Raw genomic sequence first — 72,089 nt, 5'->3', positions numbered from 1 at the left:
AATATGATAATACAAGAAGGGAAGGACATGACTTGGGAAAGATGTCGGGACGATAGAACCACGATCCGTTCAACGCAATCTCGATAATTCGCTAAGAATTTTAGGAGGTTGCAAGTTAATTTAAGACGTATTTTCTTGACTCTAACAATACCAACTACTCTCAAAACTTATCCAGAAAGGTCCCCGATACCTCTTGGAGATGACCGCCAAACCTGATTGACTAGTATCCAAACAAGCAAGCAACAAGGCAAGAGGAACACTACAGCCTCGAAAAACCACTGAAGCACCAAACTTGTAAAAAATTGTATGGAAAAGGCTCTTTCAAAAGGCCCTGAAATGACGGTTGGCATTTGACATATAAAGGAAAAAAAAAATGACCCATGAAGGGTTGTTATTGGACTAAATATGACATATTTAAGAGTCAAAACTGTATACAAGACAGGACAACGGGAGAGATAGGCATAAACTGTGGATAGGTCTAACCATTGCTGAAGAATTCCTCAAGAGCCAAGTCTCGAGCTTATCTGCAGCCTCGATGTGTCCTCACTTACTTAGAACTATAAGTGTTTAACTTATCCGATCCTATGTTATCTTAAGAAATGCCCAGCTACAATGCCACTCTATCCAATGAAGGCACGAGTCCTCTAAAGCAAAAGAAGATATTAGAATCGATGAGTAGGATTGAAATCAGAGATATTTGACCATCCCTTTTAACTCCAAATGATGTTTGGTCTCTCCTTTTTTTCTCACATCTTAAATCAAATCGTATTTTACTTTGCACATTTCAAAAACATTAACAACTTCTATACATGCATATTTTTATTATATTCTTTTATTATTTCTTTATTCTTCTTTATTTCGCTTGCTTAGAATCCTATGACCCAATACAGTATGGCTTAAAACAGTAACACTAAACTTCTTTTGAATTCCCTCAAAATAAAAAAATCCTCATAAAGTATAGACTGTATAATACATAAGCGCAAAAGGATGCCTAACCCTTTTCTTTTTCGTAACTAAGGCCCTTACCTGAAATCTACGATGCAGACCAATCACAAGAGTCACTCAAGTCGAGGAATCTTATGATTTCTCAACCTTTAGGCGATTATATGGTTTCTAACTGATAACAGATTCTGAAGTTGCATTTGGCTAGTGATGACTCCAAGTAAAAAAAAAAAATATTTGCATCTTAGCTAACCCCACTTCATATAGACCTAATAAGTGCCACAAAACATGAAGAGTCCAATTAGATGCAGTAAGAGTCGTTTCTCACATCTGTGTGAGGGAAGGCTTTCACAGTCCATAATGAAGATTCACACCAACAACAGCATGACAAATATGCTAATGAAGCCTATTGTAAGGGAGAAGTTTGTTTGGTACATAACTTTTCTTGAATTTGATGTTACTTATAGATTAATGACATTTAGGCGTGCACGTGTGTGTGTGTGTGTGTGTGTGTGTGTGTGTGTGTGTGTGTGTGTGTGTTTGTGTGTGTATTGAAGACATAGGGTGTCCCTGCTCTTTTTTAGGTGAGAATATTCCCTATGCATACACGTAACACCTACAACCATGTGTAACAGGTAATGCCTTTGGTATGATATTTTTATGAGTGGTTTTGATACTATTAGATAAACTAGTATTTAAGCGTGAGAATGTTAAGTAGCGACGTTCCTGATAGGAGACTCCTAGACGTTTCTCCATCATATCTCTCTTAAGTGCATAATTATAAATGTATTCCTATGTGTTTGTATGTAAATCTTTCTTTTAGGCTTTTGCGCATACTCTCTCTTTTAGTATTATTTATATAAAGATCACAAGTTGAGAGAGAACAGTAGCTTCAGAGGAAATTTTAGAAGAGTGATTTTTGTACAGTGGAAGAGTTCGAGTGAGAGGTAAAGCCTTTGCAAATCTTCTTTTTTTTTTTTTTTTTTTAAATTTTAGTATAAAAGAAAACTTTATATTACTATCCCGTGGACATGTGTATATTATTAAACCACTCTATGCCTCTTATCCCTTGCTTCTGATTTGACTTTTTGAGTTTTTGTTTTGGATATTTTCTTTTATAGTTTTGCGTTGCACGCATTAAATATTTACACGTATTGTTACACAACAATTACAACACGAGCACGTAAACTAAAAAAAAAAAAATGTTAGTATAAAGAATATTGATGTTATTGTCAAAACAAAACACTTTTTACTAAAATAGTGTAATAATCCTAAATTATATCAAGGTCTTTGGTACCTTAACTAAAAATTAGCACTCCATCGTTAAAAAAAGAGAAGATAGAATGCTGGTAATAAAATTTTGAATTTCAAATTACTAATTACTAAAATAATAGTCAACAACTGAACAAATGTGATTAAATTTAAAATTTTAATATTTTAATAGAACATAATTGCAATTAAATATACACTTGAAAGATTACTATAATCATTGTAAAGCTTAATCACTATAAAACATTGCTACTATTTATTTTTTCATTTTTTACAACCATATTTAAATTGTGTTTGGAGGAAAAATCAAATTCTAAAAAAAAAGAAAAAAAATCTTAATATGGTCCAATGGGAAACCTTTAGGTTTCATGACCTATGTTGGACAACTTTCACTTGACGTTTTAAAATTGCAATATACATTAGACTAAAGTGGTCACCCATTTTAGTGGTCAGAAGCATTACAAAAAATCTACTGATGAAAAATCAAATTCCATTTACAATCATAGGCACACTTTGGGATGCAATCGGGTTGAAGAAGAAGAAGAAGAATGGCGAGAATATGGTTTCTACCACAATATTAAAATTTAGTTGCTCAACCTAAAACTTGAATTTCGAGCTATGTTAATAAGGGCTCATTTGGATACCACTAAATAAGTAACTTTTTAAACTTATATAAATCAATAAATTACTTTTCTTAATTTAGTTTGATTAATCAATTCAAATTAATAACTTGTAATAAAAAATTAATTATTTTAATAAGTCTTTTTATTTTGCTTTTCAACTTACCAAAAATAACTTATACGAGGACATAGTGAGCAGCATGCGTGCCTTGGAACTTAATGAATGGATGTGCCATCTTGGAAAATATTTCCTATAATGTTTTTTGAGAAATCCACGCCTTGACTATTTTATTCATATCATTTTAGGGGGTGGGCCTAAATATGAGGTAGATCCAACACTCAAGTGAGCCACACAACTTGTAACAATGGTATTGAACACCCATTGTTGAAACTGTGCCTATTGCCGTGTGGCCTGCGATGATGTTTCTGAAAAATCCACTACATTTAACATTTTAATTGGTGTGTCCAAATATAATGAAGACCTAAAACATAGGTGGGCCACACAACTTGAAAAAGTATTATTAAACCCTAAATTAAAATGGAGGAGCCCAAAAAATTAAAGTGTCCCACCATAATATTTTTGAGAAATCCACCATGTCCACCATTTTCATTAGTCCATTTTAGGCTATTGGCCCAATAGAAAACATGATGATTAAATGCATATCATTAAAAATTTCTTGTGGGCCACAAAAGTTTTAGATAAGTTAATATTTATGTTTTCCCTTCATCCTAGTCTATGTGACCTTATCAATAGGTTGGATGGCAAATAAGCATTACCACAGACCCTAGCAAGTTTTTTATCATGGGTGTTCAATGACCATTGTTTAATATGGTGTAGTCCACCTGAGATTTGGATCTGGCTCATTTTTGGGCTAATGCCTTAAAATGAGCTAACAAAATGGATGGAATAAAAATATAACACATACATTAAGATGGCCCTCATTGTCATGGCATTGTCGGATTTGGCATTTCCTAACCGAACATGCTTTTTGGACAAGATTTTTTAAAAACATACTTCTCAAATGTGCGTATCTGCTTATTAAGTAGAAACTAAGATAAGTTACTTGTACCCCAACACGCCTTTAAAAGAATTGGTCTCCACCATGATTTGGCTTCAACTGGGTTGGACCCAACTAGTCAACTCACATATGTAAAAGAGATGAGAGCACTTACTTGTAACTAGGGTGTTAGGGCATGTTTGTTAATGCTAAAAATTTTCACTTAATATGGAATCTAGAAAACCATCAATGTTTAGTGGTGTTTGTTAACACTGGACGAGGAAAGAGATCCATTATTTTATGCGGAGATTTTTCGGTGAAGGGGGCTTAACTTAATGGTGAATGCAGAGAGCGCTCCACAAATATTTTTTTCAAAATCCAATATTGCTCCCTACGAAAAAAGATTTTATTGCTTATGTAATAAACAACCCTACTTTTAACGTGTGACACTTTTCTGGCCCACCATGATTTATGTGTTACATTTACATTGTCCATCAACTTTTTTATATGATTTTAAAGTATGATTTATGTGTTACATCCACTACCGTTAAAACTTTCCTGAGATCCACTGTAAGGTTATTTGTCATCTAACCTCTTCATAAGGTGACATAAACTTGGCCCTAAGAAGTTTTCAACGATAGGCACCCAATTCCCACATTTCCTATATTGTTGCCTACATGAGCCTTAGATATGCCTGGATTTTGGTATTATTCCTAGAATGATATGAAAAAATGGATGGAGAGTGTGGATAAAACATATACATCATGGTAGATCCCACACAACCCTAGATAGGACTGTCTATCTCTGGCTAGAACCTATGGGGTAGTACCGAATCCCTCGCCCAAATTTGCAGGGAAGCGGATTGTCCTGTGCCACAAGCCAACTTCCATTTATGTTGACGTCACCAAGTTTTGTGGGGCCCACCATAATGTATGTGTTATATCCGCATTGTTCATCTATTTGGCGAGATTAGCATAGAGGATGAGCCTAAAAATGAGTTATATTAAAAGCTCAAGTGGACCATGCCACAAAAAGCAAGGGGAAAATGATTCCCACCATTGAAATATTCATAGGGTCCACCATGATGTTTATTTTCCATCCAAATTGTTCATAAGGTCATACAGACCTGGATGAAGGGAAAAACCAAATACCAGATGCATCCAAAACTTTTGTGACCCCCAAGAAGGTTTCAATGGTAGATGTTCAGTCCCCACTGCTTTATGAAGTGTGGTCCACTTGAGCTTTGGATCAGTCTCATTTTTGGAAGCAGATTGCTTAGTGAGTAACTAAGTACGCTTAGCGTACTGAGTAAACTGTGTGAGATCCACCACGATTTACATATTTTATCTTCTCCGTCCATCCATTTTATCATATAATTTTAGAGCTTGATACCAAAAATGAGGCATATCCAATTTTCAAATGGACTGCGCCACGAGAAGCAGTTGAATTGAACTGTTGAAAAATTCTTGGGGCCCACATAAGTTTTGGATCAAGCTTATATTTGTGTTTTCCCTTCATCCATTTATGTATGATCTTATGAACAGGTTGGATGACAAATAAACATCACTATGGGGCCTAGAAAGTCTTCAAAGGTGGAAATCATTATCCCCACTTTTTTCAATAGTATGATCCACTTGATCTTTGGATATGTTTTAATTTTGGGCTTAACCCCTTACATTATATGGAGAAACGGATGGACGGCATGGTAGACCACTTACATTCAAGGTGGGCCCAACTGAATTTACTCCGTGCAATAAGAGTGCACTAAGTAACTCAATAGGCAATCCGATTTTCTCAATTTTGGGTTCAAGCCTTAGAACGTTCTCACCAAATGGACGGACTAGTCTGGATATAATACATACATCAACACCAATCCTACGCTGCAGTAGGATATAGCAGGCTAATGTAGAGGCCCCCACCATGATGTTTGTGTTTTATTCATGCTGTCTTTCTATTTTTCCTAATCATTTTATGGCATGAGCCCAAATTTGAGACATATCCAAATCTAAAGTGGACCACACCACAAGAAAACAATGATGATTGAACACTCATCATTAAAAACTTTCTAGGGCTCACTGTAATGTTTGTTTACCATCCAATGTGTTCATTAGGTCACACAGACATGGATGAAGGGAAAACACAAATATCAACTTCATCCAAAACTTTTGAGGTCCCTAAGAAGCTTTTAATGGTCAGCATTCAATCACCACTCCACGTAAGCTTTGGACCTTCATCATTTTTTGGATCATTCCCTAAAATCATTTGGAAAAATGGATGGACTGCGTGGATAAAACACATACATTATGATGTGGGCCACACAACACCATCCCATAGGGGCTACTAACATAGTACGCAATCTGGATGCACTTAGGTGGGTGAGACCCCTAACTGTGGGGCCCACTGTGATGTTTGTGACTACATCCATGTTGTCCACTCATATTGAAAGCTCATTCTTAGGCATGATCCAGAAAATGAAGCAAATCCAAATCTCAAAAGGACCATAGTACACGAACCAGTGGTGAATGACAATTAAAATTGTCTTGTAGGCCACCAAAGCTTTGGATTAAGATGATATTTGTGTGGTCTCTTCATCTAGGTCTTTTTGACCTTATCAATAGGTTGGATGGCATATAAACATTTTGGTAGAATCCATGAAGTTTTTAATGGTGGGGATTCAATCACGGCTGTTTCCTGTGGAGAAAGGGGCAAATGTGTCAACTTAACATATTTCAGATGTTTTGTGCGTTAGTTAACAAACAGGTTGTTCTGGAATCAATACTTAATTTTCTGACCTCAGATTCAGACTTTAGATTCACCTTCGCACTTCAGATTTAACAAACAGGCCTTTAGTAGGTTCGGTGTGCCCTACAGGTTCCCATCCATTACCAACTTAGGATAGTTTTTAACTGGGCACCCGTCCAAAACATGGGATGTGAAGCTAATGCAGCATCTGAACCGTGCATTTGGTGGCCCTTTCGTATAATGTCCTTTGTTTAGAATGGCCTGAAAACAGGGCACGGATTCAGTCAGGTTGGACCTGACCAAATTCGGTTTGGTCATGACTGTGGGCCTACCTTAATGTATGTGTTGTATATCCATGCTATCCATCCATTTTTGGAGCTCATTTTACTCAACAGGCCCAAAAAAGAAGCTGATTCAAATCTCAGGTGGACCACACCACAGGAAGTAGTGGTGATTGTCCATTAAAAACTTGTGGTCTACAAAAGTTTTGAATGAAGCTGATACTTGTATTTTCCCTTCATCCAGGTCTGTTTGACCTTATCAATAGGTTAGATGGCAAATCAACATCACGGTGAGCCCTAAAATTTTTTTATTAGCAGGCATTTAATGCCCACTGTTTCCATCAGTTTCATTTTTGGGCCATGTACTAAAATTTGCTCAGACAATGGATATGGGCGGTGCATGCGGATATACAAGACATACACCATGGTGAGCCCTACGGTCACAACCTAACAAAACTAAAATCAAGGTCAGATCCCAACACCATGAAATCATGCCTAAAAACATTTAAAATGAATTCTTGAGGCCACCCTATTGTTGGAATGGTCTGAAATACGATGGAACTCCTCATATAAGTGGGACACATACAATGAATGGGTCAGATACTTGGATGGACCACAAGTACGTGGGCCCCATGCCTAAACGTACCACTCCAACTGTCCCCTTCGGTGTGGTGGACCTAAGTAAAAGATCAGGTTAGGATTTTGAAATGAATACTAACAAGCAGGGGGAATGCATCTGAGGGACAAAGTCCGACACAAATCAAGGTGGGACCCATAGAGTTGGACACTACTTAAGTTATGGTAAATTTAACATTACAATAATATTTTACAGTATGTTTGTGTGTCTATATATATTTTTATGATGTCGGCCTCATGGGAACTTCCCATGAGGTCAAGCTGTCTGGGCCCCACCGTGATGTGTGTCGGACATTAACACCGTGCATTTGATGAGTTCCCTTTAGGTTATTGGATATCCAAAAAATCAGCCATATACAGAACTCATGTGGGCCCTATCATTTAAAAATATGTGAAGACATGTCTTAAAATATATAAAATCACTTGGTGGGGCCCACTTGAGTTTTGGATGCCGCTGAAACTTGGTCTGACCCCTCATCTAAGTGGGACACACAATTAATGAGCTAAATTTGTCCACCACATCTCGGTGGGCCCAATAAATGATTATGAATGTTTTATTGGGAAGTAACCCCTCTCCCCTGTTGTATGTGGTGTGGCCCACCCAAGTCATGAATTAACTTGGTTTTTAAGCCCATGGCCCACCATGAAATGGTTCATCTGACTGATGGGGGGGATGTCCAACGCACATCATGGTTAGGGCCCACACAGCTCGACCTCATTGTACCATTTTCCACACACACACACACACAAACAAAGATGACATTAATTTCAAATTTACCATGAAGATTTTATTCACTTACCTAACAAGTGATCTTGAGGATAGGCAATTTTTTAGTGGAATAACAGCCACAATTTCTATTATTATTTTACTTTTCCTTATAAAATTTAATTTTTCAAATTAATATAGGTCATTTAAAAAAAAATCAAATAATAAATAGGTATCTAAGACTCTTGTAGACACCCAACATCCCAGCTGGTGGGTGTCCATCTAGGCTTGACATAGACACGGGTCTTGTCACAAGGTGCAGTAGTGCCCGTTGGCATGCACGGGTGCACATACCACTATACCAGTTTGAGCTGGACATGGGTTGGCGCGGGATGCACTCATCCATTACCGATGAAAAATGTCATGTCCGCGCATCAAGATGCGTGGGACTCACAGTAAAAAATAAAAAATAAAGACTTTCCGTGTGAAATGATGTTTGTTTTTATCTCTTTTTAGAGTAGGTCCCGAGCTTCCACATTCGAGCATGATGCTTTTGCATTAGTGTTGGGTGGCGTGACGCAATCAGCTGACATGATTGCCTATGCACCACAAGCTGCCTAATGTTATTTGTAATTATTTTATATTTGAGAAATACAAGGTAAGTTGAGAGGAGATTAGGTGCAACACTAACCATGGGGCCCACCTTGATGCATGTATTCTATGTCCACTTCCTTTATCCATTTTGTCATATGATTTTCAGATATAATCCTAAAAATGAAGCAGATACCAATCACACGTGGATTGTACTATAGGAAAGAGTGGTTGTTGACCGTTAATATCTTTTGCTGGCCATAAAAGTTTTGGATCAAGCTGATATTATTTATTATTATTTTATTTTTTTTCCCTTCAGGTAGGTTGGTATGACCTTATTAATAGGATGATGACAAATAAGCATTAAAATCTTTTGCCAGCCATAGAAGTTTTGGATCAAGCTAATATTTAATTTATCTTTTTTACCCTTCATGTAGGTTGGTATGACCTTATTAATAGGTTGATGGCAAATAAGCATTACGTTAGGCTCCGGAAGATTTGGTTCATTCTTGGATTCATGGTCCTATAGTGGGGTGCAGTCTTGAAAAATCCAAACATCCCATGGATAGGTGGGACTTTGTTGAACAAATCATACTCCTTCCTATACTCCTTTGGATACGTCAGGAGTCCATAGATGAGAAAGGGCTTGGAAAATCTTAAACCTGATTCCTATAATGATGAATATAAGTGCAATTGAAATTTCTGTGTTATACATTTATGTCTTGATAATATCATTTACTATTTCTTGAAACTCCTTCTCACCATGTGTAGAAGAGAAACCATGAACCGAAATAAAAGAGGTTGCTCCACCCCTGAGTAAATATTTCATATTACCATCATTACACAGTACATCTCTCTTAATATAGAATAAATACATCAAAATGTAGGTGGAGAACGCCTAATATCCTCCCTTGTAAGTTATAATGCATTGGGACACTTGGATAATCCGATCCATTTATCTATATCTAGACTGTTAAAGTCTAACCATATTTCTACCATAAAAAATTAATACTAATCTAACAAATATTGTTCATTTGATAATTAAAAAAAAATATGGACGGCTAAGGTTGTTTATAGAAAATAGGTCTAAGCAAGGATTTGATCCATCCATTTGTTAGGTACCATCATCTATAGCCTATGATACTACCTTTGCTAGGCAATCATAATCGAGTTGGCTTAGTTAGCTCACTCCACTTGACTTGAAAAAGCTCGATTTGACTCAATTGAAAATTGAGTTTGAGCTCAGCTGGGGTGATTTTTTTACCTTAAAAAAATTTCAAACCAAATTCGAGCTTGCCCAATCTCAACTTGACTTAGATCGAACCCTAACTTGAATTGAACTCGAATCGAACTAGTTTGGTGACTTGGTTATTTTAATATTGATGTTGCTCACCAAGTGTTTGATAAAATGACTCAATGAAGTGTCTGAATCGAGCTGAGCTGGTGGCGAGGAAGGTATAGATATGAAACAAATACTCTTGTGTCTTGATTTTGATGTTGTTTACTAAGTGTTTGATAAAATACCTGTAAAATTGTTGTTGCTGTTTTACATACAATAAAAAATTGAAGGTACATTTCATGTGTTTATGAAAGCGCTCCACAGGCGAAATCGACTCGATATTGGCTCGAACTTGGCTCGAATTGGCCCGAGCTGCTGACCAAATTGAGCTGAGCTAGCCCGTCAAGCTCAATGACCGAGTCGAGCTGAGTTCAACCTGGAGTAAGTTAGTGGCCGAGCCATGCCAAGTTGTGCCAAGCTTGAGTCAGTTTGACTTATATACACCTCTAATAATATCCATCCCATTCATGGCTTGGGAAAAAGGATGATTATATGAAATAAGGCCAAAGCAAGGATGGATTGGATCACCCCATCAATGCGATTTTGCATGATAGCCCATGAAATATGTTTGGAACTTAGTGGACGGTTCAGATCAATCAGTTAGACAGTTCAACTGAACCGAGGCAACTAGGAGCACTACAAGCAAAGGAGCATTTCGCTTTAAATATTTTATCCATTCGTGTCTGGTAAAGACTCGCCCGAGTCTTTGACTCAATCTGATCCGTACACGAAAGTGCGGTCACTTTCATGTACGGGTCAGATTGCCTGCAAAACTCGGCGCTAAAAGGACGGCGGCTACTATGCCCGTCACTGCCAGCTAGCGCCGAAACTCGGCTGAACTTTCATATTCGAGTCAGACTGACCCAATTCCCCAAAATTGGGGACCTATATTGCCTACTGACTACAAGGTGCTCTGCGGGTCCATCATGATTTATTTGTTTCATCCATGCCATCTGTCCATTTTTTACTGTTCATTTTAGGGCATGAGCACGAAAATGAAGAGATTAAAATGTCTAATCGAGCACACCACAGAAAATAGTAGGGATTGAACACCCACCATTAAAATTCTCTTGGGGGCCACAAAAGTTTTGGATCAAACTGATGTTTGTCTTTTCACTTCATCCAGGTCTTTGTGACCTAATCAACATGTTGAAAGGCGAAAAAACATTACAGTGGGCCCTGGGAATTTTTTAATGGTGGGCGTTTAATCGTCGTTGTTATCTGTAGTGTGGTTCATTTGAATGTTCTATCCACCTTATTTTTGAGATTGTGTTCTAAAATGATGAAACAAAACTAGTAAACGGCGTAGATGAAACATATAATCATTGTGGAGCCCACGAAGCACCGTCCAGTGACGACGTTGCTACTGGCAATGTCAGTACGCAATCCGCGTCCCCAAAAGGACGGCGGATTGCCTGCGATTTGTCGGAAGTTCTCTGAAGTATGTGAGAAATTCACTCCATCCATTTATTTGGCGAGCTAATGTTAGGACATGAGCCCTAAAATGACGCAGATCCAAAACTTACGTGGGCCACTGGAAAAGAAAAGGTGGGAGGAAGTGCCCACCATTGAAATATTCCCGGGTCCACAGTCATACTTAGATGCCATCCAAACCGTTCACAAGGTCATTCCCATTGGGATGAACTGAAAATTAAAAAATATTAGCTTGATCCAAACATCTGTCTCCATGAATGTGGCCCACTCGAGTTTTGTATCTTCATCATTTTTTGGTTCATGAGCTAATATGAGCTGGCAAACCGGATGAACGGAGTGGATTTCTCACAAACATCAAGGTGGGCCCTCCTAGGTATCCCTGCCAAAAATGCTAATCTCACACGTTCACGTAAGTAAGAAAAGGTGGTCATACTGGAGTAGGGCCCACACATCCAAGTACGGCGCTATGTGGCCAATCAAAACGTATACTCTTCACTGTCTCAACGGTAATTTTTTGTCATTCCAAGTTAATAATAATGACATTTATTTCAATGAACCGGACAATGCTATCCATCCCAAAAATAAAAACAACGTGGAGAAATCTGATTTTAGTGATTTTTCGGTTAAGATTATTGGATTACTTCAATTTCCAGCCATCACCTTATTAATATCCATCCCTAAAAGATGAACGGTTCCGATCACCCACATAAATGTTCCAAATGCATGTTATAAAAAAGTATAATTAAGATTTCCTTAAATGGAAAACCTTAGTATAAGTGCATGTAATTATGAGAGATGCCTACTTAAAGGAGGTGGGTTATGGTATTTTTATGGGGTTGAAATATTCTAATGCTAAAAAAAGTGGAGTGGTGATTAAAAAAAGGAGGGGTGCCCTTAACCGGCGCACATGGGCGTGGGTTTGACGCTCTCAGACATGCCAACACCATCACATGGGGATGGGGACCCGTACCCGCCAATGAATCTCAGCACATGCCTCCCGCGGTTGACTTGTCCAACCCCACCTCTATTTTACAGGTGGGGCCCACTTACCCCCTCTTCATCTAACGGCCAGTTAATCAGCTTGGAGGATGGGAGAGGAATTACTTGATATGGGCCCAACGCGATTGTCGATTTTGGCAGGTGAGGCTCCATGATTCAGTGATCCACACCGTTGATATGTTCTATACAATAGTCGATGAACAACGGATGAAAGATATTCTCAAGAGGACTATCTTGAGTGAGCTTTCCATCGGTCGTCTACAGATAGACGGTTAAGAAAAGAGTGTAGTAATTGTTCAGATTCAAAATTAGTCTTTTCTCGTAGAAACGGGATTATTGTATGCATGTACCATTTAATAAATGGTACAAAGTACCAACACTGTCACGGATAAGACGGATCAATGCTTCAATCAATCTGGACCCACCATTTAGTAGGTCATCTCCTTCATTGGCTACTGGGTAAAAGAAAAAAAAAGGAAAAAGGACCCAAAAAAAAAAAAAATGGTTGTAGGTTGTAACTCTTTCCAACCGTTCAATCTTTAGACCTTTTTAAGGCCTGTTTGGCCGGGCGGATTGGATGGGATTAGAAGGGATTGGAAGATAGATTCCGGGATTGGCCAGGTGGGCCAAACGGACACGGGATCCTGATCCCAGGATATAGCAATCTCATAGATCCTAAGACAATCCACTGGCATCACCATCACTACCTTTAAATACCGTCCAATCCGCCCTAATCCTTTCAAAATTGCCTGGAGCATGTAATCCCGGGATTGACCGGGCGTGCCAAACAGACTGGATACAGGAATCCCATGTATCTTGCACCGGTCCATTTATACAGCTATCATTACCTTGAAATCCGTACAATCTATTCGGACAACGGCCCATCCCATCCAATCTGCCCAACCAAACAGGTCTTAAAAAACGATGGGTGATGGATTGGATGGCCACCCCAAGCAACGTATTGGGTGGTGACCCCAACACCATGTAGGGACGTGGTGTTAGGATGATGTGTGGCTGACTGTGATGTATGTACTTATCGTGGCCGTCCATCTGGTTTTGCCAGCTCATTTTAGGGTACCAACCCAAAGTTTTAGCATATCCAAAGCTCAAGTGGACCACATCAAAGGAAACAGTGGGGATGATGAGGTCCACCGTTTAAACCCTCATAGGGCCTACAGATATGGATGAAGGGAAACCGCAATTATCCGTTTGATACGAAATTTCCTTGGCCAGGAGATTTCAACGGTAGGCGTTCAATATTCCCCATTGCTTCTAGCACACTTGAGCTTTGGAAATGCTTCAATTTTAAGCTCATGCCTTAAAAACCGACGATGGCTTGGATTAAATACATACATCATGGTGGGCTCCACAGAGACAACGTCCTTCATCCAGGAGGAGGTCCACCAATTGTATGATCCATATCAGGACCATATCCGTCATTAAAATGCACCAATCGACAGAATTGGAACAATTTTGGGCCGTCCGGTCTACTATATCTGTTGTACGTAGTATGAGTGTGACATCTACTCCATCCGTTCGGCGCACCTTCTCATCTTCATTGAATATCCAAAAAATGAGTTTGATCCAAACTCAGTTTGGCCACACCGTCGAACGATATAAAATCACAAGTTGTGCCCTACCTCAGTCTTCGATCAGTCTGATTTTCAAAATATCCGTTCGTCATGATGAGAATCACGAGATGAACGGGTGGATGAAACATACGAACAATGATATGACCCGCACAGAAGCCTACGGTTGACATTTCCTTGCCATCGTTACCTGTGGTAATGAAAGGGTAGATGGAATAAACAAATAATAATGTACCAGCACAGAAACTTACGGTTGACGTTTCCTTTCATTGTTCTCTGTGGTGTGTCCCACAAGAGTAGTGAGTTAGGCTGATTTTTACCCTCCCGATCTAAATAGGGCCATTCGACCGATGGACGGAATGGATTTGTACAGACGACAAGTGGACGACTGAAATCGGATGTTGTACCTTCTGCTTACCAACAGTATCGACGTGCAGCAATAATTAGGAGGAGGTTATTTGAAGCGGAGCATTTTCACGTAGCCCACAAAAACACCCGCTCCCCACACCACAATCATTGGTCCCCGCCTCACGTCATCCTCACCATCAGCCTCCCGGCAAGGCCCGCAAGATCCAGCCACTCATCACGACACGCGTCACACCGATATGGGTCCATAGCATAGGAACATTGCAACGAATCGTATTAAATACACTCCAATATACTATATGCGCTGCAGACCACTTTCTTAGAAAGCTCCACATTTCCACCTCTCCCTCCTACCACAACCTCACAAGCCTGTCCACACACACTCTCTCTCTCTCTCTCTCTCTCTCTCTCTCTCTCTCTCTCAACAATAAGAAGAAAATTGAAGATTTAAAGGGTGTTGGATAGATTGAATTTTCGATGGGAACTTGCATTAAGATGGCGAAGATGCTGGGGTCGGAGCAAGACGAGTATAGCTTGAAGCTTGAGGAGACAGAGCTACGTCTGGGGTTGCCTGGAGGTGATAATGAGACAGTGAAGAATTCGGGGAAACGAGGGTTTTCGGAGACCGTTGATTTGAAGCTTAATCTTCAGACTGCAGATTCGAAGGACCTCAATTCAGATCATGCGGTGGCGAAAGAGAAAAACCTTCTCTCATCCACCAATATTGACCCTGGCAAGCCTCCACCTCCCAAGTACGTTGATTTTACTCTCTCTCTCTCTCTCTCTCTCTCTCTCTCTCTCTCTCTCTCTCTCTCTTGCATGAAGAGCCTGTAATCATAGCCAACCATTAGCTATGTGGTATTTGATGTGTAGATTTAATATTTCAAAGACCCAAACATCACCCCATCTCTCTCTCTCTCTCTCTCTCTCTCTCTCTCTCTCTCTCTCTCTCTCTCTCTCTCTCTCTTGCATGAAGAGCCTGTAATCATAGCCAACCATCAGCTATGTGGTATTTGATGTGTAGATTTAATATTTCAAAGAACCAAACATCACCCCATCTCTCTCTCTCTCTCTCTCTCTCTCTCTCTCTCTCTCTCTCTCTCTCTCTCTCTTGCATGAAGAGCCTGTAATCATAGCCAACCATCAGCTATGTGGTATTTGATGTGTAGATTTAATATTTCAAAGACCCAAACATCACCCCATCTCTCTCTCTCTCTCTCTCTCTCTCTCTCTCTCTTGCATGAAGAGCCTGTAATCATAGCCAACCATCAGCTATGTAGTATTTGATGTGTAGATTTAATATTTCAAAGACCCAAACATCACCCCATCTCTCTCTCTCTCTCTCTCTCTCTCTCTCTCTCTCTCTCTCTCAAATTTCGGACCATGCAAAAAGTTGAAAATTTCGGACCATGCAAAAAGAAGAAGGTTGAAATGGGGTTTCCTGAGTGTGATCCATGATAACGTTTCATTGGGTCCGTTGATCGATCTTTAGATCATGGATGGAGAATAATCAACGGTCGGATTTTCTTCACATCATGGAGTGAAATTCTTCTCTTGGAATATGTTGTTCATGGATAGATAAGATCGAGTAGTCCATCGTTGATCATGGAAAAGTATAGGAGAAGTCAAAACCAGTAGACACTCCTAGGTACGGATACACGTGCCGATCTGACACACGTGTATGATATCAGAGCTACGCATAGGATGTGGCTAAATCCCAGACGTAAACGAAAGCACCCATGTGCGTCCCACATGATACACGGCTTAGATGTTACATGCATGTATCAAATTGGCACGTGTATACATGCATAGACGCACGTGTGGTATGGAGGGATGCGTGTGGGAATAGCATATCTCCGGAAATAATGCAAAACTGTTATTCACGATAGGCCCATCTTCTCATCCGCATACAACCTCACGTGCCAACAATTAATAAAAATACCCTTGGTGGGCCCATATGTCGTTAACGTATATTGGGCCACTAAAATAAGTATCATGGCCGTTAAAATGGCTGTAATAACATATAGTATAAAGAAATCTAATATAACATTATATGCCGTTATAACCGCTTGCAACAATTGTAAGTTGAAGCTTCAAACATGACGGCCGTTAACACGTTATTGCAGCTATTATATTCGTATTCAACGGGTATAGTAAGGTTACCGTCCATCTCGCACATACGGCTAATAAGTAAATCGTGTTATATGAGATCCAAGCTGATGAAAAGGTTGGTTCCATCTTGAAGATTTATATATGAAAAAATCAGGCCCATCGACTCATCAAGTAGGCCACACGTGTACATGATTTGAGTCCTTCATGTGTACATTTTTCTGCAGTGTGGTCCACCTGATTAGTGAATCCTACTGAAGCTTTGCACCCAATAATCTTCTAGGTTCGAACAGCCATTTCAACGGTGCGGATTTTCTAGATACTGGCACGTTTGGCCACATGAACAAGGTGAATACATATAGAGCTACATGTTCTAACTGAATGAACGGTTGTATTTTCAGGGCCCAGGTAGTTGGTTGGCCACCCGTCCGATCATTCAGGAAGAACATCCTGTCCTTCCAATCGACAAAGAGTGGAAAGGATGAAGGGGAGAAGGTTAACAACAGTGCCACCTTCGTGAAGGTTAGCATGGACGGCGCACCTTACCTCCGTAAGGTAGACTTGAAGATGTACAAGAGCTACGAAGATCTCTCCCATGCCTTAGAAAAGATGTTCAGTTCCTTCACCATGGGTAAGTATATTACACGTGCCAATGCGGAACACGTGTGCTTGATCAGATCTTTCCATAAAGTGGATCACGGTACTTAGATCTTGGACGATCAGAAAATTTGTTTTGATCATCATTTTAATTTGTAGATCGTCGTTCACCTGACGAACTGAACAGCCTGATTTTCAAAGCAGATGATCAAGGCATTGTTTTCAACCAGACAGAAGGTTCAGATCTTGTATACATGTTCCATATTGCGACGTTTCGAAGATTTCACATTTTATAACCTAAAATTGTGTTTGGATGATCAATTGAATTGAATGGAACGTTGGTTGGATGGTTGTCTATATGAAGGGGCCCCACCTTCATTGATTTGAAATATCTAAATTCAATCCAACAGTGCATCCAAACGGGCCCCAAAGAATCTCCATATGTTTCTCTTTTATCATCTAACTATATATTATCCCTTTGTTTGAAATCTAGGTAACTGCGGATCTCAAGGAATGAACGGTAGGGATTTCATGAATGAAAGCAATTTGATGGACCTTTTGAACGGTTCTGAGTACGTCCCCACCTACGAAGACAAGGACGGCGATTGGATGCTCGTCGGTGATGTCCCTTGGGAGTAATTACTTCACCCATCAACATTAGATTCTCTAACCATGAATATCGACCGTTCGATTAACGGAAAAAGACGTATAGTGGGCCAAAGATAACCCTAGTGAGCTTACATGATGCTGTGATTAGTGGGCCACATTGGGTTCATTGATAGTGAAAATTTGAATGGTTGGATTCTTAGATTGGGTCCCAAGTCATCAAATCAGATCAGAGTTACTAATAGCAATTTGATTTCATGCAGGATGTTCGTGGACTCATGCAAGCGTCTGCGTATAATGAAAGGATCGGAGGCCATCGGACTTGGTGAGTGGCCCTATGCATTTCTATCATTAAAGTCGATCTGGACCGTATGATCAGATTTTGTTCAGATCTATAAATCCATCCTAACTGGCTTCAACTGGCGGTCCAACTGATGTTGGTAGATGTCATTAAAAATGTTTTATATTAAGCAGGAAAATGTTCCTTTAAAGGCCAAACTTGATGTAGCTTTTACAGTTAGATTGAGCTCTGTTGGTCCATCATGATTTGTATCAGAAATCTAACCGTACATCTGGTGAGTCCCTTCTTAATGATAGTCTGTCCCAAAAATAAATTGTATCCAGAAGTCAGGTGGACCACACCATCTTGAAAAGTGAAAAATCCATCAAAAATCATTTCGTGGTGGTCCACCTGAGTTTTGGAATATGCTTCATTTATGTGTAACCCCTCATCCCAGAGGGATACACATAATGGATGGCTTAGATGTCTAAAAAATTTCTTGGTGGGACCACATATATTTAGGAAGTTTTTAATTGGTAGGCATCCACTCTTAGCTTCTTCCCGTCATGTGGGCCACCTAATTAATGGGTTAGGATGGATTTTGTTCTGTTGGTCTAAAATGAGGGGATGCATCTGATGGATGGGGTGGATGTCCAACACAGACCGTGGTAGGGCCCACAGAGCTTGACCTTGCCATACCTTACAATAAGGTGGACCTTATAGGAACATTATACAATTAAGTCACGTTTAGTAGCTTAAATCGTTTGAACTTGTTTGGACCGGATCCATGGCTTCTGATCATGTCCCAAATATTCCGGATGATGCAATCGTAACCGTTCAATCAATTACACCCATTAATTGACTGTTAAGAAAAAAAAATAAAAATACAACAATGATCATCATTCAACAAAATAACAATCAAAGATTGCATCAACACTGTCCATCCATGGCAGACCGATTGATAGACGCTCCAGATCACAGAAAAACGGGTCCCACCATTAGAAAATGGCTCTACACGTATCATTCAATACAATGCTGAGTGAGATATTTCATATTCATTTCTTAAAACCAGCCAACTAACTAAAAATCCATTTTTAACATGGAAATTTCAGCTCCAAGGGCCGTCGAGAAATGCAAGAACCGAAGCTGAAGGACCGAGCCACCACAGTCTGCTCATTCGATCTCAGAACTGACCCGTTACATGTACCAGTTTCTGCAAGGCAGGACGGGCAAAAAGGAAAAAGAAAAAACACAAGCGAGAAAGATCGAGCAGGGTGTTTGGGTGTGTTTGTATTTGTGGTTTGTGAAATATAAATATTATGAAAGACTTGGGATAATTTGTTATGGAGTAGGAAACAATAACACTTATGTTTTTGAAGACTTGTTGTGGTGTAACTTGTTAATTAATTGGGCTTTTAATATCAATTCCATTGTTGCTGTTGTGTGTGCTTTTATTCCTTGAATTCCTTTTTTTTTTCCCTCATAAAATGAGATTCTTTTGGTTATATATGAGCAGTGTGACAAATATTGTTGAAAATCTCATGATATTTTCGCAAGAAATAAACTATTATCATGGGATTTTCAGAATATTAATGGTAGTTTTTTTTTTTTGTGATTTTTTGCATAATTATCATGATATTATTGTGAAAATTATTTAAAGTTTTAACTAATTTGTTATATAGTTATATATTAACATTTTAAATATTTTTGTTAATTTTAAAAAAATATATTCATATCTTTTTATTTAGGGCATGTTTGGATCATAAGTTGATTAAGATAAGCTACTTATTCCACAATATCTTAGCTTTTACTTATTATGAAGATAAGTATGTTTGGCAAACAAGATACTTATCGGTTTCTCCTCTCTTTTGTCTCTCCTGTTGCCTCTCTTCGGCAACTTATGAAAGGTAGAAAAGCTAGAAAAATTAATTGAAGTGATTATGTCCTTTTAAGTAAAAAAAGTTACTTATAACTAATCATAAAACCAAACTTAATTACTTATCTAAAATAAGCCACTTATCTACTGCTATAAGTAGAAAAAGTACCTTCTTTGGTGGTATCCAAATGGGCCCTTAGTGAGATTTTCCTAGTAATATCCCAAGAAAATCATAAAATTAAAATCTTGCGAGAAATTCTCATTGTGAAATTCCCTTGATGTTTTCACCCAACTAGGGTGTAATTTGGTTACAAGAATGTCTTTGCCAAAAGACAAATTACACCTAATGGTAGAACTAACAATTTTTTTGGGTGGAAGTGTCGATTTCCTTAATTTAATGGTGTTAAAAATACACAAGCAAGGCTATGGAGGTGAAGGTTTTGTCATCTATGGAGAGAGAGATAGAGAGAGAGAGAGAGATTACTTTGTTCATGAAGTAAGAAGTAAGGTAGAAGGAAAAAAAAGAAAGCTTTTACATATATATTTTGTAATTAATTATTAGCTAGTTGGTATATAGAAGAGGGCTCCTTATTTCCTTAATTGAGTGTTTGTGTTGAAGGCACATGAATTCCTGTGTCATGGCTACTCATTGGTCCACATCATTGCTAATGGCACCCACTCACAAAACATGCTAATTTTCTCTCTTACGGATGGATTGTGTACTACACAACATGACTTTTAATGTGTGGAACTTCTTTGGGCCCACCATAATTTTTGTGTTAGATCCACACTGACCATAAATTTTTTTTCAAATCATTCTAGAGCATGAGCCCAAAAATGATGGACATACAAAGCTCAAGTGGACACTCGCTCACAAAACACGACGATTTTTTCTCTTGCAAATAGACTGTGTCCTACACAACACAATTGTTAATTATGTGTGGAACTTCTCTAGCCCCACCATGATTTAAGTGTTATATCCACATTTTCCATCAATTTTTCTAGATCATTCTAGAGAATGAGCCTAAAATGAGGCACATCCAAAGCTCAAGTGGACCACACCACAGAAAGTAGTGGGGAATGAATGAACTACTATTGAAACCTTCATAGGGCTAACCGTGGGGTTTATTTGCCATCTAACCAGTTCATAAGGCCGCATGGACATGGATGAAGGGAAAACACAAATATCAACTTGATTTGGGCCTTTAGTGGCCCCAAGAAGGTTTTAACGGTAGGTATCCAATTCCCACTATTTCTTGTGGTGTGCTCCACTTGAGCTTTGGATCAGCCTTGTTTTTGGGTTCACATCCTAGAATGATCTCTAAAATGGATGGACGTTGTGGATTTAAGAAATACATCATGGTGGGGCCTGCATAAATTTCACATGTCAAGAGAAATTCCTTTGCTGGTTGTGTAGTGCTCCACCTTTTGTCGAGAGAAGAAAATAGGAAGTGTTGACATGAGGAACTTCTGTGGGGCCCATCATGATGTATCTCTAATCCACATCGCTATCCATTTTTCCATATCATTTTCGTGCACAAGACGAAAAATAAGGCAGATCTATAGCTCAAGTGGGCCATACTATAGCAAAAAGTGGGAATTAGGCGCCTATCGTTGAAAGCTTCTTGGGGCCACAGAAGGCTATAATCAAGCTTATATCTGTGTTTTCCCTTCGTCTAGGTATGTGTGACCATATGAAGTGGTTAAATGGCAAATAAACCTCATGATCGACCCTAGAAAGATTTCAACGATAGTCATTCAATCCTCATTGCTTTCTATAGTATGGTCCACTTGAGCTTTGGATGTGCCTCACTTTTGGGCTCATGCTCTAGAATGATATGAAAAAATTGGTGGACAGTGTGGATCTAACACATAAATCATAGTGGGGCCTAGAGAATTTTCACAAGTTAAAAGTTGTATCATATAGTATGCAATTTATTTAAGAGTGAGAAAATTGTTGTGTTTTGTGAGCTAGTGTCATCAACAATGATATAGACCAATGAGAAGCAATCTCACAAAATTTTCTTGTGCCTTCAACATGGACAATTGGCACTCTTCCTAATCCTACTAACACCACAATTGTAAGAAAAAAAAAAAATCTCTAACAACTTGCTTAATTTGACCAAAGCTTGCCTAATAAGAAAGTATCCTAATTAAATTAGGAATTGTTAATAATTATCAACACTCCACCTTATTTTTAAGTCTCATATGCATCTATCATTTCCATACTTTTTTTTTATTTTACATAAATCAAACTTATATATTGATGTAGAACATGTCACAGATACGTTTCTAGTATGGTTGGGCCAAAAGAAGGTGGACCATAAATTGACCATAACTTTTGATTCGGGTATCGTTACAGGCCACACAACCTATCAATCTTTACTGAAATGGGTCATTCGAGGTAAGTGGGTCACATTTGTCCGTTTCCTTAGAAAACGCACGCTTTCAGCTCAAAAATGAATTTTTAGGAAAATTTTACTATTTTTAGTAATTTTGATTTTTTTAATATTTTTTTCTATTTTTAGAGTTTTAGATTTTCTTCCCTTTTAGAAATAACTTTTAATTATACCAAGACTCTTCTAGATAAAGTTTATTTGAAATTTTTATTTTTAGAAATTAGCTATTAGAAGAGTTTTATTAGAATTAGGATTTTTATTAGAGTTAGAATTTTGTTATTTTTTGCAATTACAAATTTTAGTTTATTTTTTCTTTATTAATAGTGTAAGGAGACGCATTAGACGATTATCAATTATTCATCAATCAATTTCGAATTTATTAAAATTTATTTATATTTTCTTGCTTTCTTTCCTCGTGGATTCGAGAAGTCTCTGTGAGGAGTCCAGAGAAGTTCCGTATATTCAGAATGATTACCTCTCAAGGAAGATGGTGCTCGACCTCATATCCTTCCCTGTGTCAGTTTGGTATCAATCCCATGGACGGTGTTCCAAGGAATTTATCTTTAACGGTGGCAGCTTTCAAGCAGCACAACGAGAGAATCGGCAAGCCATGCAAGGGCTGTAGGCTTCCATCGACCACATGGTGGATCACATAGCGAAGGCCCTAGGGAAACTCCGTGTTCCTGGTGGTGATCTGCCACCAATAATTGCTGTCACTCGTAATCACTCTGATCGCAGGATGGTGCCAACAGTGAACCACAGGATCACTCCTGAGAAGGTGGGATCCAATGACATGATTCTACAATATCCTGGACAAGGCAGTGATCGGATGGATTAAGAATTCAAGATGATGGCCGATCTTCCTAACTTCAATGACCAACTTCACATTAAGGATTTTCTTGATTGACTTTCTAAAGTAGAGCGATTCTTTGAATATATGAAAATCCCTGAAGTAAAGAAGGTTAAGCTTGTGGCCTTCAAATTGAATGGCGGAGCTTCAACTTTGTGGGAACAACTTCAACTCGAGCATACGAGACAGATGAAAGCGCCAATTCGTACGTAGCTGCGGATGAAGCAATTATTCTGCATGCGATTCTTCTTCCGAAATTACGATCACATATTATTCCAACAAAATCGAAATTATTATCAGGATAGTCGATCAGTAAAAGGTTATGCAGAAAAATCTTATTATTTGTCCGCTAGAAACAACCTTATCGAAATGGAATCACCACAGGCCACAAGATTCATCGTTGATAAACATATGGGCTCTATAGGAACGAAGAACCAACCCAAGACTTCTAAAGTAGAGAGACAATATCTCATAACTGAAGGGGCCTTTGTTAAGCAATCTAAGAAAACGAAAGATATATATTCATTAGTTGAAAAGAAAAAATATATGGAGCCTGTGAATATCCTAAAGGATTTGGAACCAGTATTGCAAGAGTTCAAGGCAGTTATGCTCGATGAACTCCTTAATAAATTGCCTCCCATACGAGATATACAAAATCATATTGATCCCATCTTAGGGGCAAGTCCGCCCAATTGCCCACATTATCAGAAAGAATATAAGATCTTGAAGGCAGATGTGAAGGAATTGATCGATACTAGTCAAGTCAAGGAAAGCATAAGTACATGTGTTATGTCAGCTCAAGAGCTTAATGCCAAGTACAAAAAAATTGTTAATGAACATCGGCGTCAGAAGTTATCTCAGACTCATGTGTCAAGTCTCTTGAGTAACTCGAAGATGAGTTTTTTTCTAGTGGAGGGGTCTGATGTAGAACGTGTCACAGATACGTTCCTAGCATGGTTGGGCCAAAAGAATGTAGACCGTAAATTGACCATAACTTTTGATCCGGGTATCGTTATAGGGCACATAACCTATCAATCTTTACTGAAACGGGCCATCCGAGGTGAATCGACCCACATTTGTGGGTCGCATCTGTCTGTTTCATCAGAAAAAACGCGCTTTCAACTCAAAAATAAATTTTTAGGAAAATTTTACTATTTTTAGTAATTCCGATTTTTTAATATTTTTTTCTATTTTTAGAGTTTTAGATTTTCTTCCCTTTTAGAAATAACTTTTAATTATACTAGGACTCTTCTAGATAAAGTTTATTTGGAATTTTTATTTTTAGAAATTAGCCATTAGAAGAGTTTTATTATAATTTGGATTTTTATTAGAGTTAGAAATTTGCTATTTTTAGTAATTACGAATTTTAGTTTATTTTTTCTTTATTAATGGTGTAAGGAGACACATTAGACGATTATCAATTATTCATCAATCAATTTCGAATTTATTAGAATTTATTTCTATTTTTTTGCTTTCTTTCCTCATGGATTTGAGAAGTCTCTATAAGGAGTCCAGAAAAGTTCCGTGGGTTCGGAATAATTATCCTCTTGAGGAAGACGGTGCTCAACCTCACGTCCTTCCCCGCGTCATATATGCTTAGGACTCTACTTGGTCACTTGTAAAGATGTTAACAAACTTTATCTCTTTGTTTATAATCTTCTTATAAATAAAGTGGTAATGGACTTCCACAAGCTCCATACAGGCATAGAATGTCGAATCTGATGACAACATAATTGAGCTAACATTGTTTGTAATTATGTAATTATGAAATAATGAAATAATCAACTTTTTTATCCACAGTCTCTAAGTAGTTGTGTAAACTATACACATTCATATGTAGCTAGCATCACAACTTGATATTGGGCCTCTATAGTAGACAACACAACAGGATTTGCTTCTTACTTGCCACATGGCATGCTTCTTGAACTAAGACTAAAATAGAAATTTGGTGTTAAATGGAGTGTAGATAGTTTATCGGCCCAATTTGCATCACAATAGCATCTAAGCTTTATCGATACACCATAATCATAAAATACACCTTTATTGACAATTGTCTTTACATATTTCAATTATACTTTACTACATTCACGTGTGGCTTATTCGACATTTGCATTTATTAAATATACTAAATTTGACCAAGTAATGGTTAGATATATTAAGCTACCAATTATCTCACTAGTGAATAACTTCTTTCATCCTTCATTAGCTTGTGATTCACTTTAAGTGGTTTCATAATTGATTTTGGATCTAACGTTACGATAAGTTTTGAACTTAGCAAATAAAACTTTCAAGCAAGCTCAAGTCAGAATTCTTTTTTTAAATAATCAAAATTACTCTATTTATTTCTTATCACTTTAATACTCAAATGCATCAATGGCTTGTGAAAATTTTTATGTCAAACCTTTAGGTCCAGTTTGGGTATTTGGTTTAAGGGGTTTTACGGTGGATTGTATTATCTAATCCTTAATTCGATGGACGAGGGTGTGTTTGGATGTAAGTATACTTACATGGGATTTGCGAGCACGTGGCACATGGGATGAAGTTGGTGGGATTGTGATATCCCACTGAGATACGCCATCAATTCTACTTCCATCCTCAAACCCAACCCCTTCTCTTCCTAATACCGTCGTCCAAGGACTAGACATGGGCATTGCATTTTCACATCCAATTGACTGTAATGGCAGGATGTGAGACAGAACTGGTGAAAAATCTAGCGTTATTTATCCCCAAGAGGTCAAATCGTTGTGGTAGAGGGAGGAGGATTCGATCTCTCGAAACAGGTACCCATTGTGGATGGTAGGTTTTGGGTGTCGGCTCTTCACATCTTTCTTGCTCTTGTTCTTCTCATCATATGCTCTTTTTTTCGAAGTATTCGTAAATTCATGTGGGTTCTTTTACATATTACAGACCTTGAAGCCGCATCAAAGGGTTAGATTGAAAGAGGTATCCTAGTCGAACTTTCGATCTTCATCCCGGAATTGAAGGTATGGATAACGCTCACTCCAAGCAGTCTATGGGATGGTAGCATTGGACTGCTTGATGTAAGTCACGCTTTGGGTGTTGTGGGGCCCACCTTGATGTATGTGTTGGCCACAATGGTGTAAGTGTTGGCCACATGGGACCGTAGCAATCCATAATGCTCACTCCAATCCATTTACATCCCATGGGATTTCCAAACAAGCCCACTCAGATATCCCATGGGATGGTAGCAATATCCTACCGAAATCCAAACAGTTCACCCACTATCCTTGGATAGAGGTCTATACCACTATCCCACGACAAACCACTGCCCAGTCATAAATGATGGGATTTATGCAATTCCATCCCATGTAATCTCGTCCAATTCACTTAGCCAAACACGCCCTTAAAACATAGAATTTTTAACTTTTCTATCTCCTTTGAAGTCTTGCTTGAGATAATCAAATCATCTACATAAACAATATATATAACCATTCCTTTTATAGAATACTCCACAAAATGCATAGATCAGCTAAAGAGAATAAATTTACCTGAAGAGAATATTCTCTAACATTTGTCAACCAAGCAGTAAGTACTTGTTTTAGATCATAAAGTGTCTTCTTAAACTTATATATTACATTTACTTTTTAGGATCTTCAAATTTTTGAAGTTGCTCCATGTAGATTTCTTTATCAATATAATTGTTTGAAAATGTATTCTTCATGACCATCTGCTAGAACATCCAATTATTTGCAATTGTCAAAGCTATTATAATACATACACTTAGAGATGTACGCGAGTCGAACTGAGTCAAGCTTGGCACAGCTCGGCTCAACCGGTAGCTAACCCCAGCTCGAACTCAACTCGGCTCGATCCTCGAGCCTGTCTGGCCAACTCGACTCAGTTCAGTCAGCAGCTTGGGCCAGTTCAAGCCGAGTTCGAGCTTGGGCGACATTTTCTCAAACACATAGAATGCATTGTCAATTTCTCATATAATGCAAAACAGTAACAACACTTTATAGGTAATTCATCAAACACACAGCGAGCAGCATCAAAATCAAGATATGAGGGTAATCTTATAATGTAAAGTTTTTTTATAGCGATTTGTTTCGTATCCATTCCTCCCTTGCCACCAACTGATCCTATGGAGAATATACACACCTGAAATAATACTTTGTTGAGTCATTTTATCAAACACTCGACGAGCAACATCCATATCAAAATAACCGAGTCACCGAGCTGATTCGATCCAAGTTGATTAGAGTTGAGGTTCGATCCATGTTGAGTCGAGCTCGAGCAAGCTCGAACTCGGCTCGAAATTTTTTTTGAGCTCCAAAAACCAGTTCAACTCAGTCTGAATCCAATTTTGAGTTAAGGTGAGTCGAGCAAGGTGGCCGAGCTAACTTGACTCGTGTACAACTCTTCGTACTCTTGTGATTTTAATCAACGAGAATATATGTTTTATTGTATCCTTATCCATAATTTTGAGAAAACCTTTTAGCAACCAAATGTACCTTGTAACTTTAAATACTATTGTGAAAATCTAGCACCCGTAGTATTGTCAAATTTTGCTGTGTCAAACCATTTTGTATTTGCATCATGCTTTAAGTTAAAGTAATCAGGTTCGTACATTTCAAAGTTGTCTGCATCGAACTAGCCTACATCTTCAAGTTGAAGTGAAGCGTGTTGAAGTGGATGTTTTTAATATATATCATATTCAAGAACTCAAGTTCAAGTTTGAAGTTCAACTACTGTACGCTAAATACTCAAGAACTCAAGCGTAACTCATGATCAAGTTCAAGAGATCAAACTCAAGCTTCAAATATCACAAGATATTAAGATTTGGAAGCAAATGATATTTCATTTGTTCCACTCACAAACAAGTTTGGATGACCCTAGATAGTGTCATATTCGTTCCATATTCTTTGTGAGTCATTTCATATGTTTATAGGTCTTTTTCTCGACTAGTCGTAAACCTTGTTCGACTAGTCCAAGTACTGGCTCGACCAGTCTAAGAGTTTTTTCGATCAGTCTAAGGTTTGTTGTGAATTTTTAAAATTTTCTGTTGGACTCTCGACCAATCCTGGAGACTGCTCAACCAGTCAAGTGAACAGTGCTCGACTGGTCATGCAGGCTCGACTCAAAGTCCAGCAACATTTTTTGGTCTAACTCTACCAGTCGAGTAACGGCCTTATCTTATCATGTCAAAAAATTTAAAATTTTGTTAGTCCTTAGACTAGTCGAACCGACCCTTAGACCAGTCGAGTGAACAGTATTTTCACCTATAAATAGAGCACGAATTTCAGAGTTTATTCATTTATTAAAAGCAAAATCAAGACACCACTTTGAGAGATAAGTTTGTGATATTTTTAAGTTATATTGTGCTCATTTAATATTCTCTTTAATTAGCTTTTGTTATTTGATTTTGAGATCTTTATTCCAATCTTACTTTGAAAAGGGATTTGAGTTTTTCCCTTTCTTGAGATCAAAATCAAATCAAGCTAGTCTAGGTTGATTTAATTAAAAATCATTTAGAACTAAAACCTTTTCATCTATAAGACTGGACATTGAACGTCTTCGTCTACATCGGATCAGTTCTACCGAGCTTCTATAAAGGAGAATTTTTAGATAAGTACATTTACATTTTGTATATTTCTTTTTGGTTTTTGAAGTTGTGCCAGAAAAATCTCTATTTGGTTTTGTCTGAGGTGATCCAGAAAATCTCAGAGTGTGGGGTTTTTACAATTGTGTAAGCTCAATCAAAGACACAATTGTGAAGGTTTTAAGGTGAACCTTTGAAAACCTTTTTCATAGTGAACGCTAATATCTCAAGAGAGTGGATATTAGGAGTAGAGTAGTTGTGTGGTTGTTTTCTAACAGTTGGTGATCACACAAGCGAACCACTATAAATATTGCTAGTGTAGGTAGTTGATTAAATGTGCCTATGTGTGTGAATGGTTTAATTTATTTTATGCACTTGTAGAAATGTTGTAATAACTTAGTTTATTTTATTTGCTCTTTCCTTTGTCTCTTTATTGGTTTTGGTTTTTGATACTTTCAAATATTCTAGTAAGGTTGTCCTGCCATAAGCCTTTAATTTTTGGTGTTAAGTTGTCCTTAGAACTAAGTTTGTATCAACCTCTCAATACTGGTACATTTAAGGTTGCTATCTATTTGAGCTTCTTTATTATTCATTTGTGCTATCATTCTTTAAATTTCGCATTTATTTTTTAATTTGGCATAGTCCTATTCACCCCCCCCCCCCCCCTCTAAGACGTATAGCTCGGCCTTCTCAGTAACACTACCAAATTCGGTTTGTAAATTTTTCGAAATCTTATTTTGTTGAATTAAAAGTCTTATATCATCAAATTTATTTTGTAGATTTTTTGAGATGATTGCTACTTAAGTGTCAATTTTTTTATTTTTTATTTTTAAATGCTAATTTTCTCAATCTGATCACATAAATTCCTTAATTTTGAGAAATGACTTCATTATGCTCAGTCACCCTCAATTTCGCTTCCATATATGCCTTTTCAGTACCAGTCATTTTTTCATAAATGGTGGCCAAATGATCACAAGCTTCTTTCGCTAAATCTAGTTCTCCATCATAGAAAAGCATATATGATCTACTTGAATCACGTGTAAAACTTTCTCATTATTTTCCCTTTATTTTGCAAGTATCACTTGAGTACCAATAGTTTAAAATCGCTACCGTCGACAATATCTTAAAGGCCTTACCCATCAAATATCTTAATAATTACGCTTTTCAATTTCCATAGCTCTTCATCGTAAAAACTTCAAGAATAATAGCAATTGATGTGAAAAATTAAAACACATTGGAAATAAATACAAAAATAAAAAATAAAAAACACTCAAGACAACCAAATCTACTCACCAATGAAACTCTGATATCATGTAAAAAATCACACAAGCAAGGCTATTAAGAGGAAGATCTTACCATCCATGGAAAAGAAAAAAGACAAAAGAAGAGAGCGTACCGGGGAGAAAGAGAGAGAAAGACTAAAAAATAAAAATTACTTTATTAAAAAAGTAAACGAGATAAGAGAAATAGTTTTTACATAGACATTTTATACATACTTTTTAGCCCTTACATATAAGATGGCTCCTTATTTCCTAATACTACTAACATCAAAACTCTAAAAATAATAATAATAATAATTAAACTAACCACTTTTCTAATTTGACTGAATAAAAACTTACTTAATATCCAAGTATTCTAATTAAATTAAGACTTGATGATTCTCAATGAGTGGAACTGACTAAAATATTTGTGTTTATAAGTTGGCTTGTTGTTCTTAGCATTGTTCAAACTCGGTGAATTGACTCAGTGATTAGATGAGTGACCTTGTCCAACATTAGGGTTGTCAACAGGCCAAGCACGGAGTTAGCTTCGGCCCATATTTTGAACTGTTGGGGCCATGCTTGATGGTCGGGCCAATTCGAAATTTAGACTTTGCTCCGCAGATCCTGGCCCATTAACAGCCCTGTCCAATTTCAAAATGAACCGATTTCATAGGTGGCTTCTCCCCTGAGTTTTTCTTTAATTCCGTGGACGTATATAGTAGGTTATGTCACAACTAGAGCAAGTTGAAATGGACATGTGCACTCTAATCACCTATACAAGGCACATGAGTACGAGATATAGCTCGTACATCTGTTGGCCCTCACTTTAAATTGACAATGGAATAAAAACGAGTGCTGATCAGGAGAGCCTTTACATCATATTGGATGACTTCAAAGAATCTACAGTTAGAAGTTGACTAGCACTCCACGTTGAAAGGTAAAAATGGTTTGAACATGTGGTTGAGAATGTCTGACCATTGTGGTTTCAAGTACAGGCTCATCATATGAACGGTATAGATCTTGTAGACATGCGTCGTGATTGTGGGGATAGATTAGCTCAAGCTTTGGATTCATGCCCGAGAATAGAACATTACCTGTGATTTGGATTTTTCATACATACTTGATTCCTCGTATGCTCACATACATCTTAATGCAGAGATGAACGTGATGAGGTCGAGCACTGTCTTCCTCAAGAGGATAACTATTTCGAATTCACGGAATTTCTCTAGACTCCTCATAGAGACTTCTCAAATCCACGAGGAAAGAAAGCAAGACAATAGAAATAAATTCAAAGTTTGATTGATTAATTGAAATAAATGAGTTCACAACCCTTTAAATAGGGATACCAAGCAATATGAGAGAAATTCGAAACAAACAATTACTAAAACTCTCTAAAATTCGTAACTTACTATAAATAGTAATTTTACTTTTATAGTGTCCTATGTGGCTTAACCACGTTATTCTCCTAATTATTATAAGAACTTTTCATGTTGGACACAACTACTAAAGTCCAACAGATGAAGAGTTATAATCAAACTAAAACTTATTATTTAAAGTAAAAAAGAAACTAAACATGGAATTTGGCCATCAATAGGATAGAATCTCGCAAATTCATCAGGTTGGTTGGCTAAAGTAGCTCGTCCTACCCCAAAATCATATATTTTACACCCGATAACTCATTCCGGATTGTGAGATACGCCCGATCTAAGGTCCGATGGTCCGGATCACTTTTGTCGTCGACCGGGCATTTTCTGGTCCATCTTGGACATAAAAGTGTCCGCGACCCGCTCTACATCACATCTCCATTTGGATTTACATACATCTTCTTTTTGGGAGGTTTGCTACAATACATCGTGACTTGTTGCTATTTTTTATGTGGGAGTAGTCATTGGATCTATTGGCTTCAATTGGGCCACGCATGTAGTCTCAACTAAGATTTGATTATGTATGTAGTGTGTATGTTTGTTTTGGGCATGCTAGAGTCCAATGAATGCCTTGTGATCCTAGACGTCGAAATAGACAGATTAAAACTGAATATGAGAATATCAGACGTCTACCCAGCTACTAATTTACAAGGAATCAGACAATTTATGAAGGGAGGATATTAGTCATTCATATGTATTATTTTTTTCCTTGGAATTAAGAACTTTCTATAACACCAATGATAGCTTGTATTGTTAAACAATAATACAACATGCCCAAATGCAAGAAATAAAGTCAAGTACCGATTCTATTGAATCGATGAAGAGTGTAGGCTTGAGATGCAAGTAAATTTCAAAGATAGAATAAAGATTATTACCAATGATATCCCAAGCGGACGAAATGGCTGTTGAGAATTGATGCTTATTTGAACCTTGGCAGTCGTGAGACAGGTGTGGTTTGTCCAACTGATGGTAGCCTAATGGAATCGATAAGTGAGAACTTAGGGATTTGTTATACGACGACGAGGTTGTTGATGAAGAGGTAAACTAATCCAAAATTATTGCAGCGATGTGCTAAAAAGAAGTGGATAGAAACTACACTAAGTCAAGATTATACTAATCGATTCGGACTTGTTGTAGCATCGTGTTAGACATAATTATTGAAGAGGCTAAGCTAAGGTAAACTAAAATAAGCGTCCATAAGGGACAAAAAGATAGGCAATGTTGTGCTGAATAAGAGATGTGTATTTGGATTGGTGGGGGCTCAGAGCTCTTTTTTCTTCACTCAATTTATAAACTTGAGAGGTAGCCGTTAGAGAGCGATTTTTAACATCAAGAGATAATCATCTTCGGTGAGAGTAACGTGATTGTCTATACTATTTCAAGACATGGAGAATGTTTTCTCCATAGGTTACATGATATTGCACACCTTTCTAAACCATTGTAGAAGCCTTGGGCATTCACAACTTGTCATGTGTAGATGGCAATCTCAAGCTTTTACTTTTAATGCTTTGTTGGAAAGTTTTGTTTGTTAGACTCTTATATTTAATACATTACTTTTATTAGATTCTTGCATTTTTTACTTCCCAATATGGAGACACCTTAGCTTCTTGGCCTAAAGATTTAACTTTACCATGTGTGGTATATTGTTACCACGTAGTGTCTTTTGAGCTGTTTGGCCTGCCTGTTTTAGGCCGGGTGTAAACAGGATCTGATGCCATGTTGCGATGATCGAAATTATTTATAGGATGGGACACGCTACGGATTGGTGAAAAAAAAAAAAAAAATTTGTTTGATATTGGAATATCCCATCGACGTCGCAAAAAATTATAATTAAGAGAAGATCCATATTCAAAGAAAAATAGTGAAATTATTATGGTTGAAATCTAATCAAAGGGCTTTTTTCAGCATCCCACATTTAGAGTGAGAGGGATCATATAAACAATTTGGATCATTACAACATGCACCAAATACAACCGCCACAGTCCCAACAAAGTATAACAAGTAGGGCTGTAAACGGGCCAAGTATGGTTCAGATATGGTAACATCCGAATCCGACCCGCTTAGAAGTCAAAGGACGGGTAATCAGCTAAACAATCCCATATCCAAATCCGATTTTCTCAGGTCAGCTACAATAATCGGATAAACAGATATACGTTACCAGCTTTTTGGCCTAACCATTGTATAATTCGTTTGTTTGATTTACATTAGTGAAATTTGGATCCTACATGCCCATTTGGAGACACTGGTTGGATGGTTAGGATTCAACCTATCAGTGACATTTCAGGACTTCTTTCAAAAATGAGTTGAGAACTTGGATGGTTTGGACTGGGTTCATTGGAGGACTTTTCAGGTATTGATACACCATATCCTAATGCACCCATTTATACAAATGCAACTCAAGATTCCAAGGGCCATAATTTGTGATTTATAATGTTGATATGATGACCCTAACTATAGATGTAACATGGGCCACATTTCCTAAGTTAGCTGATGTTATCCATCTAATCTATCACTACTATTACACAAGTTCAATTAAAATAATACAAATTGGATAATTTATAAAAATAGCCTCTAATAATTGAGTAAGCAGATTGAAACATAATAATATTTGTATCCAACCTACTTAAAAGTCGAGTAATCAGGTAATTAGTTAAATAAGACGAGTAATCAGGTAATTAGTTAAATAAGACTCCGGATCATTTGCTTACCACAAGTAGGGATTTCTTGTTTTCCCGTATTGTGATTGGTCCAAGTCATTACTAAGGTAGTCAGCACTGCTGCATTAAATGCAATCTATGATAATGTGACCTAAACACATTGCAATAATCAGAAAATTCCTGTTTGTGGTAAGCAGAAGATCCAGACTTGTTAAGTAAAAATCTCATATCTGAATCTGATTTTCTCGTGTCAAATATGTGATAAATGGGTAAAAACGGTTTTTGTTCAGGTCAAGTCCAGATCGATGTACCCGTACCCAGTCATATCAGACTTTGGGTCACATGGGTTCAGTCCCATCAGGTCCAGGTACCAAATTTGAGGTCCTTAGACTTGGATCTGGTTGGAGTGGAGGTGACCCATCAACTCCACCTTATGAATGGTCAGATGTCAAAAGCATATGGCATGTTGGGATTTGTACCTAATATAAAGGTGCTTTGCAAACACACATGCAAGCCATTATCTTTTCTCATCTTCTATGAAGAATGTGTACCTTATTAAATTATAAGTCCTTTATTGGTCATTCCTCCGGAAATCTAAGTGGGGTTTTATCTTCAAAAGATAGCATGATTTGTCTTTTAAGGCATTGACTGTCTTAATGTATAAATTATGCCATTAGATGTCTTAATATTTTGGAATTTTTACCATAAAATACCTTAAGTAATTGGATTTTACCAAAACACATTGCTTTTCAAGAGAAAAAATTATTATTATTATTACTTTATCGCACACTCTCACACCCACACACACCCCAATGGGTACTCAACTGATGACCTTAGTATTAAAACTCTTGTGAGTCTACCACTAAGGCACAAGTAAGGACTCAAACAAGAAATTATAACAAGTTGATAAACAAAATTTGTGGGGCTCATGTGACCTGTTTCACATCCAACCTGTCTAACAAATGCAGGCCAACATTATTATTAGATGAATAAAAAATTACGGTGGATCCAATGTAAGGTACATCAACCCATAAAAATAATATACACCATTCAAAATATCTCAATTCAAATGTAGCCCATTTGATGATCTAATTGACATGATGTTTTGTTCTTGTCATCAGCATGGGTGGTGCATACATACATTTAACAGGTTAGATATTATACACATATAACGTGGGCTCTATAAGTCTTGAATTTCACTACATTTTAAAGGAAAAAATAAATAAATAAATGAAAGCATTTTTGTAATTTCATCCCTCAAAAGCACCTCCATGGGGATTTTGTGTGAGAAAGAGATAAAAGATTAGGACCCATGAGTGATAGATTGATTTAAGTTGGTATACCTATGGTGGAATGAGTCAGAAGAATAAAAAATAATGCAGGTCAAAATCTCTCTGGTGTCTTTTTCGGCTACAGTAGAGCAGTGCTTTCTTAGTAGAGTTTTAGGCGGCAAGAAGTATGTGTTTGGATGGCTCAAAGTCTCTCTAGTTAGCTCTACGTCTTTATTGAAAGGTACTAATCGGGTACCGGATACCTAACCTGAATGGACCCGCTGTAAAAAACCGGTTTTATGTCCCATGGCTGACCGAGCCTGATTTCTAAGACCAGGTCTAGAAAATGAGTCGGACCGGGTCCGCAATGGGTCGGGTCCTTCGGGTACCCGTGGGTCTGAGTACCCGTCTTTGCCAAGTATACTTTCGTTTTCAGCTCTGAAAGGAGGCCATGATTCAGTAATCCAGACCATTGATCTAGTCTATAATACTGTGAATGGAAGTTCTCCCAAAAATCTCCCAGATTAGATTCTAGCCACCCATTTTGAGACATCTTTCATTTGAATGTGAGTCATTGCTGCGTCACTTTCCACAAAATGAAAGGCTAGGATGGCCCCATCAAGGAAAGCAACGACAACTCAATCGAACTCCTGAACCATGAACCCCCCACTTCTTAGAACGGGAAACTCGATAATGCGACTCATCCGAGTCGGCTCGGACACAACCATGACTCATTTCAGACACGCGCAAGGCGCTACTCAACTTGAGAACCGACTAATCGCATTCGCATAGAGAAAAACTTTAATACTCTGGCAGAGTATGGTAGTTTGTACACGAGCGCCAAGAAATTATAATAGTGTCGTAAATTGACTCAAATCAAAACGGTTCAAAATGTGAGAACCATTTTAGATCGGTAATAAACTAAAATTAAACTGATTTTATTACCTAACTAGCAGACTGGTGGAAATTTAGTGGACCATATAAAAATGGCCAACGGTCCGAATTCATCAGGCAAAGGTCCAAAAATCATAGGTAGGGCTGTTCAACCAACTTGATTTTGGGATGATGGCTAACCTAAACCTAATGCCGGAATTCGGAAAGTTGAGTTAATGTATGGCATGCCTACTAGTGCCTGTGTATCCACCAACCCACTCCGCCAGAGTATCAAATAACTCCCTGTTCCCTGCATATATACGCAAGTTTCCAGCACCACACTTCGGTGTGAGTTGACATCACCTCCTGTTGATAAAAGTGTGGGCCCCACCACCTCCTCATACCTGATCAGGTGGGACAGCCCCACAGCTTATCACCTTAGAACCATTCCTGTGCCTAGTGGTGAGATAAGCCATATGAATTTCTGCTTCACACTGACAATGTGTCACACGTGGCAGATCCTGGCCATTCAATAAGCATGGTCCACTGTGGACAAGCTCTGGAAAAAAAATCATGCCAGACCACTCATCAAGTGGGCTAAACACGTGTGAGAAAAATGGATGGTAAGAGAATCAAATGGGACAAATTGACTGGCCTTACTTTTGAAGGGAGCGTATTAGCTGTTACCCGGCTAACAACCACACCCTTACCGTGGGACCCACCTTGATGACGTGTTGTATATCCACACCGTCTATCCGTTTCTTCAGCCCATTTTAGGACAGGGTTCCAAGAATTAAGTAGATCCAGATGTCAGGTGGACCACACCACAGGAAACAGTGGTGTTTGAGTGCCTCACCATTAAAAATTCCAAAGGGCCCACTGTAATGTTTTCGCAATGTTTATTTGACATCCAACCTCTTGATAATGTCAAGAAGACCTGGATGAAGGTAAAACACAAATATCAACTCGATCTAAAACTTGTGGTCCACCTGAGATTTGGATCTTCTTAATTTTTTACATTGCGTCCTAAAATGAGATGGAAAAAAACAGATGGACGGTTTGTATATACAACAATGTAGGCCCCACTCAAAGTAGGTGTTACCCGGGTAACTAGGGGTGTACATCCAGTCGAACCGAGTCGATTCTAGCTCAGCCACTAGCTGACCTCAGCTCAGCTCGGTCCTTGAGCCTGACTGGCCAGCTCAGCTCGGTTTAGTCAGCAGCTCGAGCCAGTTCGAGCCGAGTTCAAGCCGAGATCGAGCCGAGTTTGCCATTATAGCATTTTCACAAATGCCTGACTGCACCTTCAAAATCTCACTGTATTTGAGATTTGAGACAGCAGCAATGATTTTATGGATACTTTATCAAACACCTCCCAAGTAACATAAAAATCAAGAAAAAAAAGGTACTGGTTTCATATACATACCTTCCTTGCCACTGGCCACACTTCTTTGAGTCATTTCACCAAACACTTGGTGAGCAACATCAACATCAAAGTAACCGAGTCACCGAACTGGTTCAATCTAAGTTCGATTCGTGCTGGGTTTGATCCGAGTCGAGTCGAGCTGGGCCAGTCGAACTCAGCTTCAAACCGAGTCAAACCGAGGGAGCTAACCGAGCTAGCTCGGTTCGTGTACACCTCTACGGGCAACTGCTAATCCGCTCCCATTTTTGAACCAGCTATGTTTGTGGTGCCCCGAGCTGATGAATGGCCAGGATCTCCCAAATGCGGCACATTGGCACATATGGCCAAGCATGCTTCAAACCTCACCCAAGGGATCCACCGTTCTCATTTTTCTCCCATTGGACAAGGCCGTCGTGATTCCACACCCGCAGAAATCAGAACCATCACTTTCCATGCCATGCCCATCATATGAACGGCTTGGATCTCCTGAATGGTGGGCCCCATTTTTAGAAACTGAAACACCTGAGAAGCCCGGGTACTCTCCTGTCGAACATCAGATAATTCCTCTCAACAAATATACATGACTGACTATCTGAACCGAACAATTCCTCCAGTGATTTTTTTCAAGTGGGACCCACAGATCAGTGATCCAAACCGTTGGCATGATGAGTGTCAATACGGATGCAACAATGATCCAACAGATTGGAAGATTCTGGCCATTGAATGTGAAGAATTCCTGTATTTTCTTTCTTAACTGTCTACTTCTTGGCCACTAATCCAATCTGAGTCAATGGCGGATTATTGGTGCATGTCCATGGTGAGGCCCGTTAGATCAACGGTTTGAATGACTGAACCATGGGTCCCACTTGTGGAAAACCTCAGCTACCAGAGGTTCGAGTTCCCTGTCTGCAACGAATAGAAAACGCGTCCCTGTTTTGCAGCGAGTTATACCACATGGTTGTTTTATCCGGTCCATTGATCCGGTGGCCCACGCCATAGACGGACCACACTCGAAAGATCTCCTCAATTGGTCAATTTAATCTTTCTATTGTAGGCATGCAGAGAGATGATTAAGAGGAAATGCACCAACAACCCACAACTAATAATAACTAATTTAGTAAGGGGAAATGCTCACACAACTAGTTGGTTTGTGGGGCCCACCATAGTGTTTGTGCGGCATCTCGTCCTTCCAGTAAGGTTGTTCGACAATTAGATCAGGTCCATCCAACCATTAGATGCGCCCCACGTGAATGTGGAGTTTTTCGGGTGATGGTTCATTGTTTTCTATATGGTGCCCAACTTAATAGTTGGATTGACCTGATTTTTGGGGCATCTGATTTTCATGGTGGGACGACCTTGGTGAACAGACGAGATGCAATACAAACACTATGGTGGGCCTCATACACTTACTAGTTGGACGTACAACTAGTTTGTGTGTGAGCGTTTCTTTAATAAATTTCTATAAGTAGTTTATCTAGTTAGACATAAACTAATGAAAACTTGAAGAAATGCCAGACAAGCAGCTCTTGGCATGCTGGTTAGAGGCGTCAGTACGTATGAAAGAGGTCTCAGAGTCAAGAGCGATTCATAGCGAGTGACTCAGTTCAAAACATGCCGAGTAGCATGGAGTTGATTCAATGAGTCACACCAAATCAAGACCACGGCACTCTCACATTAGAGTGTGACCCAACCCAATTCCAACCCGAGGTGCCCAATCCCAACCCAACCCGAAGTTGTCTATACTCAACCCAACCAGACCCAAATAGGTGTGATTATTCCCAGCCTGACTCAAATACATGTGATTATTCCCAACTCGACCTAACCAGACCTGTATTTGCTCGAAACCCTAACCCAGCCCAAATGCAAATTGGTTTGCTTTTTTCAACCCGAACCCTACCCAAGGACTTTGACAACTGAACCCAACCCCACTCCAACTTGGGTTGGGTTGAAATCCTAATCATTATGCATGGATGCATATGTACGTGGCATGCACATGGGTATGTCGTATATGTGCCTAGTCTTTAAGGAACAAGAGCCAAGCTAGCTACCAATGACACAGGTGACAAACATGGCTACATCTGGTAATGTGGAGGTGCAGCAACAGAGGGTTGGTACTGGGCATATGTGCGGCCCACATGATGTATTTGCACCATTCAATGCATCTATAAGCTGCCTCACTTCAGAAAACCCCTCGGACTCAAAAACTCTTGACCGATCAAAAACTAATGTGGGCCACCGCAAAGAGAACGAGCTGTGAGAGAACGCCCACTCTTGAATTTCACAAGGGCCAACCTCAGTCGCAAAATAATGCGGGGGCATTTTCACAGCAGGCACAAGGAGGGTTCAGCCGAGGACCTAACACATGGATTTGGTGCTCAGGCTATGAGATAAAGGGATTAATTCGCCACGCTCTATCAGTTCGAGCTTTCAGAGCAAGTAGTTAATTGTCCTGCATCACAAAACAGTCTTTGTTTTGTTCTGACCATCATCTGGACTGGATGAAGGGTCTGAACAGACTTCATTATATACCCCAACATAGTAGGCTCCCCATGCCAACAGTGTTCCCTCTCAATACATTCTCTGATTTGTGGCCCATCTAAGTTTTGGATCGGGAGTTCTCTGAGGGGGCGCATCTTATGGACGGGTTAGATGGTGCGACACATCACGCAGGCCCCACATCTGCCTGGTAGCACCGTAAGCTAACAGTGTTACCAGTGACAATGGAGCACACCCCTATAATAAATAGTAGAAATAAAGGATGCTTGACTCCAGGGTAAACAATGTTGATCTTAACATCGACTTTCACTGCAATTACATGAATGGACCTGTAACTGAGGTTGGTTTTTTGCAGAACCACACAAAGTCAGTGCAAATTGAAATCTCAAGAAGCTTTTTATTAGATAAACAGATTATTTCTTTTTATTTACAAAACCAACATTACATGGAAAGAAGTTTCCTTTATTTCGTTTTAGCTCTACATGTCAACTGACCTGATTACAATATCTGCACTCCCCTTTGACTTCATGATGAGCTCCGCATTGGGTCTGTCATTGTATTCGATCTAAGATGGAAGAAAAATAAAAGAAAGTTGTTAAAAGACGGCATTGCAGTCAATGTATATATGTAGGTTCGGTGCAACCAACGATGGATAGTTGATGCCACAGAAGTCTCAGATTGTTATTTGCCATATCTCTTCCTAACCATCTATTCCCAAGTAACATGTTGAAGGTGAAGAACCAGAAGGTGAGATTTTTGGGGCGTGGTCCTTCCACAGTAGGGCCCACCAAATCAATGGTATAGATAATTGAAGCAAGTGCATGGTCCATCCATGCCCATATAATTCATCAAAGTATCATATAACTATTTAGAAAATGAAGCCATTAATGGCTAACAAGTCAAGCTTACCCGCCATTTAGCGATATCCGGTGCTTTTCCTATCAACAAGGTAGATCGGAGAATGTTAGATTGAAAATCAATTTTGTGAGAAAGGGTTACAAGAGTAATCTATCGAAAACACTCACCTGTTGAGATATGCCTTTTCAGAACTCTTTGCATTGCTGTGTCGATGTCTACTTCGAGGAACCTATAATGGAAGTAAAAGACGTTGAGTAAAACAAATGTCTCTAAACCTTTAGTAATAGTAACCGAAAATTTTGAATTGGCAACCACAATTACTTATTGATATTAATTAGTCATTAGCCAATCAAGCTTGAGACTCACCATTTTTCATCAAATACAGAGGAAACCTCCTTCCAGATCCCATCATCCAAGAACAAGTAATTTCCTTCCACTATTACTATTTCATGCCTGCCAAAAGACAAGCTATGAGGAATAAATAACTAAATAACTAAGCAGAATAGAGTTATTTAATCCTGAAATTGAGCTTTTGACTTACTGCACTCTTTGAATAGCAAAAAACAAAACATGTTTTCAGAAAAAAAAAAAAAAATTTATTTGGAGAAAATCATAGCCAATTCCAAGGAGAGATGAGGTGTTTCAATATGGACAAACTGGAAGCCTAAACATGAATAAGACTTCTAATCAAGGTATTAAAAACAGTTACATAATGGTAACAGTGGGAACCATTACGGGTTATGAGGTCATGAGGGCTATTACAAAAAAAAAAAAAAAAGGACTGCAACGGCCGATTCGGGCCAATACATGCCTTTTTTTACTCTATAACAGTAACGGTCAACAATATATATATATATATATATATATATATATATATATATATATATATATATATATATAGGACTTCTAACCATAATCTCCTCACATGTGCCATTGTAGGACACTTGACAGATCCGAACCACTCATCAAGCACACCCCACTGTCCGTGACAACACCTGAAAATCAGGCCAGTTTGGTCTAGGCCCTTAGTTACACTTTCAAAAGCATACAAGCTTGGACCAAGGCATTTCATTTCCCTGCAAGGGAGTGGACCGTATTGAAGTCCAAGCAAGGTGTATCGTATCCGTTACGATACGTAAATACAGGGGTGAAATGGGGCAGTTGGTTTTTTGGAACCGTATCGGCCGTTACGGGACATAACAACCGTTACCCCCGTAACGGTCGAAAAACCGCCACTTTTTTATATTTATTAAATCAATTCTCCTCAATTTTTCACTTTTCTCATTCCAAAAACTCTCATAGATCATTCTACAACATATTTCAGCCACTCTTACTATAATTTTTAAGATTAAAACTGTATATTGAAGTGATTTGAGTGAATAGAAGCTCTTAGGGTATTTATGCTTCTTTTTTTCCGATTTCTAGTTCTAATGTTTTATTGTGATGCAAAAATATTAGAGACATATATCCATGTTCATAAATTGAAGAGACAGCCTGAAAAACAACACTCTCACCAAAGAGTAGACCATTACACTACCACAAACATGTTCAAAATAAAACGAATACATATTTAGAATGTTTACATTATTCTAAATTTTCTAGATATTTTTTTCAGAATTTTTTAGCAAAAAATATTTTCAACGGTTATGGGGGTTTACTCCCCCGTATTGGCTGTTACAGCCGATACCCGTATTAATAATGTGGTGACCGTTACGGCCACCACTACCAATACGGAATACCTTGAGTCTAAGCAAAATCTAAATTGTGCACTATCCTGCCACAAGGGCATGGTCCCACAGCATTTCATTTTCCCCTATATCAGTCCTTAATTACATGAATGATTTCAACTAGTCATGATTTCTCAACATCTCTTATGTTGGCAACTAAAGCAAGTCCATGAATGGTTGAAAGGTTGACACAATGGAGTTCTTGGCAAGCCCATTCAAGATCAGTTGCCTTCCTTAGTATTCATAATACCCTCGATTGCACTTACACTTCCTTTAAGGCCAACCTGAAATAACATAATTGCAGTTTGGAGCCAAGCCTCTCAAAATGGAGACTATGATAACAGCAATTTGGTCATTTCCACGGTTCCACCCCATTGTATCAAATATTGCAATTCAATTCAATTTTGCATCCAAACAAGGCAACGTTAATCAACCATAGAAACAAACTCTACACTATCAACATACGAAATCCTCTCAGCCTCAATATTAAAGCCTTTTCTATTACCACCACTATCAGCAAAAAGAACAAAAATATTCAAAATGAAAACAAGCCAAAATTCAGGTGATAATGACAGAATTAGCCAAGTCGAGTTAACAAATGACTTACTGAAGACTCACAAAAATGTCATCTTCCACTGGATCTCCAACACCATGGTCAAATGATGGCACATAAACAGATCCCTGAAACAATCTTCAGCTTTTAGAAACTGATTAAAAAAAACTGCAATACTGGCATATTTGGGTTTCGCATATGTATAGACTACAATATGTTTGGATGCTCTATTGAATTGAATCACAGGAATTCAATTCAATAAAATAAAAATGACCAAAATGACATCATCCCCACTCTACTTGTAATGGGACACTAGCCCCAAAGCCGCAATTCCCATCGTTTCAAAATTGCATTTGGTAGTTGGCATCAGTTGGTCGTTATCATCATTTTAAACATTTTCCCAAACGATTTAGGGTTGTCTAAATGGTAGATTGGCAAAAGTTCTACAATCAGCTGCCCACCAGACATCAATGTTTCCTCTTTTACCCTGCCAGTATCTTGGAAACTAACCATGGCTGGGGCTCACATTGAGAACACTCACACGCCAACAAAACCCCGCCCATTATTGACCCCATTTTAAGACTCGGACGAGTCCGATACAACTCATCTGTATCAACTTGCATTCGGTACCTGCCCAATCTGGTTCGATACCATGAGTCCCCCCCAACCCCCCAAGTGACCCCCACCTCGGGCAAGTCGAGCTGATACACCCCTGACTCGGGCGATTTGCAACTTGACTTGACACCGATCCAAATCTACAAATCTAAAAACCATGATTGACCCTCAGTCCAACTATTACATGCACAACCCAAAGGGCAAGCAAGTAGGGTGATGGGAGGCATTTGCTAGGCAAACCGTTAAGCACGAATACCCAGCATACGTGAAAGGTTATGCATGCTCGAGTTGTTGCTGAACAAAATAGCAGGATTCACAACAATACACACTTACCAAACACCACTCGCATGCCTACACAATCATCCCAAAAACTGCACTTCAGAAGAACTATTGCGCATTATCCAGGGAGGAAAACCTAGAAGTGAGTAATATCTCTAGCTTGCAATCCCAAACAAGCTTGCTAGGCATGATAGGGCCGGTGTCACCACGAATGAAATGAACCCCACCTCGATTTTGGTCGTTTCTAGTTATATCAAATTGTATTATTTTCAACCGAGCATCCAAATGCACACTTAGTTTCTAATTTATATGCTTAGTTCAATATAAATATATATTAGAGAATCATAACTAATCCAAAACCACATATGGAGAACAAAAGGTAGGGGTGATGAGCAGCTTGTCAGAAGATAATAGAGAAGCAATAACAATAACAATAACAATAACAACAATAACAATAACAATAACAATAACAACAATAACAACAACAACAACAACAACAATAACAATAAATAAATTGCATGAACAGAATATCAGCCAACCCCCAATAGTGGGGTAAGGCTTAGATGATGCCGATGCTGATGATGATGATGATGAACAGAAAAGAACCTGGGCCCTTAGAGTATTGAGGCATCTCAGTAAACGCGCTGGATCAAATGTCCATGGGGCTGAATACATCGATACCAGGATCAGTAATTTTCTGGATTAAGGAATCCCTAAATTGCCACGGAATAAAATAGGCGTCCTCACCTCCTCTTCTTGCATGTGCTTCCTTTGGATTCTAATAAAGGCAAGAGAAAACACCATTTCAACAGTTAGAAAAGCAATCTCAATCACTAGGAATTTTGACCCGTTCACTTGAAAATCAAACAAAATATTAATGTTCAATCAAGCATTTGCTCAGCACAACACACTGTACATGTGAGGCCCAACTATTGTGATCCAAATCATATGGTGGGCCTGTACCAGAAGGGATGTACCCCTATATTTCCACACGTAGGGGTCATTTGGCCCCATGGATTTGGGGGGATTTGAGAGGATTTCAAATCCCCTGGTTGTTTGGCACCATAAAGTAACTAGGGGTTTCAAATCCCCTCGAAGAGGGGGTTTGAAATCCACGGTGAAAGCTTGGATTACATATAAAAATCCTTCCAAGAGTTGCATGTGTAACATGTGCGTCACTAGACTATTAATCTATTGGACACATGGCCCACTAATGATATCCCAAAATAATTAGATTATCAACTGCATCAATATAATTACTTTAATACGATGATCAGCACCGTCCAAACATTGTCCATGTAAATCAACGGTTAAAAATCGTTGGTTAGTCACTCGGACGTGATCTTGTGCTTTGTGGCCCATCCGAGACTTGGATTTTCATCGTTTTCGGGCAAAGTATATATTTCAGCGGGCTTATTACAACCATTGTGTCAAACATTACATACGTTCACTAATTAGAGATATTAAAGTTAATTTAGTAATTAAATTCAAACCCCTGTAAATATACTATGCATAGCTACTTTTTTATTAAAGTTGATTCTAAATCCAGGGTGCCAAACACAATAGGAGGACTTCAAATCCAGGGGGTTCCAAATCCACTCTCCCAAACAGGCCCATAGTATGGTCCATCATTATTTGGCCCTCATTAAAGATAGACCACTGGTTGTAATTGTTGATTAGTTTCATTGCATCAGATGTATAGGATTTACCTGATTGGGGAGATATAGGCATGGCACATCCCATGATGGGGCCCACCAGATCAACAGCTTAAATTACTAACAAGTGTACCGTGACAGTATCATGTCCATGATGAAGAAAACAATATTGCTTCTTCCAATCAAGCATCATATAATACCTTAAAAAATAATTGATTCCATAACATGATAAACTAGGGTCTAGCTCTATGGCTCAGTGGTATCGAGTGCCCATGTGGTGTAGGGGTGTGTGTGTGTGTGTAAAAAAAAAAAAAAAGAAACTATAGCTGAATTCAGCTCCATGCATACACACTTCAGAGGATGCTAACCTCCATTGCATCCAGCTGGGAGCGATAAAGATGGAATCCATCCATAGGAAGAACAACAGCAACATCAGGAGGCTCTACTTTGTTGTCCACTGTGGAAGCTTTTTGAGGCCAAAGCTTATTTACACGGCTAACTACTTCAAATGCTACTGTGGACTTACCAGCACCGGGAGGACCAGCTAAACCCACAATGTATCTGTAGGCATATCAGTAAAATGGATCCAAGTGCCACATAAAATTTAAAAAATAAATAAATAAAATAAAATAAAAACTCATGCACCAACGATTTGTAACATAACAGAAAACCATTGAAATCTACCTTGCGTAGAACACGTGGGATGCTTTTCAATAACATGCAAGGAAATGGTACAGCACAATGGTAGAACCAGAATATGATTGATCTCTCTCTGCAATGCACATGTGGAGAGGAGATGTGGGAATGGGAAACTATCGTACCATGAATCATTCATCAAGTCACCCCTACTGTGGATGCCAAAGTAAATTTAGAACAACAACGATCAGATGATCCTACTAGGATGTTAGCAGGTGAGTTACCACCGTGCATGGAGGTCAGCAAAGGGTCGTGTTGTGCTCAGGTCTAAGTATCACATTCAAGGTAATGACCTGAACCCAATCTGGTTCAGGTACTCGATGGGTACCCATCAGGTTGTGGGAAGAAAGGCATGCTCTAAAGGTCTGGTACTCGAATGGGCACCCATCAGGATGTGGGAAGAGAGAGCATGCACAAAAGGAAGTTGCCGAAATTGGGAAATGTTGTCTAAAAGTAGTTTACTGTTAAATCCTCGTTAAATCTTCTCATTAGATTTGTTTCATAGGTAAAGCTGGGATTGAACTTGGGACCTCAATGTTGATACACACCTCATTAGATTTATAATAAATACCTATCAAGTTAATATATATATATATATATATATATATATATAAAATATTAAACATTTAATATTTTGCCCCACCCCAACCAGCTTTTAAACAGGTAAAAAATGGTGGACCCAAAACTGACCCAAGATTTAAATAGGTCCAATTTTAGGATCCAGATCATATTAATAGCCCGGTTCTTCAAACCAGGGTAAAAGATAAATTTGCTTCAAGGCCAACATTCTAACAGGGAAATTCAGAGAAGCTATAGCTAGAACTGTCAGATGTGTAATTTTTTTTTAAGTAGCCCATCAATAATTTCGTATCGGACCAATACGACCCCATATCGACCAATACGACCCCATATCGCGTATTGGCTCGTGCTAATACGTATACAATACGGCTGTATCGGCCGATACGATACCGATATTCATATCCATGGGGCAGGTCATGCACCAAGAATCTTCCTGATGAGATAATCACAACATTTTTATCAATGGCCTACAAAGAAACAGTTTAGGGAAGATGAACATCAGCTATCCACATTCGATGGGAAAAAAAAAAAGAGCCAAAATTGAGAATCTTTTAAGATCTGTCAGCAATAGGGCCAATCAGATCAATTGTCTGGGTCACCAAAATGTGTGCCCCCTTGCACATATCCCTAGGCCAAGGACCATATAATTCTTCAATTACTAACATCACACATCTAGGCAGATTTGTCAAAGTGAAAACAGGTCACTGTCAGTGTCTGTGACAGATAATCACCAGAACAGATATTCAAGAGCTATATCAGAGTGGGTCCCATAACGAGAGAGGCCACTGACAAAGGAAATGCTAATTTTTGTAGTTAGTTGGCTGTTCCATCAATAGGCCACTGACAAATCATTGTGCAGAGCAAAATCAAGTCAAGAGAAACTTCAAAAATGAAAATGTATGGTCAAATTTTTCTGATGCCGCAATATTACCCATACAACTTTATCCTCCAAAAATAGGTCAGGTTATCACTCCCATTTTATTGTGGAGAAATGATCCAGTGCTATCATAGCACTATAAGTTATAGTGGTCCTATTTGGATCCAATCACTTAGCAAACAAAGATCTGAACAGTCCATTGAGTCCAGAACATATTCCATAGGCTACCATGAAAAAATCACACTGATTGGAAGATCCAATCCATCCTTTGATTTGGTCTTAGTTTTTCCAGCCATCCTTTTTCCAATCCATGGATGGGATGGTTACAATCGCCTAACAGAACGTACTCTTTAGAATCACAAGCAATCCATGATGGATTCTAATAGTTAGAAGGATCGAATACACCTATTTCTGTGTAAATGATCTTGGCCGTCCACATTAAATACCATTGATTGAATGGTTAAGATTTCTCAGATCAGTGTAATATTTGCATGGTAGCCCATGAAATGTGCGTTGGACCTAATGAAAGGTCTAGATCAATGGATTGGACTGTCTAAGTGTCCCAATGCAACTAGATGCACTATAATTTATGGTGCTCTAATAGAACTGGGAGCATCTCTCTTTATTGTGAGGAAAAACATCTATTTAAATTTTGCATGTGGATGTGCCACCAAAGGTTATCTGAACTAAAAAATATAACCAATGTATTTCTACAATCTGCTTCAAAGCAAGTGCAAAAGTATACAGATGCTTGAACAGTTGAACTTACTTCGAATATGGATCCCTTATCCTTGCTGCTGTAGGGAGAAGACGTTCAGCTAGAGCATCATATATCTCATCAACAGACCTTGAATGGAAATGCAACCTCTAGTTATTCATTGGCCAAAGAAATGCAGACAACATGGAAGCAAAATTCTCCAGCGAACATCAGAAGCATGAAAATGAACCATGAGGGATTTGGTAAAACCCAGCATGAACCTCTACACACAGACACAAATGTCCCATGATATCCAGATAAATTTATATACTTTGTGGTATTATTATATTAATATCTACAACACATTGTATGTTTTATTTTTATATCATTTTTGTAAAGAGCTACAGAAGCAAACCCAAAAGCAGCAGGGGACCCTCTCATCACACTCATTTGGCCTGGCGACAAGTAAAGAGAAACAAACAAAAGAGCAACCCATGCCAAGAACCTCAAGGCCAGCAACCCCAAAAGATGAATCACCCAAAAACAATGGACTCAAAATCACCTCCACAGCACAGCAAGAGATGTCCCACTACAATCGGGCAATGCCAAGGCCCAACCAAAAGCCAAAGTTTCTATTGACCATTCAAGCAATGAAGCTTTGCCGTAAATGATTTCAATCATTTCTCTCTCCAAATACCCCAACCCAGAAAACTGCAAAAGGAAACATTTGAGTAGATCAATCGTCCACAAACTGAAAGGACATGCCAACCATCCAACAATGACATCAAAACCTGAAGAATTAAAAGCCCAAGAGACCTTGAACATTTCAAAGAAGCTGTCCCAAATGGCCCACACTGAATGATCGTGAAGAAACAGATGATCCACTGCTTCCTTTCTACACATGAAGCACATATTGGCATTACAAATTATTCATCGTCACAAGCTATGCGAATGCTTGAAACCTAGGAGGAATAGAGGCTTTCCATACATAAGCACACAAGTATATTGGGCTACCATCTACCGGAAACCAATTTTAGAGAGCAGAGATTTAGATGGAAGCAACTGTTTGCTGACCACTTCCAACCATAATAGTGGTAGACTCTCATTTCTTCATCATTTAAATTTCTTCAAAGGGCCATCCATGTAATAGAACCTTCCAAGGATTCATAGAACCCCACTACTTTAGCCTCTTTATTGACTACAAAGAGAAAAAAGAAGAATGTAGCCTACGTGAATTCACCAATCCATCCATCCTTCCAAAAACGGATCTTGTTACCACAACCAACAACAAAATGAGACCCCTCCAACAAGCAGCCTATTTTGTTTGGGACAACAAAATGAGACCCCTCCAACAAGCAGCCTATTTTGTCTGGGACAACAAAATGAGACCCCTCCAACAAGCAGCCTATTTTGTCTGGGACAACAAAATGAGACCCTTCCAACAAGATGGCAGTGTTTTAAATCACATGTAGCATATAGTGTAGCGTTTAGCCCTCCATAGTGATGCAGGACAATTAACCACTTACTCTAAAAGCTCAAACTATTAGAGTATGGCGAATTAATCCTTTTATCTCATAGCCCAGGCCCCACATCTCATGGGTTTAGGACCTCTGTCAAACCCCCTTCGTGGGCCCCAAATCACATGGGCCGCCCACCCCGAGTGTGTCCCCGCATCCCACGGACTACCCCACTCGGGCCCGGTGTGAAATGCGTACTAAACACCCCTGGTAAGGAGTCTCAAACACGAGACCTCCCCCATGGGCCCCAAATCGCATGGGTCACCCACCCTGAGTGTGCCCCTGCATCCCACAGGCAACCCCACTTGAGCCCAGTGTGAAAATGCCCCTGCATTAATCACCCTCGGTGAGGAGCCTCGAACACGAGACCTCCCGCTCTGATACCAATTTGATGCAGGACAATTAACCACTTGCTCTAAAAGCTCGAACTGTTAGAGTATAGCAAATTAATCCTTTTATCTCATAGCCCAGGCCCCACATCTCATGGGTTTAAGACCTCTGTCGAACCCCCTTCGTGGGCCCCAAATCACATGGGCCGCCCACCCCGAGTGTGTCCCCGCATCCCACGGACTACCCCACTCGAGCCCAGTGTGAAATGCGCACTAATCACCCCTGGTAAGGAGTCTCGAACACGAGACTTCCCCTGTGGGCCCCAAATCGCATGGGTCACCCACCCTGAGTGTGCCCCTACATCCCACAGGCGACCCCACTTGAGCCCAGTGTGAAAATGCCCCTGCATTATATAGCATATAGCATAAGCCACATATGGCAATGTTTTAAATCATATGTAGCGCATAGCGTAGCATTTGGCCCTCTATAGCATATAGCATAAGCTACATGATACTTGAGTTCTTGACATCTCTAGGTGTGATAAAATTTACAAAATGCATAATTCCTATGAGTTCTTGACCGCGAATATGGATCGTCAACCACATATCTCCATGCAAAATCTCTGTCTCTTTGCCTTCCGACATCTCTAAGTGTGACATCTTTTTTTTTAATGGAAACGTCACAAATTCACGATATGGACCACAATTTGGATGGTCCAGATTGATCTACGTGCTTTATCCACAATTTGGACCACAATATGCTCTACACGCTACATGTAGCGTACACTACGTGTGTTGTAGCTTACACCATGTGCGTTTAGCTTACGCTACATAGCGTTTTAGCTGCGGTACAATCGCTACTGAAAACACTACAAGATGGAACTTACGCCCTACTACTCTTCCCTCATAAAGAAAATTTCTATAAATTTTCTCAATCTTTTTTGCTACACCTACAGCCATCTTAAAGAGGGAAAAAAGATAAAGCAGAAGGTTATATAGAGCCACCTTAATGAGAGTCATCCTCCCTCTCAAAAACAATTGGGATTTTATTTTATTTTTTCCACTTTGCCAATCTCTTTTCCATTCTCTCAATAACCGAATCCAAAAAGTGGAAATGTTGGCATTCCCTCCAATAGGGACACCAAGAAATTTCATCAATAAATGCGATGTCTTACAACCCAAAACTTTAACAAGAGAACCACTGACCTCCCCATGAATAGCGACCCCTGATAAAGCACTTTTTTCTCAGGTTGACTTCAAGACCCAACCTCTTTGAAAGCTCCAAAGCATGCCTTCAATAATAAATAATTATTCCGGACATCTCGCACAACATAAGAGTTTCATCACCAAATTGGAGATGAGACTTGAGAGATGGTCAGCTTTGGATTGCCAATCCCAAATCCCCTCACTAGATCCAAATTAAAGGCCATAGAACAGGGGGATAGAAGGTCCCCTTGCTGAAGACCTCTAGAAATAAAGAAGAATCTGGTAGGGGATCCACTGATTAGAAATGAAAAGGATGCCGAACTAATAAATTCCTTGATCCATTCTATCCACATTCTTCCAAACTCCATTCATTGGAGAGAATACAACAGGAAACCCTAATCAAAATGATCATATGCTTTTCCATGTCAAAACCCCAGCCTCCCTGCTCCTATTCCAGCAATCTACAACTTCATTAGCCATCAAAAAATTACATCCAAAACTCCTTCACAAAGGCCACTGATTAGAATTGAAAAGGATGCCGAACTAATAAATTCCTTGATCCATTCTATCCACATTCTTCCAAACTCCATTCATTGGAGAGAATACAACAGGAAACCCTAATCAAAATGATCATATGCTTTTCCATGTCAAAACCCCAGCCTCCCTGCTCCTATTCCCGCAATCTACAACTTCATTAGCCATCAAAAAATTACATCCAAAACTTGCCTCTTCTTCACAAAGGCCCCTTCAAAAGAGGATATGATTGTAGTAAGAACCTCTCTTAGCCTTACTAATAAAGTTTTTGCTAGAATCTTATAGACTCCACCAATTAAGTTTATTAGATCCACGGCACCCTCGATTTTAGGAAGAAGAGTCATAAAAGTCAATCCCTTATTCAAGATTGCCCTATAATGGAATTCTTTCAACATGAAATCCCCTTTAATTATATCCCAACACCTGTGGAAGAAAGATATGTCGAATCCGGTAAGACATAAGATTTATCACTATACCAATAAAATCACCAATATTATCGCTAATATGGGTGATATTAGGAACATTGTCTCCACCCACGTCCCTTTGGGCCTTCCCCTTGCCCTTTTAAACCTTCAAATCTCCTCCACACCCCACGTCATCATTCCTTTGAATCAACCACGAAAGACCACGTCCAAAAAATAGAAAAAACTCAACCCCACTTGGAATCACTCACTCAAACAACTGAACAAGCAAATGAAGAGGCATTCAAAACGTTCAATGTGGTCAAATCGCATATGCGATCATGTGCGATCGCATATGCCTATGCACATATGTGATCGCACAATCGCATATGCGACCGCATTTTTATTTTTATTTTGAAAAATTAAAAAAACTTTGAAATTTATGGAAAAAACAATTTTTAAGGGAAAAAATATAAGAAATTAATGGAAACTTTCCTAAGTTAATAGATAACTAATTTTACATATTTAAAATACATTTGAGAGAAATAAAATCAATTAAACAATGAATTAAACATTAAGTGCTTGAATCTTGATCTTCCTACTTCCAAGAGAGGCAATGTAGGGGAGAGAGAGAGAGAGAGAGAGAGAGAGAGATTAAGACCACTTGGAAGTAGAAAATGTAAGAGAGATTAAGACCCCTTCGAATTAAGAAATGTAAGAAAAGAAGAGAGTAAGACAGTTATGGGGTAAGAATATTGCAAATGGAGGAGGTTTGGAAGCCTTGTATAGGAAAAAAGTTGTTTTTTTTCCTATTAAAAAAAATTAATGTGCCAACGGTTGGCCAATATGTGATCTCATACATTGAATATGCGATTACATATTTTCGCATATGCCACATATACAAGGTATTCCATATCAGTAATGGTGGCTGTAACAGTCACCACCATTACTGATACAGGCATCGTCCGATACGGTGGCGTAACGATCGTTACGACCCTTGTCATGGTTAGAAAAAAGAAATGTTTTCTGAAAAGTTCTGAAAAATATTTAGAAATTTCAAAATAATGTAAATATTCCAAATGTGTATTGATTTTTTTTTGTTTCTAACATGTTTATGATAACATAACAGTCCACTCTTTGGTGAGAGTGTTGTATCTAGTTGTCTGGTGAATTTGTGAACATGGTTATGTCTCTAATATTTACACATCACAATTAAGCATTAGAACTAGATATCGGAAAGAAGGCATAAATACCACTTTTTATTTTTTGAAAAAATGGCTATCGAAGTTTTTATTTGTCTAAATCACTATCTACAGTTTTAATCATAAAAAATATAGTAAAAGTGGTCGAAATATATTGTAGAATAATCTATGAAAGTTTTTGGAATAAGAAAAGTGGGAAAACGAGGAGAATTTTGAATTTAATTTATTTTGAGAGAGAGAGAGAGAGAGAGAGAGAGAGAGAGAGAGAGAGAGAGATTGCCGTTTTTTCGACCGTTACGGGGTGTTATGCCCCGTAACGGCCTATACGGCCCCTGTAACAGCCGATACGGTCTCAGAAAACCAATTGCACATTTTCGCCCCCGTATCGTGTAACGGTCATGGCCGTTACCTAGACGTATCAGCCTTTATGGTCGTAACGTAACAGATACGGAACACCTTGCACATATGTGATCGCATATGTGCCATGATCACATGTGCAATATGCATATGGATATGCGCATATGTGATTGCATATGTGCCATGATCGCATATGCGATCTGCATATGGTTATACGCATATGTGATCGCACATGTGCCATGATCGCATATGCGATCTGCATATGGACATGCGCATATGCGGTCGCACATGACAACAATGAAAACGTCCCCTCGATCCACCATATACTCAACTAGATGCTAGTCTCACCAATGAGCAGGCCAAATGAAGCCACACTCATCAGTAGTTGTGAATGGGGAGGCATTTGGCTCATACCCTTGATTCATGGTGCAAAGAAAGTGACACTTGGCCTCGACAACAAGGAGAAGAGGAGGAAGTTGTCAACTAAAACCTAGTAGAGGACTTCGATTTCAATACTGCAACTTGCATGGGTCATGCTACATTTCGATAGCACAAGTCATTCTATTTTCCATAGTATCATTGCAATCAAGAATGCACCGCAACTTATGTCCAATGTTGTAAAACACTAAGGCTAAATTTGGTTATTAAATCAAATTAATTGTTTACCCTCAATAAATCATAAAGAAAGGTCCATGTTTTCTATTGATGAAGTAATGGCTTCCATACCAACTTGCCTACAAAAATGGAAAATAGAAAAAGAAAGATACCAGAAAGGTCCGAGCAAGGAATGCCGCAAAAGAGGCGAAGTTGAGACTTAGTTCTAAGGGTGTGTTTGGACTGGGGGAAAACAAAGGAAAAGAAAAGTGCACTGATTATCCCAATGGATTCCCAAGGATTCCATAGCACTATTGAACCCTAGATTCCATTTGTGGGTATCTTGTTTGGATAGCAAGTGGAAATCTCATTTTTGTGAAACAATGTCACCTCATATCTTATACTAGCAGGGAGATTGCCTATGGAAAAGTGTAACAATTGCTATGTGGAATCCACTACTATTTTTGCTATCCCAAAATGGTGAAACGTCCCCTCATGGGGGAAGTGTTTCCTTTCCCCTTTTTTTCCTTTAGTTTTCCCTCAATCCAAACAGGGCCTATATAGAAAATTGATTTCTAGAACTCTTTTTTTTTTTCCTTGTTGAAATGGCAAGATTTCTAGAACTTCAAATATTAGAATTTACTTGAATAGTCCTTTCTCGAAAATGACCTTCATGGATGCGCGCACACACACACACACAAAAGGCTTCCCAAATGAACAAAAAGACTAAGATGAAGAACGTGTTCAAAGAATTTAAAGTAAAACTAGAAACAAAGTAAGGCCTCGATTTAGTTTAGGCATTCGCGTAGATTTGTACATGGCAGCTTCTGTTCATGATCACTTACTACAAAAGTTTCAAAATGCAACTTGAAATTTGAACATGACCTGGTTTTTGCCATACCATTAAAACGAAAGATTTTCACTCATCCTGAATGCATGGTTGATGCTAGTATTCAGGAAGAGGTCCAAATAACTAAAAACAAGACATGACATGAAAGAAGAAGAATTTTTTTACCTAAAGAAGATATGCAAGCGTCACTCTCCTAGTTTGTGATTAGCATTTCAGAAAGAAACTAAAAATAGTCCAATGCGTGTTAAAGGATTTAAGATGTTACACAGGACGCCCTTGAAAAACCAGTTGGACATATGCCAGTATTTTTTTTTCTTTTAATCAGCCAATATGCCTGCAAGGTTCTTATTGTCATATATTTCATAAAATATTAGTTCATAAACGAGCAAGATAAAGAAAAATGCATCTAGACAAATATACAGAAATAAACCTTAAAGATAATTTATATAAATAGAAAATTGTATATATATATAGCATTCTTCTCCCTGAGCTTAGTACATTGTGCAGAGGAAAATTTTGGACTTCCAAGAGTGCCAACTAGAATTTCTCTTGAACATGAGCACATTAGGAAGCGCAAAAAACAAAAGGATGAAAAAGGCCAATGGTTCTTCTTTTTTTCTTTTTTTTTTTGGTGAAAGGTGAAGCCAGTTATTTTAGTTCAATTGTCAAGCCAAAAAAAGGCTTCCATCACTCTCTTTAAATTTATTTATTTATTTTTTTTTTTTTTTAAATGTTTCCCTCACTTCCTAGCATGAAACCTCAGATTTGAATGCAACGGAAATTTTTATCAGCTGGAACGTACTTCTCTTTTAGTGTTAGAAGGAATGGAATACCTGGCCTCTAGCACGGGAGCTTCTTGGTTCAGATTACATAAAACCTAGCATAGAAAAATCATACTTATCAATACATGAGCTCTCAACAAGGCTAGCATGTAAGGAACAAAAATGACCTTGTTGTAGTTTCGCTTTGGTACTAGGAAACCAGTTCGGCCCAGTAGAGATTGAGTAGTTCTTCCAGACAAAGACACAGAGACATTAAATCGATGCTGCAGGACATGCCTTTGCTCTCCAAAAGCCGAGAAGCCTGCCAAGGAAAATTTTTCTTATTAAAGAGAAAAAAAGATAGCCTCGAAAACCCCAAAAAAAATGAAGTATGCCAAATTCATTAATCTACCCTACACAGTCCGGATTTATTATAATAATAATAAAATAAATAAATAAATACGAGTCTGCTGAAAATCAGTTTTCTGTTTACTCCACATTGAGAAAATGAATGTGGCAGAGTTCACTCTTAAATTGAATGAAGTTTGCCAGTGACCTCGCAGCCACAAAATCACACAAATCTGCTAGTTAATCCGAGTTCACATGACTTGAATTTGGAAGTTGGGTTCAATAAGACCTGAACATGAGACAGGTAATAAGATTTAAGGCATCTTTGAGTTGCTTAAGAGTTTTGGAAATTTATCTTCTCGAGGAACATGTGAAGCCTGTGGCTGCCACGTCGGAATTATGTTGTCATTCTAGGGGGGAATTCTACAAAACACAATGAGAAAATCTAATGTGGTAGCAACAGCCCGACATTCCCTGAGATGAAAATTTTCCGCTAACCCCATCCAAAAGAAGACTACCAGAACTAAATTCACACATAGAATCAATCAAGAACACAACAATAGTGAATCACTGCCACAAACTTAATGAATTGATGGTGAACTAAACTTGGTAAATCAGACTAATTAGCTGATCATGAACTGCAAAGCCACCCAACCCAAACCATGAACGTGGAAGTATCAGTTTCATTTCTAGAAGAAAGTACACAAGGCCATTACAGGCCCGGCAATATGCCAATGATTTCTATGTAAATTATACACACTTCATACGTAAGGAAAAAGAGGTTAAGTGTCTGCCTTTATTTTATCTTATTTTTTCTCATGGAAATCTATCATACTCAACAATCGATATTCTAAACTAGCAAGTAAATCTAGAGAGCCTCCATCACTGATAGAGTTGGAGGTAATTTTTCAAAAGATAATAGAAGCTTAAACCTCTTAAAAATTTCAGATTTTAATAAACCCTAATGAAGAACCCCATTAGGCTAATATCAAGTTCCAAAAACATAAATAAAAATAAGAACTTACCTCTACATTATGTCGTATGATAGTCGATGCAGAAATCCAATATCGATCTTCCAACATAGTAAGCCTCTCCCAAATCTAACTCAGAAATGAGATGAGGAAGGAGAGTTGTGTCATACCAAGGGTAGGGTTGTGCATGCACACCTGAGAGCCGCCCAAGGTGGGCCCGCACGTGAATGTGCGATGGAAGGAGGAAGAGGAGAGGGTGACACCAACTCTCTCTTTTCTCTTCTTCTTTTGTTCTTTATTTTTCTCTCTTTAGTCTCTCTGGACATTCCAAGGAAGGGGGGACATCCGAGGCTTTCTCTATTTCTCTAACCACTCTAAGATAAGATCTGTTTATAATGAGGAACCAAGGTTTCAGAGGAACCACCAATTATGGTGCTTCTTACCCCTACAAACTTTGGTCTACCCTAGAGCATTAAAAGTTTGTATGCCTACCTTACCTATGGAGTCATATTGACCAAATCCCTCTACTATCTAAAGCCAACATCTATTGACCAAAATTCCATGTCAGCATAAGAGGTGGACCACAAGATCTCAACAATCAGATGTCCATCAAGCACAATAAAATACTCATAACTGTTAAAACAAAAGATCATCAGTTAAAAATCTTCAATTAAACATTAAAAACCTCTTTAATGTCGAGCCCAGCTAGAAAACCACTTGATGGATAGTCCGATCACTAAGAGCTGGGCTACAAATAAGATCCCATTTGGTTATTATCAAGTTCCAAAAACATAAATCAAAATAAGAACTTACCTCTACTTTTTGTCATATGATAGTCAATGCAGAAATCCAATATTGATCTTTGAACATAGAAAGCCTCTCCCAGATCTATCCCAAAAAAGAGATGAAGAAGGAGAGCCGTGTCATACCCAAGGTAGGGTTGTGCATGACCACCTGAGAGCCACCCAAGGCGGGGCCACACATGTGAATGTGTGATGGGGAGGAGGAAGAGGAGAGGGTGACACCAACTCTCTCTTCTCTTCTTCCTTCATTCTTTCTTTTTCTCCCTTAAGTCTCTCTGGACATCCCAAGGGGGGACAACCAAGGCTTTCTCTATTTCTCTAACCACTCTGAGATTAGATCTGTTTATAATGAGGAACCAAGGTTTTAGAGGAACCACCAATTATAATGCTTCTTACCTACAAACTTTGGTATGCCCTAGAGCATTAAAAGTTTGTATGTTTGCCATGCCCATGGAGTCATATTAACCAAATCCCTCTACTATCTAGAGGCATCATCTATTGACCAAAATTCTGCCTAAGAGGTAGACCACAAGATCTCAACAATCCGATGTCAATCAAGCAAGATAAAATACTTATGATGGTTAAAACAAAAGATCAACGGTTAAAAACTTTCAATTAAACATGAAAAACCTTTTTGATGTTGAGCCCTACTAGAAAACCACTTGAAGGATAATCCGATCACTAAGAGCTAAGCCACAAATAAGTTCCTCAAGATAACCAATGGATCCCATGTTGGAGCATGTGGGCGTCTTATACGAAATCCTAATGCATGCACCTAGCTGCACTTGTATGTCAGTCGATAATCCAACCTTGCAAGGTAAGCCAAAGCACACAACACTAGGATCATGAAGTCCCGACACGACCTTAGATCCAAGGACTAGTCAAGGCTAGTGCACGATCAGGTCGATCTGATCTGGGCATGACGTGCCTCCCAAAACAAGGACTTGAAATCCTCCATTGTAAGCGCTCAATCAGAGCTAAGACACAAGAATTTACATATTTGAACACTTACACTCCTATGTAGTGTAGGGAGTAGGCACCAACTCGCCATTGAGTGCGATGGTAGAGACTTTTCATCCCAACTCATCATTAGTTCCTCACACAAGATGTCATTATCCTTTTCACAAATTGCCCAATCCCGCTACTATGGTCATGCAACTTATCGCTCGTTTGGTACCTTCTAATTGGAATGCATTGGAATCCATTTCACAATTACACCAGAATCCATGTGAAATGGAATCCTTAATTGCGTTTGTAATCGAAATGCACTGTAATTCAAAAATTGTATTTGGATGCCTATAATTGGAATGCATTGGAATTCTTTAGTATATTCATAGGAACCAGAATTTGATTAACTAAATCAGCTTTAATATCCGAAATTAGTGTACACAGGTGACATTTGACAAAAAACCAATATATTTTCACCAAAAATGAGGAAATTTTGAGCCTCGAGTGGGCCACAAACGTAAGGATCACAAACAAGCAACTTGCCAACATTTTTTAAACGTCCATTTCGATGACCAGCGTCTAGATAGTTCGGATAATTCTATCGGTGTGATTTTAGTGATGCAGCCGATAATTGGATTGTTTCGAGGTATAATCAACGTGCCAAGTGTATGGTAGATTGGTAGCCTAGCAACTCCTTTATTACTCGTGCGACTCTCCTACATTTACAAAGGGGGACAAAAAAGCCATTTCACACTAATTACTCTGATTCACAGCAAAACAAAGAGATTTCAAAACACGCCAAAAAGTGTGTTTTCATTTACCTCCAATTCCACGGTGCCAAATGCACCATTTTGGTGCATTTACCTCCAATTACCTCTGATTACACCCAATTCTTGAGATCCATGAAAAACAACTCTCCATTGGCTATGGGCCATTGTGTCCAAATTATCATTCCCCTAAGACAATCAGAGAAACCCCTCCCTATAACCCGTAAAATCATAAATAGTTGAGGTTTTTGACACATTTAACTATGGCAAAACCAAACACAAGTGGTCATCTATGTACATGATCTTAGACATCATCATTGGCATTTCAAGGCACACCATACTAACCAATAGTGCAAAACCTCAACAAAACATACATGGCAGAGCCCAACTGTTGAACAATCAGGATCTCACACAGATGTGTCACAAGCACACACGTGACAACAGTAGGATCTCAAATCCTACTGTGGCAAGTGGCCATGGCATTAATCTAATGAAAAAGAAGGGATACACATATAATCTAATACAAGCCTACAGAACAGATAGCCAAAAGTTTGCACCTCTAATGTAATAGGAACAGGATCCTCTATCTAATACAATCCTATAGAAAGAACAGCAATTTTAGAATACGATTTCCCATACAGCGTTATCCAAAAACATTTTAAAGAGGGGAAAAAAACAATGTCATCAGAACAACAATTCCAAATCAATAATTTTTCAGGAATTCTTTCCCAGGAAATGATTTCTGGACTGGCATCTGAATAGAACGATAGATTGTCCCTCAGACTAGAGAGGAGGTACCATACAATGCTCTAGCCAACAGTTGTACAGTAAGGTCAAGATTTCAGTTTGTACAAACATGGCCCATTTTTCGGTCATCCAAATCGTTGATGTGATACGCCTCACTATGCATGGCTCATTCACCAAAAAATGCCCAAGACTAGAAAATCCTAACCCTTCAATTCATGTCCCGCAAATAGACATTTCGGAAAGAAAACGCTGCAAAGTCCACCTTCAACAAAGGAAAGGCCAACTATTCGATAGCTAGGATCTTCTGAAAGATACATGGCAATTCATAGTGAGACCCCTCGGTGGTGTGCTGACGTGGCAAGGTTTTGTGGGCCCCACCATGATGTATGTGTTATATCCAAGAATTGGGTCGAGTGGACCACACTATAGAAAGCAGTGGGGATTGAACACCTACCATTGAAAACTTCTTGGGCACCCACAGAAGTTTTGGATTAAGCCGGTATTTGTGTTTTCCCTTTATCCAGGTCTGAGTGACCTTATGAACTAGTTGGATGGCAAGTAAACATCATGGTGGGCCCTAGGAATGTTTCAACAGTGGCTGTCATTGTCCCCATGCTTTCTATGGTGTGACCCACTTGAGGTTTGGATATGCCTCTGATGCAGGACATGAAAGTTAAACATGATGTGCAAGATTTCAGGCTTTAGATCATACTAATTTAGAAACAATCATAAAAATTCCACATCCCACATAAAATCAAGCATTCAACAAGGGAAATCTACGAGGGTCCAAGCCTACACATGTTAGGGCTAGATCAATTAAAAATTATAGACCAAACAATGCTCAAAGGAGAGTAGATTCATCCACTCTTGCAAAGGATTATTCCCCAATCCAAGGGATTTACATGTTTCAACTTGGGAAAGCCTAGGGTTTGTAAAAGTGAAAGAAAACTTGGAATTTAGGATTATTTAGGGTTAGGGTTAGGGATTTAAGGCGAGAAAGAAGAGGATTAGAGGAGAGAGAGAACTTGAAAATAGTCCACACATGTGAACAATAATCTGACCTAGACGCACGTGCGTGGGATCCTGCCCACACGTGTGTGGGGCCCACGAACCCAAAAAAAACAGAGACAACTTGGGGTTGGTCAGCCAACGGTGGGCCACCCACACGCCAAGTTTCAGGCTGATCGGGCGTCCAGTCTATGCACGATGCTCCGCCGAAGTTTCAGCCCTCCTGGAGAGCCTAATTCTGCAAATTTGCTATAAAGGAAGGATCGGCTGCAAAAGGGGGTGGATTTGATAATAGGATTGCTGTGAGAGATGATGAATATTGAGGGTAGGAGGTGGGGGCGATTTTGGGATGGGTGTAGCTTCGCAACACTGTAGTTAGCCCTTCGAAGAAGGGAGAGTTTTGCACCTAATTAAATTTCCACAACTCAGAGAATTAGAAAGAAAACACAGAATTTTATTCATAATCTTCAATGAAACAAAAAACTACAAGGGGTTGCCTATTTATAAGAAAACCCTATACCCCAAAAGTCACGCCATGTGCACACACTATTACTTAGAGACGAAGTAACAAAAATAACAACTAATCAATGCAATCAAAACCGTTCATGATGTTCCTAATAACGATAATAAGCAAAACTCAGAGTCCTAGATCATTTACGGTAGTGGGCCACAATCATGAGATCCAATGGTGGTATCCACAAGATGATTGGGTCCACTCCAATGAACCATAGCACAGCCCTCTAACTACGAGGCCTTCCATGAATGTCGTCATCGATCCAGACGATAGTGGGGCCTTTCTCCTCCTTGCGTACATGCGTAGGGGGGCGTGCGTGTACGCGTGATGTCCCCATCAACTCTCCCCGGATGCGAAGATTTCACTGGCGAAACAAAACTCCTAAACCGCTCCAAGATGTCAGAATCAATTCGTTGAAACTCCTTAGTAAGCCACATGCTATCTGAAACTGAGCGTGACTTCCATTTAACCAGGTATATTTGAAACCCGTCGTCCAACGTTGATACTATCTGATAGTCTAGAATATCCTCTATTTCCTCTCTGGGTGTGGGAAGGGTAGGTATGGTAGGTAGAGGCTGGGAAGAAGGGTCGGGAAGAGGCCATGGATCAAGAGAAAGGTATGGGGAATCAGGATGAGTAGGTGAAAGGCTGGACAATGTATCAGGGGTCCCCCGAAATGCAATTAGATCCTCCACATTAAATGTGAAACTAATTCCCATGAAAGATGGAAGATCTACCACATACACATTGAGACCATTTCGTTTTATAATTTTGAATGGTCCAGCGCTACGCGCTTGTAATTTACAAACGGCTCCCTAAGGATACCGCTTTGGCCTGATACGGACCATCACAGAGTCCCCTACATTGAATTCCTTGAATTGTTTATGTTCGTCTACAGAAATTTTGTAATGATCATTATTAGTATTGATCTTTTGCCTGATTTCTTGATGCAATGAATGAATGTGATGTGCAAAGGATTCTGCAAACTCTGATGGCCTATGGGACAGGGACATAGGGACAAGATTAATAGGCTTCCTAGGTTTTTATATCCCGAACTGAATAGGAACAACATCACACGAAATGTATCTTTATATGATCCAAACTGAATAGGAACACGACAACGGTGCGAGACTGGAATGGAAGTTTTATCAACCCAAGACACTCTATAGGGTTGGGGATGGGCTTCAAGCTTCAAGCCCAGACGGCTCACAGTGCCAGTTAATACCACGTTAACATAACTATCGCTATCCACGATCATCTTGTAACTCTTATCACCACATTCTGTGTAAGTATTGGAGATCGTGTTGCAGCGTCAATCGTCGATATTCTTTGCTCATGCAAAGGCGCAATGCACAACTGCAAGGGTCGCGGACTCTTGCACTCCCTCTTCCTCATCACTAGGGGTTTCTGCTGGCTCATATTCGTCCTCCTCACCGTTACTTTCTAGGGGCACTACTTCCACTTACCCCTCAATAAGGAACACTTTAGTGTCCTCTTTCGTGCCACACTGGTGGGCAAAGTGACCAAACCCCTGACATCTAAAACACCTAATCGCATCGCTTCTACGCGAGCTAGATCTGACAACTTCTTTACCCTAATCATCCTTGGACCGAGACTGAGAACTACTGGAAGGATTGTACTGATATCCAGTGCTAGGTTTATCCCCCGAAGGGTTGGCCTTAGCGCCAAAATCACGAGACTCAAACCGACTTCTCACAGATGCTTTGAAGCATTGCTCGATCTCCAACACTACTTGATATATCTTTTCAAGAGTGTCCATGTCCTTGGAGAGCAATTCTTTCATAATGTCAAAACGGAGGCCCGTTTTAAATCAAGCAAGAGTGAGTACGGGATCCTCATCAACTTCACACCAGGTCAAGTACTCTTTGAACTTCTCAATGTATTCAGCCACACTAATGGAACCTTGTCGAAAAGACTGTCATTTCCTCAACCAACCTCAAGTGATAAGAGAAAGGGAGGTATTTCTCCTTAAGAATTTCTTTCATTTCTCCCCAATGTACTATTGGGCGTTCCCTCGACCTTTCTTTCTTTCGCTCAATAATAGCTCAAAACCTCTTTACTTGGCCCACAAGCTTCGTATTAGCGAATCGGACCTGACGAGCATCCGACATGTCATACCACTCAAAATAGTAGTTCATATCCGCCAGCCAATCTAGAAAAGCTTTAGGGTTCAAGTAACCATCAAACGTAAGGCCATCTACTCTAACTCCCTTGAGGAGTTGTGCATTTGGGTCATAATGATTATGATGTCCCTCGTGGGGTGAGTGCACAGGTGCGCGCCCATGACCGTTTCTTTGGCCACCTCCATTCCTTTGTCTATCCTCTTAACCACCTGTTTGCGATTGGGCATCTTCCTCAATAGTGGTCTCTAGTTGGGTAACGTGCACATTAAGCTAATCTAAGCATTGGTCAATACGTTGCTTCAAGCGCCTACCCAAAGACTCAAACTACTGGGTTAGGTCGTTCAAGGACTCTTGCAATTACTCCATGTTTAGTGTAAGGTGCAAACCAAAACCACGACCAGTACGTGTGGGCATACAACCACTCACTCAAAGATCCTCTAATGCAACTATATGCGTCTAAATGGCACTAAATGATCCTATAGGACTCTATATGAGGGAAACTACACAACACTACTAAAATTTCAGCAACATAACTGCCCAAATAGTTTGTTAACAGAAAATTCAGCCATAAAAATTGGGGATTTTCTAACAACAGAAAATTCAGCAGTCCATGTTATGAATGATGGGTCCTAAACAGCCCTATATGATGAGATTTAATGCAAATTAAATGTGAATAGACTAAACCCTAAACATGCAATGCAATCCCCTATGAAAAACCTAAGCTCTGATATCAAATTTGATGCAGGACATGAAAGTTAAACATGATATGCAAGATTTAAGGCTTTAGATCATACTAATTTATAAATAATCACAAAAATTCCACATCCCACATAAGATCAAGCATTCAACAAGGGAAATCTACAAGGGTCCAAGCCTACACATGTTAGGGCTGGATCAATTAAAAATTATAGACCAAACAATGCTCAAAGGAGAGTAAATTCATCCACTCTTGCAAAGGATTATTCCCCAATCCAAGGGATTCACACGTTTCAATTCGGGAAAGCATAGGGTTTGCAAAAGTGGAATAGAACTTGGAATTTAGGATTATTTAGGGTTAGGGTTAGGGATTTAAGGCAAGAGAGGAGGGGATTAGAGGAGAGAGAACCTGGAAATAGTCCACACGTGTGGACAGCAATCTGGCCTAGACGCACGTGCGTGGGATCCTGCCCGCACGTGTGTGGGGCCCACAAACCCAAAAAAAAAAAAGACAGCTTGGGGTTGGTTGGCCAGGGGTAAGCCACCCACACGCCAAGTTTCAAGCCGATCGGGCATCCGGTCTGTGCACGGTGCTCCGCCAAAGTTTCAGCCCTCCTGGAGGGCCTGATTCTGCAAATCTGCTGTAAATGAATGATCGGCTGCAAAAGGGAGTGGATTTGATGATAGGATGGTTGTAGGATATGATGAATATTGAGGTTAGGAGGTAGGGGAGATTTTGGGATGGGTGTGGCTTCACACCACGGTAGTTAGCCCTTCGAAGAAGGGAGGGTTTCGCACCCAATTAGATTTCCACAACTCAATGAATTAGACAAGCAGGAAAACGCAAAATTTTATTTATAATCTTCAATGGAAAAAAATTTAAAAAAAAACTACAAGGGGTTGCCTATTTATAAGAAAAATCTATACCCCAAAAGTCGCGCCATGTGCGCACACTATTACTTCGAGACGAAGTAACAATAATAATAACTAATCAATGCAATCAAAACCGTTCATGATGTTCCTAATAATGATAATAAGCAAAACTCAAAGTCCTAAATCATTTAGGATAGTGGGCCAAGATCATGAGATCCAATGGTGGGATCCACATGATGATCGGGTCCACTCCAATGAACCATAGCAAAACCCTCTAACTACGAGGCCCTCCATGGATGTCGTCATCGATCTAGATCGATGGTGGGGCCTTCCTCCTCCTTGCGTACGTGCATGGGGGGCATGCGTGTGCGCGTGATGTCCCCATCAGCCTCATTTTTGGGCTCATGACTTAAAATGATCTTGCAAAATGGATGGACAGTGTGGATATAACACATACACCACAGTGGGGCCCACAGAACTTTGCCACGTCAACACACCACCAAGGTTAGTGGTTGGTGGTCTGAGGCACACCATGCAATCCGCTTCCTGGTTTACATCACTGAACCATGGCCCTGCATCGGTATCTCCGCCTAAGCATTGAAGAACACATCAATCGGAAAAACAATCAAAACTCATGACTGGTGTAATGCAATTCAATCAATCGCATGCCAGAAGTGTTGAAAAATAATACAGAAATAATATTTTCTATAAAATATGAAAAACTGGAAAAAAAATAATAATAATAATGTGGAATCAGGACAGGCTGAAACATGTATGAGAACGCTGTCCTTAAAGCATTATTTGCCCCTACTCAAGTAGATTGAGTATGTTGAAAGGTTATAGGCAAATTGCTTCTAAGATACGATGAGCTTGGTGTGGATCTGCGTTTAGCAAATACGAGGAACCACCAATGGAACTCTTGTATACAAATGTCTGGCAGAAATAATAAAAAGGAAAAATCCCAAAAAGGAGGAGAAGAAATATGAGTTAGACCATTGCATTGGTCTATTCGTCAACTAATGGTTCAGATGAACCGTTCTAGACCACAACATTGGTCTGTTCTTCAGGCAATGGTTCGGATGAACCTTACTGTCTTGTTGGAATGTCTGTTTGTAGAAAAGGACTTGGTTCGTATGAGTATGCTGGAGTGTGATTTTGTGATGGATTGTAAACCCATCCAGGCCCTGCATATATAGGCTAGGATTGTTGGCAATTTTGGTCCATGACCGTTTTTTAGCTGTTGGGAGAAACTAACCATTATTGGCAGTTTCTGACTGTTGTGCATGTGGTGTAATAGTTGCTACATGCAACAGTTTTCGACCGTTTAAACACACTGACTAGTCGTTTCTAGCTATTGGGCTAGCCACATGCAACAGTTTTAGCATGGTCAGGTATTAATTGGATGAGGAGTTACACCTCACTCCGACAGCTATATTTTCAGCCTCTATATAAGTCACAGGATCTCATTCAGTCCTCTAGACTCCCAGCCATCCACCTTAGCTCTCTGTCACACCACAACTCACACTCATCTCCCGCCGGTTCGCGTAAGGTCGCGAAAGAGCGACTCTCTGCGATACGATGCGGACGGAGGAAGTGCAAAGTGCGCCACTAGCGCCTCTACGGCCACACTACCTCGCATGCCCACACCCTCGCACCAAGCCCGTGACTGTGGCCGTGATCAAGGCCGAGACCGAGACCGAGACCGTGCCCGAGCGCACGCACAAGTGTTCCAGTGCTTCGCACTGGAACACACAAGCCCTATACTCCTCGGACTAGGTGAGTAAACATTATAATACTCTACCTTTCTCATATAACCACAAAAGTTTCTTTCTCTTTTTCCAATGTGAAACTATTCCCAAAACACTTAAAAATGAGTTTTTTGCAAACAATTTTATAATATATATAATATTTTTTATTTAAAATATATTAAAATCAACATTTTACAACAATTTTATAAATATATTCTAAAGTTGATGGTAGCTGTATAATTACTATTTGCCTATATGTTGATGACATGTTAATAATTAGTAATAAAATAGAAGGTGTAACTAAAACAAAGAAGTTTTTATCTTCCATATTCAAAATAAAGGATCTTGGACAAGTAGATACCATCCTAGATATCAAAGTTAAAAAACACTGTGGGGGTTATGCTTTGTGTCAATCTCATTATATTGAGAAGATGCTAAATAAGTTTAACCATCTAAATATAAAAGAAGCTAAAACCATATTCGATCCAAGTATCAAGTTGAAAGAGAATAACGAAAGAGCAGTTGCACAACTGGAGTATGTGAATGCTATAGGGAGTCTTATGTATGTTAAACAATGCACTGGACCATATATCGCATATGTTGTGAGTAAACTTAGTAGGTTTACTAGTAACCCTAGTACTAAACACTGGAATGCAATCAGTAGAGTCATTGGTTACTTAAAAGCAATCAAAGACTTAGGGCTATTTTATTCAGAGTTTCCTGCCGTATTGGAAGGATATACCGATGCGAGCTAGATATCGAATTCAAGGGAAAACAAGTCTACTACAGGGTGAGTATTCACCTTAGGAGGTTCGGCTATATCTTAGGGATCCAAGAAACAGACATGCATAACGCACTCAACCATGGAGTCTGAATTTATGGCCTTGGCTGCAACAGGCAAAGAGGCTGAGTGGCTAAGGGATCTTTTATTAGAAATTCCTTTTTGTGTAAAGCCTATTTCGGCTATATCACTACATTGTGATAGTGAAGCAACATTATAGCAGCACTTATAATAGTAAGTCTAGACATATCAGTTTACGACATGATTATGTGAGACAATTGATTCAAGATGAAATTATTGCAATTTCCTATATGAAATCAAGTAATAACTTAGCTGACCCTTTTACTAAACCTCTAACGAGAAAGGTAGTAAAGGCAACATCTAGAGGGATGAGGTTGAAACTCTTCAACCAAAGTTCCACCAGTGATGGTAACCCAACCTAAAATCAGAAAATCTCTAATTTTGGGTTTAATGGGTAAAAACAAGTTACTGATATGTGGAAAGTTTTCAACACTAAAATTATATACGACTTCATCTATAATAAATAAGTGTTGAGCATTATAAAAGAGGGTTAAATCTTACAACTCTTAATGAAATCCAATCTAAAGGACAAGTGTCTTAATAGTAACGAAGACACTGGAAGGATTTCACCTATGTGGACGTAGAGATGGTGTCGTCTCTCATGAGAGTTGGAGTTTCTCTCGAGATCATTCACGAAGTAAGATGAGCACATGGCCTTTAATTGTACTGAGCAAGATTGTGAGAACTCTACTATACACAATAGTGAATATGTGTGTAGTTTCTCTGGCTCTATTATCTAAGAATAACTGGTTAAACGTTGCAGCTATCATCTTTCTTTATGCATATAAGCTATTTTTTTTTTTTGGCAGAAATATTTTTCCCGGAAAATATAGTTTAAAAATCAAGTGGGAGATTATCGTAAAATATTCATTTTAATATATTATAAATAAAAAATATTTTATATATATATATATATATATATATATATATATATATTAAAATTGCTTGCAAAAAACCCATTTTTAAGTGTTTTGGGAATAGTCTCACATTGGAAAAAGAGAAAGAAACTTTTGTGGTTATATAAGAAACATAGAGTATTATAATGTTTACTCACCTAGTCTACGGAGTATTGGGCTTGCGCGCAGTGGAACACCCACGCTCGGGCACGGGCACAGTCACGGTAACGGGCTCGGGCTCAGTGAGAGGCCCTGGGCATGTGAGGCAGTGTGGTTGTAGAGGCGCTAGTGGCGCACTTTGCACTTCGCACGTCCGCATCGTATCGCAGAGAGTCGCACCTTCGCGACCTTGTGCGAACCGGAGCGAGACGAGTGCGACAGAGAGCTAAGGCAAATGGCTGGGAGTCTAGAGGACTGAACGATATCCTATGACTTATATAGAGGCTAGAAATATAACCATTGAAGTGAGGTGTAACTCATCGTGCAATTTTTATTTGACCATGCAGAAACTGTTGCATGTGGCTAGTCCAACAGCTAGAAACAGCTAGCCAGTCTAGCTAAATGATAAAAAATTGTTGCATGCTGCAGCTATTACACTACATGCACAACAGTCAGAAACTACAAATAACGGCTAGTTTCTCCCAACAGCTAGAAAACGGTCATGTGGATTAAAGCTCCTAGACCAAAACTATCAGCAATCCTATCCTATATATGCAGGGCCTGGATGGGTTTATAATCCATCACAAAATCACACTCCAGCATACTCATACGAACCAAGTCTTTTTCTACAAACAGACACTCCAGCAAGACAGCAAGGTTCATCTAAACCATTGCCTGAAGAATAGACCAGTGTTGTAGTCTAGAACTGTTCATCTGAACCATTAGCTGAAGAACAAACCAGTATAGTGGTCTAACTCATATTTCTTCCTCTTTTTTGGGATTTTTTTTTCTTTTTATTATTTCTGCCAGACATTTGTTTACAAGAGTTCCATTGGTGAGTCCTCGTATTTGCTGAACACAAATCCACACCAGGCTCGTCGTATCCTAGAAGCAATTTGCCTGTAACCTTTTAGCATACTCAATCTACTTGAGTAGGGGCAAATAATGCTTTAAGGACAGCATTCTCATACGTGCTTCAGCCTGTCCTGATTCCACATCATTTTTTGGTTTTTCATATTTTACAGAAAATATTATTTCTGTATTATTTTTCAACAGGAAGCCTGCTTCAAATTATCGAAACCGAATATCAATAGTTCTAACTATATATCTCTCTCATTGAAAGAAATGAATCCTACACCCAGAGAGAGAGAGAGAGAGAGAGAACATGGAGAGATGGGAATAAGAAACATACCCAAATTAGAAGAAAAAAAAAATGAAAAATCAATCATATTTAAAAAAACCCAGATTTTAGTTCTCAAAATGGAAATTCCCAAATGGGTATTTAAGCCTAGAAACTCAAGAAAGGTTATATATGGAAAATGGAAATAAAAGAATGCTGCAGAAAAAGAGCTATGCATATGAGACAAGGATAGGAAAGGAAATAAAGGAAAAGAGAAGAGCAATATCGAGGTGATTAAAACCTGCAGAAGGAGAGCTCCAATGCCCCATGTGAAATATGGAAGCCTCCATTTCAAACGAGAGAGAGAGAGAGAGAGAGAGAGCTCCCATGTTTTGGTTTAGAAGGGTAGGAGGAATGGTACGGTAGGAGGCCAGTATATTTGCAAAGTATACACGTGTTTTCAGTTCCAGAAAATGGAGGCCATGGTTCAGTAATCCATACCATTGATCTGTTGAGGCCCATCTTGGATAGTCTTTGAAATTATTTTTATAGGAAAATGAATAATTTTTAGTTTTTGGTCAATATATAACGATTAGGAAGACAAATATAACGGTCTACATTTGATTAAAAAAATCCTGATTTTGATCGGTGGGATCTTGATATTGAGGTTTGCTTGAATACATCCCAACGATCCAAATGATTTCTCACTTTGTACAGCGAAAATAAATAAATAAAATGGTTTCAATTTTCTTCACTCCAAAAAGTTTTAGTCCCTCACCCAATTAGATTCCTGTAAAACGGGGTAGTGGATTAGGTGTGGCTCTTATCGTGGAGCCACCTTGATGTATATATTTTATATCCACGCCGTTCATCCGTTTTTACGGATTATTTTAGTGCATGAGACGAAAAGTGAATAAGATCCAAGTATTAAGTGAACCATACTCAAGGAAACAGCAGTGATTGAACGTCCTACCATTGAAAACTTCTTAAGGCCCACCATGATTACATAATTTTTATGTTC

At 39.0% G+C, this 72,089-nt stretch overlaps 2 protein-coding genes across 3 annotated transcripts; one reads left to right on the top strand and one right to left on the bottom strand.

Annotated features, from left to right (window-relative positions):
* Window positions 1-14,819: 14,819 nt before the first annotated feature.
* On the top strand, window positions 14,820-19,558 carry LOC131233383 (auxin-responsive protein IAA14-like). Its single transcript, XM_058230074.1, has 5 exons — window positions 14,820-15,264; window positions 17,023-17,252; window positions 17,712-17,853; window positions 18,088-18,149; window positions 19,217-19,558. The coding sequence occupies exons 1-5, from the start codon at window positions 14,990-14,992 to the stop codon at window positions 19,252-19,254; spliced, it is 747 nt and encodes a 248-aa protein (XP_058086057.1). The 5' UTR covers window positions 14,820-14,989; the 3' UTR covers window positions 19,255-19,558.
* Window positions 19,559-40,554: 20,996 nt separating this feature from the next.
* Window positions 40,555-71,446, bottom strand: LOC131232627 (putative uridine kinase C227.14). Of its 2 annotated transcripts, none has more exons than XM_058228996.1 (12): window positions 71,370-71,446; window positions 56,653-56,786; window positions 56,537-56,580; window positions 48,786-48,863; window positions 46,233-46,425; window positions 44,957-44,987; window positions 44,816-44,874; window positions 43,370-43,443; window positions 41,402-41,488; window positions 41,203-41,264; window positions 41,087-41,115; window positions 40,555-40,742 (listed from the first exon to the last, which is right to left on the bottom strand). In XM_058228996.1, the coding sequence occupies exons 1-12, from the start codon at window positions 71,416-71,418 to the stop codon at window positions 40,656-40,658; spliced, it is 927 nt and encodes a 308-aa protein (XP_058084979.1). In that variant the 5' UTR covers window positions 71,419-71,446; the 3' UTR covers window positions 40,555-40,655. The 2 variants fall into 2 exon arrangements, with proteins under 2 accessions (XP_058084979.1, XP_058084980.1); XM_058228997.1 differs by having other exon boundaries at window positions 56,537-56,582; window positions 56,658-56,786.
* Window positions 71,447-72,089: the final 643 nt, after the last annotated feature.

This window comes from Magnolia sinica, chromosome 18 (genome assembly GCF_029962835.1).
Source record: "Magnolia sinica isolate HGM2019 chromosome 18, MsV1, whole genome shotgun sequence".
Lineage (NCBI taxonomy): Eukaryota > Viridiplantae > Streptophyta > Magnoliopsida > Magnoliales > Magnoliaceae > Magnolia > Magnolia sinica.
Note: the sequence above shows the minus strand (reverse complement) of the source record. Positions and strands in the feature narration are given on the sequence as shown.

Coding starts and splice junctions, on each gene's coding strand:
- LOC131232627 (XM_058228996.1), bottom strand. CDS start 71,418: ATGGAGGCTTCCATATTTCACATGGGGCATTGGAGCTCTCCTTCTGCA. Junction 41,116..41,202: donor GAAAAGGCATATCTCAACAG/GTGAGTGTTTTC, acceptor CCTTGTTGATAG/GAAAAGCACCGGATATCGCT. Junction 40,743..41,086: donor CGGATATCGCTAAATGGCGG/GTAAGCTTGACT, acceptor CTTCCATCTTAG/ATCGAATACAATGACAGACC.
- LOC131233383 (XM_058230074.1), top strand. CDS start 14,990: ATGGGAACTTGCATTAAGATGGCGAAGATGCTGGGGTCGGAGCAAGAC. Junction 17,253..17,711: donor GTTCAGTTCCTTCACCATGG/GTAAGTATATTA, acceptor TTTGAAATCTAG/GTAACTGCGGATCTCAAGGA. Junction 17,854..18,087: donor GTCGGTGATGTCCCTTGGGA/GTAATTACTTCA, acceptor GATTTCATGCAG/GATGTTCGTGGACTCATGCA.